General features: G+C 33.5%; 3 protein-coding genes and 2 long non-coding RNA genes across 9 annotated transcripts; 4 read left to right on the top strand and 1 right to left on the bottom strand.

Annotated features, from left to right (window-relative positions):
• The first annotated feature begins 2,055 nt into the window (after positions 1 to 2,055).
• On the top strand, positions 2,056 to 10,102 carry LOC148602163 (uncharacterized). 2 transcript variants are annotated; one of them, XM_088555246.1, is made up of 5 exons: positions 2,056 to 2,169; positions 3,958 to 4,110; positions 6,683 to 6,777; positions 7,389 to 7,475; positions 8,670 to 10,102. In XM_088555246.1, the coding sequence occupies exons 1-5, from the start codon at positions 2,127 to 2,129 to the stop codon at positions 8,685 to 8,687; spliced, it is 396 nt and encodes a 131-aa protein (XP_088411372.1). In that variant the 5' UTR covers positions 2,056 to 2,126; the 3' UTR covers positions 8,688 to 10,102. The 2 variants fall into 2 exon arrangements, with proteins under 2 accessions (XP_088411372.1, XP_088411371.1); XM_088555245.1 differs by lacking the exon at positions 8,670 to 10,102 and having other exon boundaries at positions 7,389 to 8,388.
• Positions 10,103 to 15,204: 5,102 nt separating this feature from the next.
• On the top strand, positions 15,205 to 21,255 carry LOC148602162 (glutathione S-transferase 1-like). The gene is made up of 6 exons (XM_088556795.1): positions 15,205 to 15,390; positions 16,715 to 16,851; positions 17,673 to 17,765; positions 18,826 to 18,932; positions 19,400 to 19,510; positions 20,283 to 21,255. Exons 1-6 carry the CDS (start codon positions 15,374 to 15,376, stop codon positions 20,445 to 20,447), a joined length of 630 nt encoding a protein of 209 aa, XP_088412921.1. The 5' UTR covers positions 15,205 to 15,373; the 3' UTR covers positions 20,448 to 21,255.
• Positions 21,256 to 21,359: 104 nt separating this feature from the next.
• Positions 21,360 to 57,077, bottom strand: LOC148602159 (uncharacterized). Of its 3 annotated transcripts, XM_088556792.1 has the most exons (9): positions 56,719 to 56,867; positions 56,029 to 56,152; positions 45,656 to 46,117; positions 45,068 to 45,229; positions 28,127 to 28,264; positions 26,491 to 26,565; positions 26,171 to 26,305; positions 25,193 to 25,457; positions 21,360 to 21,803 (listed from the first exon to the last, which is right to left on the bottom strand). In XM_088556792.1, coding segments are annotated over exons 1-9 (1,377 nt in total). In that variant the 5' UTR covers positions 56,734 to 56,867; the 3' UTR covers positions 21,360 to 21,802. The 3 variants fall into 3 exon arrangements, with proteins under 3 accessions (XP_088412918.1, XP_088412917.1, XP_088412919.1); XM_088556791.1 differs by lacking the exon at positions 56,029 to 56,152 and having other exon boundaries at positions 25,189 to 25,457; positions 56,719 to 57,077; XM_088556793.1 differs by lacking the exon at positions 56,029 to 56,152 and having other exon boundaries at positions 56,719 to 57,060.
• On the top strand, positions 30,505 to 32,757 carry LOC148602161 (uncharacterized). The gene is made up of 2 exons (XR_015917378.1): positions 30,505 to 30,834; positions 32,582 to 32,757. It is a non-coding gene; the product is annotated as an uncharacterized LOC148602161 (long non-coding RNA).
• On the top strand, positions 37,211 to 57,036 carry LOC148602160 (uncharacterized). 2 transcript variants are annotated; one of them, XR_015917380.1, is made up of 4 exons: positions 37,211 to 37,309; positions 38,191 to 38,245; positions 39,024 to 39,121; positions 57,022 to 57,036. It is a non-coding gene; the product is annotated as an uncharacterized LOC148602160 (long non-coding RNA). The 2 variants fall into 2 exon arrangements; XR_015917379.1 differs by lacking the exon at positions 57,022 to 57,036 and having other exon boundaries at positions 39,024 to 39,165.
• Positions 57,078 to 58,103: the final 1,026 nt, after the last annotated feature.

Genomic DNA, 58,103 nt, shown 5'->3' with positions numbered 1-58,103 from the left:
TTAAATGTTCCCAAAATGTCAAAGGTAAAATATTGATTATGTTGTACATGTGTACACTGTGAGCAACGATAGGTCAACAGTTTTATTACATCTATTTTTTTCAAAATAAAGAGAGGGAGAAAAAGAAAACGTTTGATATAATTACAATATTATAACTTCTACAAATATATGCATGAAAAACTCGAAACGCAGATGCAGAACCTTTGCAAATGGGAGAAAAGGGATATTTCAGTATCAAATATGATTTAAGGTTTTGCCAGTGAGCGACGGGGAAACTTGTAATGATGCTCGTGCTAATAAAAGTAATTAGAGTCGCACATTAAAACTGGCTACAGGCTAGCCACAGTAGATGCCACGTGTACATTGTATATAGATTTTCAAATACATGTACCTATAATTTAACTGAAAAATCTTTTATAACGCCCATGACAAGTGAAAGTTTCTTGTACTATTTCTTTTGTCAAAATAATTTTCATTTAGGAATTTACGCGATTATAATGTATTGTGTTGCTTGGGTGATGTCTCTACAAGTGGCGATATGCGTGATTTCTTTTTGTAAAGAATAGTTTGACTCCCATTTCAGCTTTGTTTATCATGATTGTAATACATGTATCACATCCCTGTTTTCGTCTTTGTTTTCCTTAAAAATGACAAAAACGAAACAAATCCGCTGAGGGGTATACGACAAACTGCACCGTACGAGTATACATGCTAAGCAGAGGAAACATGTAACATATGGGTTTTTTTTTCATATGAACATGTGGAAACATATGTTAAGAATAATGTGTAAAGATTTGTGTATCTGCATATGAAACACATAAAACAAAGATTTTCCTAAACGTTATATATGAAAATCATTCTGTTTTCATAGATTAAGTCATGTAGAAGACATATCATATACGATATACGTGTATGCACATAACCTGTGACGTTAACAAATGCACATCGCACTGACGCAACTGACAACTGACAGCTTTGTACAATTCCAAAAATGGTTACCTTTCATATTTTAGAAAAGCTAAGCTTCGATATGAATAATACAGTCAAAACTGCAAATATTTATCTACGACCAAATATTTGCATCGCAAATTTGATAGTTCTAACATCGTTCGGAATTTTTCAGACCCTTCTACAAGTTTACGTTATCTTCCCTGTATCAATTTGATCCGATGGAACAGTGTAGCGAATAGAGTCGTCACATTCTGAGACGTTGTATAATATTGATTTGTTGTGACATGCATCATTAATTTGATCCTCTATCCTACATAACAACACCTGGATGAACTGTCCCGTACTACCATACATCGTGTACTAAGTTACAGCCCTAGATTAATCCTACGAGGAGGAATCACCCGGCCTGCGAAAGCTAAATTTTTATGTAGCCTACCTGACCGAGTGGTCTAGGGCGCTGGACTTAGTGCAGGCTGTGTTGCCATAGATGTCACAGTGGTACGAGTTCGAGTCCCGCGGAGGGAACGACCAAAAATTTGCTTCGCAAATTTGACAGTTCTAACATCGTTGGGAATTTTTCAGACCCTTCTATATATATATATATATAAACGTCTCAGAATGTGAGGACTCTATTTGCTACACTGCTCCATCGGATCAAATTGATACAGGGAAGATATATAAACGTATAGAATATATATATATACATTCTAAGGCTAGTATTATTTGTCATTGACACACCATATGACTTAACACTCAGCTATTTTATTTTTTTCTGGATAGACTGCATCATCACAAACAATTCCAATTAAACGGAGCAGATATTAAACGAGATGGACTGTAACTCTAGATTGTGAACAGTGTTCGTACGTCCAGCGTCGAACCTTAAAAAATAATTCCTTGTTTTTCTTGTGATTAGACTAATTCACAAACATAAATAAATATAATTAACCGGAAATAGAATTGTATAAGAATTTAAATGAGAGCGATCGAAAGCAATACAGATTTAACGCAATAATCTGTAGAATAGTCGGTCGAATGTTTAAAATAAATATTTTAATTGTTCTTAATCGCCTTAATCTAATACCTTCTAATGTTTATATTCTCAGTGTTTATATCATTTTTACTACTGGTACAAAGTTTGCAATGAGGAGCATTTCCGTATCTGATAACTTGTAATGGCAGTATCATTCGAACCGGCGAAATCAATTCAAATGTCAGGTAAGGTATTACATGTAATACATGTACATGTTCAGCTATATAATCCAAAAAATCGTACTTACATGTACTTGTTTGGGGTGGGGGATCTTTATCTAAAGGCGTCGTGCATGTACTGTGTAACATTTGTATTTGTATTTATTTACTGTAACAATTTTGGTCGGATTGCACTCGACAAATAGAATGGTGAATGTCGGTTGGTGGGGTGGGTGGGCTTGCGGCCGGTAAAAATATTTTCGCAAAATTTTTCTCAGCAAATAAACCACACACACTACAGAAATATGCCATTATCTGGTATGCAAGTTCAATATGAGTGGCGTTTTCAGGTCTGCCGCTCTGCCACATCTTGTCTACTGACTTTACGGCATCCTGTCCATTTCTGTCTTTGATTGCACTGTGGATTACCTTTTCTGGTCCAATTTCCCCTGTATACCTTTAACAACACTCCATTTTACTTTGTTACATTATTGAAAGGGAAAACCCGAGGATTCTGAAAAGGTCATCTGAACAGAAAATAGAATGCCGTGTTGTTATATCCTACATGCAGTCACTGATAGGTTTGATTGTCAATATCATAACACATGTATATAAGTGTTACTCGTGTGCCCAGGTAGAAAGCTCTAAAGGGTATTAACTTAAAGAAGAATGCAATAGAAAACTTTGATCACAAATGTGGAAAGAACATGAGTATTTCAAAAACAGACACCACTAAAGCTCTATCAAGGTTTTTTTTTAAGAAATGATATTAGTCAATTCTGCAAACGGACCTTATGGGTCGCGCAGTAAATTAAAGGATTTAATTTTAATTCGATTAAAATATTTCCCGCCATTTTTTTTTCATTACAGATCAAATATCACTAGTTCATGTTTACCCCATTTTCTACCTCCTTCATTACTTTGACTGGGCGCATTTACGCAGTTCAAGTTGACCAACAAGGTTTACTGATCACACTCTAACTGACTGATTCTTAGGCGAACCTATACTTAGTGTAGCCGTAAAATTATCGCTTTACATAGTCAAACATTAAATTTCAGAAAGGGTCTCGGGATTTCCGGGGGTTTTGATCTTTTGTTGAAAATTGTTAATACATAGGCAAATGACATCTTATAACTCCTCATGTAATGAACGTGTGTATAAACGAACGGTCCTATCGTTTAAACGCATGACAGACGAACGACGAAAAATTGAAAAAATACAAATAACGGGAAAAAATGGAAAAAAAATAAAGTAAGAACTTATGAAAATACCCAAAAAATAAATATAGCAAAAATATTTAAAAAAAAGTTGAATAAAGGAAATAATGAGTGTACAAAAATTAACAAACGCTTCTATCGTGCGTTTAAACGAACGCAAAAGCACGATAAACGATGCACGAACGCTAAAATAGGAAACGTGAACGTTTCAATGAGTAATCAAGGGAACCAAGGTTATAGCGGTAATCAAAAGAATGTAATTCAGGGGCAAAGACCAGACATAGAAAACAGACATGCACAACAAAGAACATAGAGTAACTAAAATCATACATACAAAGTAACAAAAGCAAATGAGCAACTCGGACTCCACAAAAAACTGGGAGCATGGACATGGTTCATTGGTAGGGTAAGCGTCCTCTGCTTTTCTAGAAACACCCGCAGATTTGCTCATAAAAAGTCAAGTCCGGGGTATACAAACGAGGGAAAGAAAATAATGACCCGTTGAATAAATCAGTTTTCATGGTGCAGATTGATACACCATAACGATCCAATGGGAGTAAATGTCAGTACCAGCCCTAGATTTTCTTTTCATTCTAGCGCCCCATACCGACTCAGCGGAAAGCTCGATCACAGTCGAAAACAAGACAGATCACGACGTCAAAATTAAAGTCAGAGTGACGGAATCACAACTGTTTGTTGCAAAACCCAACGTTGCCTTGATCAATGCTGGATGTGTACAAATCATCATACGTAAGCTTAAGACTTTTGCAAATATAAAACACGGTTATTATAATCATTATTATCAATATTTGTATAGCGCGTTATCTAATTGAAAATTACTCTAAGTGCATCACAATAATAAACACTAAAACGCAACCAACATGTAGACCAAGTATATGCATATGTATAATTACATATATTATGAAACTGTCTATTGATTGATTGATTATTGGGCTTTAACTCCCGGCGAACAATATTTCAGCTACATGTATATTCAGGCGATGACATGAAATGGATGATAAAATGAACATGAAATGATGACTATTAATGATAATAATGATAATAATGAAACAAAAACAGGGACGGGACACAAGGATATTAGGGTCGACAATTTTTTATTGCCACTAGAAAAAGGGGGGTGGGAAAGGTCGGACAATTTAGCCTCCTGTGGCGAAGCGCAAATGTTCCTTCTTCAATCGAATACCACAGAAGGGTTCTTTAACGTGCGATGAACGTGGCATCTTTCCCAACACGGTGCACCACTATGGTTTGCGGTCAGGTTTTCCATATTATAGCCTGACAACGCCAGCATGTAACACGCCAGGGGTACCCCAGTCCACCACCGGTGGCACACAACCAAGTTGCTCTGTGGGCAGAGCACTCTTGCCCCAAGGTAAGGTTCAGAGCACTATTTAGTCGCTTTTTACGACAAGCTTAGCGCTGTTGCAGGCCTTTTCCTTTGACACCCGGATCTGCACGGGGCCGAAATATTTCTGTCCCCTTTTGTAATGTTCTCACTCCTAAATATAAACTGGTTAACTTAAGGAAGTTTCCATGTTTCGGAAACCCTTGTAACGGAGTATCGGTTATATATATTTCCCTTAAGTGTCAGCGTTCCATGTAGTTCAATTTCTAACTTTGCAGTCACTGCGTTCCTTTTTCTAGGTTGCTGTTGCTGCTGTAGGCCTATTCTTTAGACACCCGGACATGCACGGGGCATTAAACAGTCTAAATGAACCGTTAGGCTTAAATGTGCTTTTGAAGCAAGAAGCAAACTGGTACCATAATATAACGGACGCAGTCGAAGGTTAAGCAAGAGCGTGAAAGAGAGAGAGAGAGAGAGAGAGAGAGAGAGAGAGAGAGAGAGAGAGAGAGAGAGAGAGAGAGAGAATCAAAACGACAAAATTCGCTACATCGAGCAACAAGTGATCAATATGCTAGTTTCTCTTCGACAATTTTAGGAGGACAATTTTTCACCAAAGTTTCGGCATTCCAGTGGTTACTACTTGTGCCCCTCCCCCAGCCGATCTGTTTCTTTATTCTTATTAATCGGAGTTCCTTCAAAATGTTGTGAAAAACAAAAAGGTTAATGAGGCTAGATCCTTTAATTTCACATATAGACATATTGACGATGTTCTCTCCATCAATAATCCTAAATTTGGAGAAAGTCTTCCGTTTACTTATCCACCATGACTAGAAATTAACAAGACTACTGACACAGCTTCCTCAGCGTCATTTTCAGACACTCACCTCTAATTTGACGAAAGTAGTCATTTCAGTACAAAAATATATGACAAGCGAAACGATTTTGATTTTAAATTATAAATTTCCCCTTCTTTTGCAGTATTATACCAGCTATCCCTGCAGATGATGTTTATATTTCTCAGTTGTTTTGGTATGTCAGAGCTAGTACCGACTATTCTGACTTCTTAGTATACCACCGTTGCATACGAGACAGGCTTTTTAGACCAGACTTACAAGAAAATAGGTTTTATACGTTGCCTAAAAAGGGTTTTATTAAAGATATCCATTTCTAATTGAAAAATATTCTGATTTTAAATGATGGATTTTTAGAATGTCTGCAAATTGATTTTCTATAGTATTGGCTTGTATAGTATTCATATTATTCCATCTTGAACTTGACGCAACTTCCACACAAAGTTCAAGACTTGTTGAAACTCGTGGCTGGGAATCACATCATGTCTTTTTTATATTTAATTATTTTATTTTTACTTCATGTACAATGTATTTATCTGCTGTACTTTTTCAACTACTGGTTTTATCAGTATTGATGGGTGGCAATTTGATGCTGCCTATTTGTGTTGAAGTATTCCGGAAATACTTAAAGTAACGAATCGTAATGGGAGCGACAGGTAAAGCAGCTATAAATCTGGTTTAAACCAGCTTTCATTTTGAAATGCCTGTACCAAGTCGGGATAATTGGGGTGGTTTTCCAACTTTCCGGGTTTTACCCTGATATTGCCATTTGTTATACGGACTTACACACTATCCCTTTTGACTACTTACCTGTTTGTATCAGTTGTGTGATTTGGTTATTAAACGACTAAGAAGAACCATTGAGGAGTGACTTTTCTGGACAGATTTGTATATTTAAGCACAGAAAATCATGGGAATGTAATCCAGGGACAAAGACCAGACATGGGAAACAGACATACACAACAAAGAACATAAAGTAACTAAAATCATGCATACAACATAACGAAAGGAAATGAGCAACTCGGACTCCACTAAAAACTGGGAGCATTTTCTCAGGATTTGTACATACACATCAATACAATAGTCAATAATAATATGATTTCAGTGAGGTATCGTCCCCCAATGATAGATTTCCCCGTCAAACCAAAGTGCCAAATTCAGTACGTGGAGCTAGATGACGTACTAGACAGCACAGATGTCGTAAGTTTGGGATATAAAAAAGATAATATTTTGTAAAAGGACGATTAAATGTGACCGTTTAACATAAACAAAAAGCTAATTTTATCTTATTTACCGTTACATCATCTCTTTGTGGTAATTGGAATAAATTTTAGAAAGAAAATCAAGCTAAAAGTGTACTATTTCTTTAAGCTTACATTTAATGGTCGTCATCGATGCCATAGTACAAATTTAAACGCCACCTCTTTTATGCTAAAAAAGGTGGGGGGCATAGGGAGAAATCCAGGATCTGTTAACAAATCAAAATACAACCCCTCTCCAACAACATAAACAGTCAACACAATACATTTGCGACAGAAAAACAAAATATTTCTGGGAAGAAGTTTTTTCATGACTACGAATGATCATCTTCTGAAATAGTGTGTGTGTTTATGTGTGTATGCGTGCGTGCTTATTGCACCTGTGCAAACACATGCAAGTAAATCTATGTGGAATACGTCCTGTAGCAATTTAGCAAAAAACTACACACTGTCGAATAAATCAACCTAACAGTTTATCCCAGTTCATATTGATGAAACATCTGGCTATAAATACATGTAACATGCGCAATAATATGATTCTGATATTTCCAGTTCGAACAGCACCAAGAGAGGATACAACAGAGAAATTTTAGAATAAACTTTCCTGAACCGGACGTTTCTTACTCAGGAAACACTAAGGTGTGTTCCATATCTTACAATAGTAATTTTATTTCCCTTGAATAGCCTAAAACATTTCATACGTACATTCTCGATGAGACGGATATACATGTACATTTATGTATGGTTGAATGAATAATACCAATCACCGGTTACGTGCCAGATCGCCACGTGAAAAGTAGAACTTTTACATTCTTCAAATACGGACGATTTTTAATGCACTTGGATGAAAAGACAATTAATATAAATATTTAAGGGACAGACGTGTAAAATAATTAACGCGTTTTTGCTTTGTTTTATTTTGTTTTGTTTTGTTTTGTTTTTTTGTTTTGTTTTTTTTTTTTTTTTTTGTGTGTGTAAACCATAAAGCAGACATAACAGATAGAACACATAACCTTTAAATTATACAAATTCGCATAAAATCTTCCAGTGTTTAATTCATTTCATGTGACTACGCATCAACTGGAAAGCTCGTATTCTCTTAAGGAGATGGACTTAGGGTAATGGACACAATTCTTACAAATTATTGGAACGTTTGTATTCAGCATTTTACATCAACCTCATGTAAGCATCAAAATAACTTGGATTGATTTCATTAGGTTTTAAAAGGGAGCTTGAGGTCTCAGTCTTGTTTTCTTTTCCCCGTAGTCTTCTATAGTATACCTTAAATTTTCATGATTTTAAAAAAAAAACAGACATGGAGTTTCAGTCTAACTCTTGACCATGTTTTTCAATTAAGGAAATGTCAAAAATAATTTTTAGGTCCATTTTAGAAAAAAAGGCACGAACTTTGGTACACCAAGACAGGTCAAACTAAAATTAGACTTTTTCTACTTTCATTTTTATTTTGAGTTCACAAAATAGACCCCTTTTCTGAAGCATTACTTTTCATGAAAATACTGTTTTTTTTCTCAAAAACATTTTTTTTTGTTATCGCACACCCGCTGAGGAATATGTAATACAAGACTGATACCTTGAAAGACTTTGGTGAAATTAAATATAATACAAACATACCACTGATTTTTAGAGTAATGTCTCTTACCCTAGGTCTACTTCCTTCAATTAAGCTAATCATCTATGTCTGATACGGTCATGTTTATTTGTACACTTGTTGTGCATAATGAGCAGTTGCTCATATTGAAAGTATAGTATAAAATGCTATCACCACTAAAAAAATACGAAATTGTTGCTCACTATTTGATATTTCTCCTGCAGATAATCAACAATACTTGAAAAAATGGTGTTACAATGTTTTTACAGCCAGTCAAGGAGAGAAAACGAAACTTTTAAAACTTACATACATGTAAACAGGGGGCCAGCGATGGTTGTTGGTAAACAGAGCTCTTTATACCATTTTTTTTTAACTAAAGGCCATTTAGAAGATTCTATTTGGATTATTCGATTTATAATCGGTGAGAGTGCCGCTGCTTCACCCTTCCGAACTACCCGATGTCACTTCTAGTTTTTTGTTGCAGTTCATATTGCTAGAAATAAGTGTTTTAATTTTTATGTGATGTCTTGTTACCTTACAATGTGTCTTCAGTTTTTAGATGTAATTTATTCTGTTAGCTACAAATTGTTTCTTAATCGATCTCGTTTTCTGTTTTTACGTTCAGGCTTTGATGTACCTGCATTGATGTACCTGCATTGATGTACCCGAATTGTCCAATTACTGTATGACATTTCGGTATTTTTTGCCAATATTTTGCACTACAACTGTTCTGTAGTTTCATGCGGAAGTCCGTATCGTATTAATGATTTTTACATGTATTACCTTGTTACACGCATTTAAGTTTCTAATATAACATTCGTTGTGGCGTGGAATTTCTTTGGATATCATCTTAAAATTTTAAGGGTGTAAGTTTTTTTTTTATAAACGCATGCGCTGGCATTATTTTAATGTCTGCATTAGAAAAAAAAAATTGTCGTTTTAATTTAAATTGGACATTAACAAATACTCATTTTGACAGTAAACTCAATATGTGTCAATACATCCGAGTCTTCCGATCTACATGTACGCGTTTTGTATTCTTCGTGATGCATGTACAATGCAGGTCTACACTTACCCTAATACAGGTTCAAATGTAGGTCAACACTTACAGTTTACTACACGTACAAATGTGCATGTAGGCCAACACTTATAGGTTAATACATGTGCAATTATGTATAACTGATTCATTTATTTTGTGCAATAACAATGCAATTGTACCGTGAATAAAAGCGATTTATTTTATCTGAAATTCTTTGTGAATGTAAAAGCATATTTTATTATATTAATTTCAAGAATACGATTGCTTATCAAGGGGGTCAGCGGCTTCCTTGGCTAAATTGTCATTTTTATATCGACTGTACTGCACATCACCCATCTACCAACTTGTAGAAATAACATGTTTGCACAAATTCAAATTTAAATTCAAATTATTTATTGATATAAAATCGAACAAAAGGATTGTCATCAGAACAATACAAACGTAACACAGAATACAATCAACAACTTTGTAAGGGAACATTTATATTATTATATCATATACATTTGTGGTTCGTTTATACATGTAACGAATCTCAGGGTATTGTCTTAGTTACTTCATCATATGCATCGTTGGTTTTATCCGATTTTTTTTCAAAATTAAGATTATCTCCCTCTTTGATATCTGGTTTGCAATGCGTATTTATATAAATGCTAAATAAAAAAAAAACAATTGTTTTTGTTGCTGTTGTAGTTGTTTTTGTAAACTTGCATACTTTCTCTTTTATTCGTGTATTAGTTTGTCCTTCTTATCTACCTCGTTGAGTTGTCGTCTGCTGTAGTTCATATGCATGTAAACTAGGCTGAGGGGGATGCCGTTATAAAATATATAAGTTTACTCAGAATTAGCTTTCTTAATATGATTTGATCTCAGAGTAGGCATTGCATGTATACCTTTAACACAAAACTCCGTGATATGAAAATCACTACTGGAGAGGAGAAAACTAAACTTACTTTTGATTGGACAATGAATGATAACTATGGACTATATCAGTTATGTCCCTATACAGCTTTTGCACTCAGACTCTTTCAAGACGAATCCAGAGATTTTGAAAAAAAAGGTAGTCCAGAGGTGTTCAAGTAAAAAGTGGGATCCAGGCTGTTATTTGCTCATTTTTGCCCAAATATTGCACGATATGGACACATTTTCAACAAAAACGGAAGTCCCACGATCCGCTTCTTTTTTGCAAGAACGTTAAAATATATAAACTTACTCTCTTATCGCTAACATCACAATGGGGTTAAGCGGATGTTTGATTAATGAGAAAGTACAAGGTAAAATATGGGTGGATTGATTGTAACGAACAATACTGGATGACCGTGACAGAACAATTAAGAGACTGACGAACGGCACGACCGTAGCGGACTTATTTGATACGAGAGACCAGAAATACGGAATATCAACAAACAATATACCGAGGTTCCTCAGATAAAAGGGCGTGCTATAACATTATTTGCCATTTTTTGGGTCATTTCTACACATGAAAAGGAAAAATTTTCCAATAAAAAGGAGCGGTTCCACACCCCTGCACCAACCATCCCCAGCATCCGCCACATAAAAGGCATATACTGTGAAAGCACTATTGTTCCTGGGTGACCAATTTTCGTGGTTTTCATGGGTAGGCCACACCACGAAATTTGGTTTCCGACGAAAAGGAGATTTCCATGGATGTGATTTAATGAAAACCACAAAACTCGCGTTTCTTCCCTAATCTTCGAAAATTGGTATCCACGAATTAAAGTACTTTCACAGTACAAACACAATGTACATGTAGCTAATTGAATAATAATAATAATTATTCCGTTAGTGTAGACAATAGGTTTATATAATAAATGAGGATATTAATGCATATTATAATATTGTTATAATATATGTTATGTAGTAGAGAAGGTGTATTATATTAATTATTATAAATCCTTAAACTGAACTTAAATGAACCAATATATATTTATTTAATGTAGTTGGGAGCTGAGTCAAATGAATGGTTTACGATTCATTGAAGACATAACTGCCCCCTTCTTTGTTCCAGGGAAACATCAGAAAAGTTTCCAAAGATTGATTGTCGAATCTGTTTATTCAACGTGCTATATATTTGAAGATGGTATTTTATGGTATTTTGTACAAACCACAGCTTGCAGTAGAGGCCATTTGGAATGCATGAATTTATTAAATATATCAATTTTAACATTATTCAGTGATATATTTTGCAATTCAACGTTTATCATTATGGTAAAGTACCAACTCTCATTACAAAATATTTTTGTTTCTCACGATACGGACATCTCTTGTCGCATGTTACGGTCATCCTTAGAAAAGAAGATTCTTCGAAACGGCCACCCCGCCGATATTTTTCCCAGGTAATTTCTCATTAATCATATATTTTAACCATATGCTTTCCGCTTCGAATATCAAGCATTGATGAATGATTAACTAACATATTTATTTTGTTGAATATAACATGAATAGACAACTTTATTAAAGAACTCAAAATTATTCTTAACCGAATTTCCATCCTCCATCCTGGAATGACCGGAACGACCTTTACGGTTGTCCGCTTTACCCATGTGAACATATGATTATATCTTATCTTAAAAATGATTTTAAGTATTCTATAATATGCTGTCTTAGTGTGAATTGTCTCTAAACATTTCACGCATACTCCCGTCGCATCAAGTACCATATTCTGACCCTTGTGTAGTTAAGTATTTATACATTAGGCCTTTAAATTGGGTCCTTAAATCATTTATCTATGACATGAATGAACCGTGCTCAAATCTTCAATCACAAGGAGGTTATGTGCTTACTGTCTATACGTACATTACGTATAAATTTGCAACAGCCTAAATTTAGAAATATATCGAGGAAAAACATGCGTATACATGTACACTTTCTCGCATATTTTTATCATTTTGGCTTGAAGTGACTTTCTTTTCGTACATCTTTCGAATTACTTTACAACAAGTCTATTGAGTGCAATGGTATTGATCATCCTGTGACCTTTGCATTATGAGAGTTTTATTCATTTATCATTGACAAACATTTATTAAAGATGAAAGTAAAAATAATCATTTTAGCTAGAAATGCTAAGAATAGCTAGATATATTTTAAGGGCTGTAAATCATAATTACCACCAGCAGATACATAAATACGAATTGTCTCTTTACGGGAGGAAACGTAAAATGTATTTGATATTGTCCGCTGAAAAATTAAATGATAAAGTACATTGTAGGTAACTATCGAAAGTTTGTAATTATAATAGCTTCAGCCGACGAATATCAGAAGTTACTTAGTTTCGAAAGTATGGCGTGCTTCCCTCCCGACTCAGTTCATCAGTTGGTTGTTAATTATTAATAAATAGTATTTTTGTCAGCTAAAATTTTCAATAATGACGTGAACCATTTTACGGTCGCAGAGGATACGCAGCTTTGTTTGCATCATTACAAAGTCTAGAATTGAGAGAAAGATCATTTATTCAATATTTGATTTCTAGCAAGAACATATATAATAATGAATAACCATATGAATAAATGACATAACAAGATGCAAAGGTGGGGTCTAAAAGTGTCTCAACCAATTATATAGCATAATTTCACACACACAATTAAATTTTTTACAATAAACATGGAAAGTGGGGCCTAAAAGTGCCCCATTATATATAGCATAAATGCATATATAAACAATATTTAGAGAAAAAATAATAACAATACAAACAAAACAAAATCAAAAAGCGAACGAGCAAACTAATCTTGGTAGGGTGGTATGAGGGAGGGTTTTTTTTCCGCTACATGTCTACATGTATATCAGTCAAGTCTTCAATGAAAGTAATTTCCCTCTTATTATGGTGAAATTAAGATTCTAGCATCCCATGGCAAGTGGAAAACTTATCAAAATACTTCAACATAAGGTTGAAGTATACAAACTGTACATAAACTGTGGCACCAAAAGTATGAAAATATCCACATAATAAATAAATTAATTAAAAACTTGATGTATTAGGCTCGACACAATTCAATGACGTAATCACAAGCACTTCGGAGTAAAATGAATAATTCAGCGGTCTGTAACTTCATTAACGACAAGCTAAGGCATGTCGTCGCCATGTCACTTCGGTTGTTTATGGGAGTCCACATTGCTAATGCTTATGATCTTATGTGTACTATCTTGTTTCCAATATTTCCAGCTTTTATGTGTATTCTACTTTATTCAGTTGGCTTCATTGTGTCGATTATCTTTATCCCGTGTTTTCACGTTTAGGCCATGATTTTTGTTTTCAAATAGACAACCTCCACTGGTATATAGTGGGGCTGCCTATCTAATATAGTGGTACATGTGGCAAGCTCCGGTAATAAAACAGATGGCACTAGATAAACTAAGTAGAAACAGGTTTGAGGAATCTGCTCAATAAACAGAAAGGTTGATACCTGTTTATGAAATGATGGACTAAAATCCCCTTCATATTACAGAATATGCAATCATTATTGATGGCCGCTAAAGATAATTATAACACCCGTCAGTAGTTATATCTCAGAACCCCAATTACATGTACCGCTGGCTTTGATTTCCGTGACATTTAGACGGACTACATTAAAAACATGCAAGACACAGACCATTTTATTAGCGAAGGTGGGAGGGGGGAGGAGCTAGAAAAAATAGATATTCCAAATTTTATGGATTTGTTTTGCCCAACCATGGAAAAAAATAAGAATAACGATTTTATAGAAAATATATTTTTCCATAACTTAACGAGGCATATTTTCAACAACAAAAAACATTGATTTCGACTGCTTCTTAAATATTAATAAAAATTGCGCGCTTCGCGAAAAAAATTCTTATCTGATGTCAAATTCCAGACACCCCCCCTTTTTCAGGACAAATATGGTTGGTGCCTATAATAAGCAAAACGGAACACAATATGTAGTATTATGCAGAGAATCGTACTGCATGACAGCTGACGAATGAACTGAAGATCGCTCTTTGATTATTTTTTTTCAGAAACCTAGACAATCCCGATCCCCTAGGACTATTTGGTTAAATATGGAGTTCCAATTACACTGCAATGGCTATACACAAATCTGTGTAAAAAAAAACATTGCTTCAAGTTTCATATTGCGTCTAGTACATGAAAAATTCAAATGCCGCAGTTGCAGTTCCAACAAAAAAAGGAGGCTTCGTTGATTAGACCCCATATTGTTGGCCAATTTTGATAAGTCTGAATACTTGCGGGGAGAAATGACCAATTATACAATGTAACCTACATGTGAAAAACCTTCTCTGGATCCGCCATCGTATATGCTGCATGACCATCCAGCGTGCCAGTATGGTAGATAAAATGCAGCAAGCTAGTGGGCTAGTTGTATGTAAGTTCTAGTGTATATACAGGTTACAAGTATTTGCGATTTAGGTAGATCTTACTTAGTACACTCATGTATATTGGATCACAACCACTCCAACACATATATTGCTGTTCTAGAATTATCTATTGCATTACATATACATAGATTGTTGTTCTAAAAAATATTCCTAAGACTTGTTATATACATTAACATAGTCAGTTTATTGTTGAAATGTACACAAAATACTAAAGTTGGTCATTGTGTCTCGTTTGTCAATACATTTAAAGTCACCAACCGGGGCGATATTTAAAGGGTACGATTTGGAACATGTAACACGCGTTCAAAATTTAGAACAAGTCACATTCCAAAGACGTTGTAAATCGAAAAATGAGGACAAAATATAGGAAATAGATTTTAGTGGCTAATTTGAACATAATATAAAGTAACCATAACAAAGAAAAACAAATAAATGCCCATAGGTTAAATACCATGCTCGCTAGGCTAAACTACCGTTGTGGCTATACGTGAATACGTGAACTTAAATAGCATACATTGTACCATGGGGTCAGGCGCAAGGTAAAATATTAATTAATACAAAAAAAAAAACTATTTGTAAACACCTAGATGAGTTTTGCACTATTTTATACACACTTTTGTTTAAGTTATTATTATTATTATTATATTATTATTATTATTTTTATTTTTATTTTATTTGCCTTTTCTTTATTTTTTAAATAGTTTTAAAGAATCTTTTATAAAGTTTTGTTTGAATGATTACGTATTATGCAGGTTGACGGTAATAGTGTGTTTGTACCATTGAGTTGTTACAACACTAGTCTTGTTTAATTTGTGTTTGTTTAATTTTGTCTAAAATCTGTGGGAAATATAGCCTGCAACCCCTCCCCCTTTTTATAGAAATTGTTGGATCCATCCATGGCGAAGTGTCAGTCACAAAACACCTATATAACTTCACTGTATCTGTTTATGTCACTTGAAGTGCTACACTTAATTCACTAAGAGGCGACCAATTTGGGGGGATTTTCCGTGGTGAGAATATTTATTTTTGAAAATTTTCGGGCCGAATAATTTATTTTCAACCTCATCAGGGCAAGATTTTTTTTAAAATTATTTTCTTTTTATTTTATGATATATGTGGACTGGACTCAATAAGTGGATTTATTTATTGTCTAAGCTAGAAAATTTTATTTTTAACTCACAGGACCAGAATATTTACTTCCAAAAATTGCTAGCCCCTCAAAATAAATGGTCGTACCCGTATAGATGGTCAGCTTCAATTTTAGACATTTAAGTAGCGTCACAAGGGGAATAGACTCCATATATGAACAGCTAACACACACGTGCAGCAAGTGATTTAACACAACGTGATTTACTTTAAATTAAAACAATGGAATCACCGAACTTAAACGAAAATTAGTTTAAGCATTAGACCCATGTTCAAAGTATTTCAATAGAAAATGTTATTCTTAGACAAAAATAGTTACACGCGAGTAACACGTGCAAATTAAAGTAAACACATACTATATAACGAAAATACGTATGGTGCATATGTCAAAGAGACAAAACACACACTGGAATGAAAATATCAGGCCAAGGCCACGTTCATTGGTCTTCAATAAACCACGAGGAAATCCTCGTACCACAGGTTAGGCTGCAGCTGGCCCCAAAACATCATTATACACTAGTACAGTGAAAAAATTCCCCCTATATATTCAAATAATTAACACAAAACTGATCTAAAGTTTAAAACGAAACAAGACATACATTACAGAGGCCAGAAATTTTTGACTTGGGACAGACGCAAAAATGCCCCTATATACTCAAGTAGCATTAAAAAAATCATACTTGTACTGGTACATGTAACTACATTTACTCTATACAGCAAAGGTGGAGATTACAAGTTGACTTACTTCAATGGCAGAGGAAGAGCAGAAGTCGCCAGACTGTGCTTAGCAGCTGCAGGGGTAAAATTTACCGACAATAGGATAGAGCAATCCGATTGGCCAGCATACAAACCCAGTAAGTAATTTTAATTCGGTTTCACTTGATATTCGTTTAATTTGTTGCTTTTTGGATCGCTTTTCACACACAGTTTCCCAAAAGATTATGAGGTGTTTATATTTCCTTTATTCGGTTATTCGATCATGAACACAAGAATACGAGAAGAATGCCGTAATGTCAAAAGTGTTGGAATACGTAGACAAAAAGTACAGTTTCACTGATACATGTTCTCGCCTGAATATAGCTTAAATATTGCTGCTCGGGCGTTAAACCCCAACAGTCAATCAGCTGATACATGCACATGTACATACAAAACATATAACTATAGAGCACTATTAAAATTCATCAAGAATTCGCGAACTATAAAAAAAAGGGAAAAACGCTGGTATTCCGGATGGGTAAGCTGCTCCAACTAGTGCTGGTTGTATCCAGTGTGGGAGAGAAAAAGCAGTTAAAATGCACATTGTTGGATAGAAGGATATTGTTTGCCAATAAGAAAATTTATGACACTTCATTGTGGCCAATCAAATCATTGTGACGACTGATTACAACATCTACGTGGATCATTGGAAAACAAAATAAATAACAATTTAAAAAAAAAATAGAAATAAATAATTTTGGACGGATAAGATTTCACTTTAAAACAGGATTTTGTTTAGCCTGTTGCAGGTTTGTGTATATTGTGAACTACAACTACTAGAATTTATAGGATAATAATACTTAAAATTGGTTAAATAGATACAGTTTGGTTATTACATGTGTATTAAAATATGCAATATTGCGTTACATGTAGCGTGTGAATTTCATTTTTTTCATGCTTTTATATAATTCAATTTTAGAAACACCTTTGGGATTTTTACCTGTATTGGAACTGAATGGAAAAGAGCTGACGCAACAGTTAGTGGTCAACAGATTTTTGGCTGAAAGATTCGGTACGTTACCATTATGAAAACGTTAAGCTATTATTACATAAAGGATTTTCGGATAAACATAAGATATTTTCTATAATAATATTGAACATTTTAAGAAAGATAGATTAGCACCCTGAAACGCACGGATCCCCGTTTGTGCCATGATCTAATTATTGTCGGAAATGCAAAATAAGGGTTAAATGTATCTCAGGTTAATTCCAAGCATGTGTGGTACAGTGTCAGTTGTTGACATATTAAGGTTTTACAACTATATGAACATACAATGCCTTGATACTTAAAAAAAACATTTTTGGACTTTTAGTTTCTAGCTTCATGCTGTAGGGATAATTTGGATTTTTGTATTTATTAATATTGGGTTATTTGATACGTATACTATTGTAGGGTGCTTTATGGGATTCTTCTGGTTAAACCACAAAGTCTGTGTTCCTTTAATGGTCCGTTTTAAAGTAGTTTGTTAATATGATGGAGTCAATGACCTTAATTGACAGCGAAGTCCGAAGTCCGAAGCGTAAAGTATTAGGTTCACTTTTCAACAAATTGGACTCCATGCCATTTATAATATTGCAAAGTTTGTTTAGAATTTTTTCATCAGCATCCAAGAATATTCAAAATATTTGTAAAATTATGGGAAGAACAATTTCTGGTTCAGCGTAGATTGAAGGGTTTAACAAGATCCTTCCAATCGGAAAAACTGTTTTTAGAAAAAAAATGTCAGAGTTATTCCAAAAAAATGACATAGACGTCGTTTAAATGTTTTGTCTAGCCGTCATTTTTACTATTTATGAAGCTTCAATGAATTGGCGTGGACAAAAACTCTCAAGTGTCAATATGATGAATTTCTAGAGGAATTTCTATTCATTTTAGATGACATTCCTTACCTAGAGGAAGTATGTCGTTTAGTTGGTAAAATTTTCCTCCATGAAGAAGGATGGATAGTGCCCCCTTACTGGGTTTATTTTCATAACAATGTTGACTATTATAAGGTTTGGTAACTCATGTTTGATCCCCTAATTCCTTTGTTTTACTATCAACCCAAATGTTTGACGCAATTCTGCTCCAGGTCTTATGGGAAGTAACTCAATGGAGAAAGCGAAAATTGACGAAGTCATGACCACTGTATGTGACTTTGCTGTAGACTGTGTTGGTACAATGTTTGCTTCAGACAAGGTGACGTATTTTAATATTAGTCGGTTATGCATGTGACATTTACCACGGGACCGATTGTTATTAAAGGCGCTAAACTTGCAATCACAAGATCGATATCGCTGTGGGTTCAAAACCCACATATGCCCAAGTTTTCAGGCAACCTAACCTAGGACGAGCGTACCGCTTCATTGATTTTTCAAACCTAGAATATCAGGCTTTAATCCCCTACAAACATATATGACGACCATGCCAGAAGCTTAAGTTAACTGTTTACTTTTACACGCACGTGTATTCAATGACGATGAACACAATCAATATTAATACATTGTACCATAACCTTATACATTTCTTAAACATAAAAAACCCCAACTTCTTCATGCATTGATTAACAATTAAACCATGACGCTTTGGTTTACCATTCAGACCAAATCGACCTTCACTTTATTATAATTCGATAAACATTCCATTCATTATTTTCTGTTTTACAGGCGGCTGCTGTCAAGAAAATTCTAGAAAACAACGCTCCAACTGTGCTAAACTACCTCAAGAAAACAGCAGAAAATAATCCAACAAGAAGCGGATATTTAGTCGGAGGAAAGGTATGATGAAAATTGTTAAAAGGCGCGGATCCAGAAAAGAAAGGGAGGTGTCTTCAAGACCTTTAATGGTCAATATTTGCTCCTAAACTGCTGAAAATAAACAAAAGTTTTCTCCATTTTTCCTTATCTTCAGTTTTTTTTATATTTTATCTATTTTATTTGGTTCACTACATTGAATATGTAGATCGTCCTTGTTTTCTGTTCTTAAGTACAGGCCATGTACATGGATATAGATGTACACGTATTTGAATTGTTTAATTATTGACGCTTGTATTATTTTTTGCCGATAATCAACCTGCCGGAACCCCCCTTGATCTTTTTGCTTATTGGTGTTCTTTCCTTTAAAATCCATAAGGATTTTTATCCATACTTTTGAGTTGTTGAGTTACAATGAAAAACAATTAAAATTGAAGGTCCTGATTAAAAGGTACCTCGCCTTCTAGCTCGATTTTGATTATTGTACACGTACAGGTAAAAACTTCTGAAGTAAAGATCAATCACATCGAATGAATGTCGACACCATTTAAAAGGTGGATTTTTTTTTTGCGTTAGGTGCACGCTGCTAGCTTGATGGTGTTTAAGGTACATCACAGATTTGCATACACATGTACAAACAGCAAATACGTACAATGTACATTGTGTACGTATTTTTTGTTTGAATTTGTGCTATAGTGAAGACCAAGTGCGTTTTCATATATGCATTTATATTTGTTTGTACTTTAATTGCTGTCCGTATTATAATTTAGTTTCTTAACCGTACATTTTTTTCTAGATATCAGTAGCTGACCTTGCTGCATACAACGCCTTCGAAGCATTATCAGGACTTTCAGATTCAGAATTAAACAAATATGAAGTTTTAAAAACATGTAGAGACAAGGTTGCAGCAAACCCTAACATAGCCAAATACCTCAAAGATCGACCTGTTACGCCATTTTAATGATTTACAAACACTCAAACTTCCTGAGAACAGATCCGTGAAAGAGTTGGGCAGGTGATATTGAACATTAACGAGTCATTCATCCTCACCTTTTTGCGTAGAAAATATTCATCACCGAAACAACCCTTTTACATTTTAAATTGCAGATCTAGGATAAGGCGAAGGATCATTCGAAATAATGATTTTTGAATGGTTGTTAGGTTGCAATAGAAATACCCAGCTAGCTTAGGTACCGACATACATTGTTACAAGTCATCATCAATTTTATCTTTTCAAATGGCTACTTAAGTACAGTTCTTCTTTCTGCATGTTATTAGTGGATCACCTGCTTCTGACATGCATGAATGTGTACTTAAAAGTACATCAAAAATGAATACGACATGTAACATGTTTCCTTTATAAGAAACATGACAATGTTCAATGTCAGCCTCGTATATTTGTAAGATGGCGACAAAAATGTGTAGTCAATTTTGAACAACATTGTCATTCAACTTAAACATTTCCTTGAGTGGTTATTTTAAGTTTTCTGTAGAACAACTGTTGTGCTATGACAGCAAATCTATTTAACTGAAACACTTATGGAATCTAACAGCTTAACTGAATAATTTCATGTTTGATGTTTATTCATAAAACATGTAGTTTTTTTTTTTTGTCACAGACGGTCATACATAAAAAAAGGGGAAAAAAAGGGAATACAACTGCATGGGACAAATGTTTTATAACCACAAGTCTTTATTGGGGGGGGATTTTAATGGATTTTGTTTGAAAAATTGCTAATTTGCTGTTTATTTTCCGTTAAGAATGGGAGCGATATATTTTCATAACGTACATTGTATATGCATTTATGTTTAATGTAGATTTTGTGTACATTGTATGTACATTCAACGTCAGGGCAGTAAAAAAACTAAACACTTGCATATTATTAACTTTATGAATTCATTGCTTATATATTTATGATGTACATAAGCATTTTATTTATAGATGATATAATAAAAATATTACAAATAAGTAAAGCGTAGTCGTTAAAATAAAGGTATATGAACATCATACAGCTCTGGGCCGAAAACTCCAAACGTTTAGTAAACATAAAAAATACACACTTTAATGAAAGACATATGCTTTATTTTATCTAATTAAATTTTCTAAAATGATTTATAAAAGCTATGACTTATACACTACAATAATGACTTCTCAGTGAAACGTTCAGTGATTGATGGCAGTATAACATCTTCGTCATTTTAATTCAAACGCTCATAATACCCTGTCGTTGTCCAAGTTAAAACACTCCGTCATCGGGAATTTAAAAGCATTGAACTCCGTCTTCTGTGACAATACACCCTTCGGCTTCTCCACCACCTGTTAAGATAAGTAAATATGTATAAATTGTGAATAATCATTTTGTTTTTAACACACCTCATTAAATTGCAATCTAAACACTTATAGAACCAATGGAAAAAAGTGTCAAAACAGTTCAATATCAAGTTTGTTTAGTCACTAGGGACAGATGAAAAATGTAGGTGGTGATTTAAGAATTGGTCAGTCAAACAATCAATCAGAATGTGATTCATCACATCACAAGATAATGAAAGAAGTTGTTCAAACACATTTGTTAAATCCTAAAAACAACCATTTCCATATTAATTTCCCTGGATCTGATACTAGCATATATAGTGAAATAATGTTTGACTGGCTATAGTGTAAAATTTATGGTGTGAAATTTTCCCGTACTTTTCTATAACAGAATGTAACCGAACTATAGGTGTATTAATCTCCTGTGCCAAACTTGTACATTTATTGTCAAATACAAGGCCTACTGTAGTACTGAGTATTTCCAATCAAAGGGTATTGGCAATAAACACATGTATCATTGAATCACTTATCTAAAACTTCGACTTTGTTTTAAGGCAGAGCTGTTCTAAAAAAAATAATCCAAGTTCCGTCCTAATTCTTTAATACAATCCTGACACTTTCTTCAATAAAAAACCCACAATAACTGATGAAGGTCAATGTTACTTTTAAGAATATTTTAAATTTTTTTTTGGTTTCAAAATATGTTGGCCCACGAGTTCAGCACGAAACATATAAACTTCACGAAACAAACCGGAAACATCAGCTCTTTTAAATTAGCTTATAAATTATCTAACTGTAAGCTTATTACACGTATAAAGGAGTGCAACTTGGACAAATGTTTTATAAATACTTGCCCCAAGATCAGTTTAAGAAGCAGTCCTACTAAGAACCAGAAAAAAAAATAAAACAGTGTGAATAAGTAATTTGCTTTATTTGCACTGGTACACATATATTGATTCTGATGAAAGACAGCTTGAGGAAATATATTTCGGCATTTATTTTTCATATAATGTACAGAGTGCATTAGTGAAATACATTTAAGGTGGACGTATCTGTAAAATTAGAGTTATCTCCCTTTTCATGTCTTTCCCTTGGAATACTGATTATAGTAAACTACTGTTTGATTACAATGCTCTGGGGCATTCTTAACAACAACAAATACAAACCAATTAAATAAAAATGAAAAATATGTATTTTTTAATATGAAACGATCTAAGGCTTAATGACTCAATGGTGAACAAGAAGTTAAGCGCTTATTTTGTTTAATAAATAAAGTTTCCAAATAACAAGTAATTCAATGACGTATTTTGTATTTAATCAATTCCAAACTTTAAGTGTAGTGCAGAGTATTTGCATCGATAACTTTCAGCAATTGTATAATAAAGGGAAAAAACAGCAACAGTAGTTTTGTTTATAGTTAGTGAAATGACAATCCTAAATAAAATGATATTTTAAGACTTATAACCATGCGTAGGTAAGTTAGGATAAGTAGAATATAAATATCACGTGATATTTAATCAAAATTTCTTACCTTCAGGTTCACCGGGTATGTAATATGCAAATGATGGACCTTCATCCAGTTGCATGCACATTGTATATTGGATGAGAAAAATAACAACTAATCCAAGAAGGAAAATTGTAAACCTCATCTTTACACCGGGAAGTACGACTAGTGAGAGCGATGTTTGCTCAAATCATGATTTAATATATAAAAAAAATTGACATAAAATTACGTGTGTGGTACAAACAACTGTCATTATCTTGGAAATCAATGTTAAAAATAAGTCTAAAAATAAAACCTTGTAAAACATTTCCATTTGGCGGAAAAATAGATGATGACTTTAGAATATTTGAATAAAACCGAAATAAAATGTGTGTTTGGTCGAATATTTATTTGATCAAATGATGTCAAATGTGAAATTTAATGGTAGGTCTAGGAAATAAATGACAGTTTATATTATAATGCATGACTTACTCTGAACGTGAATGGTGTTCTAGGAAGTGTTTTTCTCCATTAAATTGATGACCTGATTGACTAACAACTAATTAAAAATATACATACTGGTTTAGGTTTAAACGCAATGATCCATGTTTAAGTGATATTATCCGTTGAACTACCTTGCACAAATGTGCAATTAAGAAATAATATTCAAATAAATGCTTTTCCACAACATACTAAATATGCATTTTTATTTTTGCATTGACGCCAATTTAGCCACGCTCTTACATGTCATTTTCACTTTTATAGCAATAAATGCATCTTAAATAAATTTAATTGCAATTTTGTACTAAATATCATGATTTCAAAAATGTTTGTACTATAAATATCTGTTTACAAAATTTGTTTTTCTTTTGTTGTTGTTTGCATATTTCAGATCTATAGTTCTTGTTGATTAACCGGGAATTTTATTTTCACATGTGCATACTAAGGTACATTGTAATATAATATATTTCTACTTGCAATATCGTCTTGTATCCCACAATTCTCATTTCATGAACGTAAGTGCAAGTAAAGGTTGCCAGAAAATTTTTATTCTACTGTTATTGAAATTAATAAAACTGAAAAATGTGTTTTAGAACATTTTTGTCTTATTTTCCTTTCAGTTAAGGGGGTAGACCTGGGGTAAGGGGCACAACTCTTACAAATCAACGTGGTTCATTCGTATTGATTTTATTCATGGTACGTACTATCTAAAACCTGAACATAAATTAAAACAAAGAAAAGCAGGTACGGTTTATTCCTGTTGCTTTTATTTAGCAATAAATTCATTATTCTGTCCGACATTATCTTCATATTAATAATAATCACAATATTGATAAGTTTACGAATTTTAATCAAAAGTGTTAGTATAGTAATTGTTTACTTCGTACTCGAGTTTGTACTTATAAGTAAATAAATACGACCCATTGACGTCAACTGGTATATCAGTTCTGATACATATATTAGTCAATACTTGAAAAAAAAAAAAACATTTTTTTTTACTTTTCATCAACTAATGCATGACGTCATATCATATCAATAAAGTCAAGTTGTTCTTTTTCATTTTAAGTGTTACTTTATTAAACAATTATGTTATATTCACGTCAACATCTCAGAGTTTTGTTGACCAAATTTCAACATTTCTATAACAATACGATGCAACTATTAGCAACTATTAAAATTTTGTAAAAAAAATAAGCGGAAAGGAGAGACCATATTTTTGGTAGCTTAAGGCTTACCCATTGAGTAAAAGTGGTGTATCATAAGCAAAGCTAAGAATCGTTAAAGCTGAATGATGTATGAAATAAGGGGAACCGTATATGGAATGCACGGATAGTTTACAACACGCGAATACAATTTCAAATTGTTTTTCTTTATATATGTATCTTTAAATATTCTTTCAAAGATTACCTACTAAATAACATTTGCTTTCCGATCCACGGCCTCTAACTCTTCTAATTCTGTTGTCTCCCTTTTTGTTGGTTTGCGTTCTCTACAGCTAATGACGACACAAACAGTTGAAGTGATCAGACAGAAAATCAGGCTGAGCCACATGAAGGCGAATGACCAGCCAAATTTATATCTAAATGGTAAATCATTCCAATCTGCTGATGCAAATTTCTTCACCACACGTTCAATGTTGCTGATGTATATGGCCATGCCAATGGCAATAAAGATGGCTGTTGGTAAAATATAAAATGTAAGCAACATCATTTTCAGAGTCAAATTTGAAGTTACCCCTTTAACAATGTGTACAGTATAACTAACTTTGCAATATTAATAATTGGTATATTTTACATATTTCGTGTCAAGTTTATTAGCTGTTATAAAAAATAAGATGCATACTGCGATACATGTCTTAATCTAACCCCAAATAAACTAAGAAATCTTTCTAACTAAGACATCTTTTGAAGTCTCTTTGTATCAATAAAAAAAACATAATTTAAACCCTGTTAAAAAAAACTCCTGTCTTGACCAACCCAATTTATTAGCAAAAAGGGTTCGGTTAATTAATAGAAATATTTGTATATGAGACTCGTTAAAGTGGTTAAAACTTAAACAGAAAGAGAGGAATTATGTACATGTCGTTTCTGATCATTAGTCATTGTTGTTTCTGCTTTGCTTGACTATTACAAAACTTGCAAGTAATGATAATACATGTACTTTTAAAAACATATTGAATCATTATCGAAAACCACTAGCATCAGTCTAACAATGACGTTATCTCACATAGGCCACCCTTTTTGGTTACTAAAACTGTAAAGTTTGGTGATTTGTAAAACATTGGTAAAATGACCATTCTTTTGGTTTAACCAAAATTTGAGTGAAGTATAGAACACCATTTGTTTTATTTCGTACACTTAATAGAACAAATTAATATGCGTAAACATACCTGTTAAATTGTAGTAGAAGATAGTTGCGATGGTTACCATTGCCCATCTGATGTTACCAAGGACGTTACAAATTCCACAAACAAAAACCAAAATCAAAGACGTCAAAAATATTGGACTGGCCTCCCGCTGACATTCTAAAAGTAGTACATGAGTTATGTTTAGTTAAAGTGTTCGTTCTGTTGTACGTTTGGCACGCCTCTGATTTAATCACAACAACTATTGAATATTTAATATATGGTGTAGTACTATCAAATAACTAAATTTAGACATTTGCTTAATTTACTTTTTCTATACGTCCCAAACCCATCTAATCCCGTACCTGCTAATGATACGACAACTTCATCTGGGTCTGATCTGGTTATGGTATAGTCAAGATAAACACAAGTTTTCTCACCTAAAACATAAATAAATAAGTACGATAAAAATTCAGTTACAATGGCTATTCTTAGTGGCAAAATATATCAACATCTTTAACCGATGGAGTATACATATCACAATTGATCTGTTTCTATCATTTATGTGCTTTATACACGGCTTGTTTTTATGAAGCGAGGATATTGTCAAACAATCTTCTATGGAAAGGTGTGTTTATCATCACTAGAAAGATGCCGCTTTATGGTTGTCATCATGAACTCGTGGATCGTTTCGGTGTATCTATCTGCGCCATGAAAACTGATTTGTTCAACGTGTCATAGTTTTTCTTTCCTCTTATGTCTACCCCGGATTTGACTTTTTATGAGCAACTCGGCGAGTGTTTCTAGAAAAGCAGAGGATGCTTACTCTACCGGTTCACCTGGTGCTTACCCTACCGGTACACCTGGTCCATGCTCCCAGTTTTTAGTGGAGTCCGAGTTGCTCATTTGCTTTTGTTACTTTGTATGTATTATTTTAGTTACTTTATGTTCTTTGTTGTGTGTCTGTTTTCCATGTCTTCTCTTTGTCCCTTGATTACATTCTATTGATTACCGCTAGAACCTTGGTTCTTTTGATTACTCTTTCAATTTTCAATAGGATAGCGTTTATTTTCTAGTGGGTCCTCACAATATGAATGATTAATGTAGAGTTTCTATCCCACAAATGAGACAAGATGTCGTCATTTACAACCTCATGAATGAGACGATTACCCTATTTTACTCACATGTACCAGGTGTCACGGAAGGGACAAAACATGTTTTCCCATCCGTACCACCTTCTGACAAACTCGTTTTTGTTTGTTAGAATTCATTTTGCAAGTGCTTTATAACGAGAATGGATATGATGAAAATATCAAAGAGACAACAACTCGAACGGGATGAAAAATGTCAGCTCAAGGTTTTAGTTTTTCTTCAGCTGTCTTGTTATTATTGTCGTCAGGTTTTTATATATAACGATAAAAAGTACAGTGTATCTGTCAAAGAGACAATAACCCCATCGAAATGAAAATGTCAGCGCAAAGCCATCCATTGCTTTTTAATGATCGACGAAGAAACCCTCATACCACAATGCAGGGTGTCCCAAAATCATCATTATACACATGTATCTCCAAGAGTTTCCCCTATATACTCAAGTAACATTGAAAACAAACTAAAGGTAAAAAAGAATATGTATTTATGTTTTCATAGTTTACATTTCCTCTTTCTGGCCTGTATTGAATTTTGATGTCTCTTACTGTTCTTTTTTATGCCCTGGTATTTTGAAAGCTCCACGCAGCGGCAGACGTCCGTTCCTTCTCTTATTAACCGCTGCAGACAGGCATTTCAAAACTTTTCGGGCATTATTCAAATACGTCGTTTGACAATCGGATAACGTCGTGTAAAATCATTCACTTTTCCCCACTTCGCAAGATTCTTGCATTTTCTGAGAGAGCTCGCTGCAGCGTCCAGGGTAAACAACGAACATCAGACGCTTTGTTATTACCCTTCATTAGGCAATCTGAATATTTTATACGATAACTTAAAATATGGGAATATACTTACCATTCACAACACAAAGCTGCCACAATCCCATTGCAGTAGATATTGGGATAGTTAAAGAGATGTTTGCTATGTCAAAATCAAGCTCAAAATCCTTGACGAAAACTAGTTCGTCAACCAGTAACCAGTACTCGGAAGAAACTGCAAGAATATTCGTGACAAGTGCAATTACTCCTGCGGAAAATGACAGAACGACTAGTATACTACCGATACTATAGCGATGCATATCTTAGTCTGCCCGTCTATATCAAAAGCACATTTTTTATCCTTTAAGACAAAAGAGGAGAAACAAAAATTAAATTCCATATACACAATCACGATATGTCATATTGGAAGGATATACCACTTGAAAATAAACGCTACGCTAATACATACAAAAAATGATATCATTGTACATTCGCTGTAATCTAATTCCCAATTCCTATAAATTTGTCCTACTAAAATGTAGCTATCCAAATGGCAAATGAGCACTTTTATGTAATTATAGGCAATCAAATGAAAAACTGTGACCAATTTTCATTTTAACGTGTTTCATGTATTCATGTATGTAAAATACAATTATTCGTGTCTATAAAATCTACTTTTGACCTTGTGCTTTGATTAAAATACCTCGGTTTTGTATTACTCATAGATATGCCTTCCTTTTTCTGTTTTATACCCTGCCAAACGATGTGGCGATATATTATATGATACCCTTCGAAATATTGCATGTCCTTCCCTCCATCCGCCGTTCGTCCCTCGATGGGATCAATATGGAATCTTGAAAACGGATCAATGACTTTTTAGAGGATTGAGGATCGCTACGGTGTATCTATCTGCGCCATGAAAACTGATTTGTTCAACGTGTAATAGTTTTTTTTCTCTTATGTTTACCCCGGACTTGACTTTTTATGAGCAACTCGGCGGGTATGTCCAGAAAAATAGAGGATGCTTACCATACCGGTGCACCTGGTCCATGCTCCCAAATTTTAGTGCAGTCCAAGAAGCTTATTTGCTTTTGTTACTTTGTGTATATGATTTTGGTTACTTTGTGTTCGTTGTTGTGTATGCCTGTTTTCCATGTCTGGTCTTTGTCCCTGGATTACATTCTTTTGATTACCGTTATAACCCTTGATTACTCTTTTTAAACCTTTTAAACGTTTGCACAGATGTGTAATACCGATGAAATACAGGTTAAGTTCAAGTTTCAGTAAAATTCGACATGCTGTTTTAAACATTTTGCCATCCTTTTTTTTTTTTGGATATCACTGAATATCCCATTAATCTCTTATTTTGACGTCTGTGTTTGTTCTTCTTCTATTTACCAAGAACAGTTGTCAATAGTATACTATACAGCTTTGAGTGGTTTCTTCATAATGTATTATAATGTATTATAATATTGTATATTGACAAATTATTTCATATTTGTTTTAATTTTCTAAATAAAAAATTTACAACACAAATAAAATAAAGAAAATTGTGGTTGAATGTGAAAGAAAAAATATATTACATGATCATTGTTATCTCTTAACAGTAAAATTCATCCATATTACTGTATGAATTTATTCTGAACAAATACTTATAAATATGCTTAATTCAATTGAACCGTATACATGATATAATTAATGTACTACAAATCATTCCTATCATATCAAGTATCAATGATTTACAACAGCAAACTGAATCTAATTTGCTCAATTTTAAAGTTTGGGAATTTTGTTGTTATCCTTAATACAATTGATACTCTTACCACAGAAAACAATACAAAAAGAATACCATGCAGTCAATTGTAATCTTCAGTTTATTATAATTATTTCTAAATGAATTCCTCAGCATGAATTTTTAAAAAAATTTTAAGTAAAATTAACAGGGTTTGTAAGTCTCGTTCTTCTTTTACTTTTTTACAGGATTTTCCTATGTAAAACATATGGAAATCCGGACACCGATATGCATTCAAAGGTTAACTTTCAGGATCTTGAAACGTTGCGTTGCGATGCAAAATCTTCCATTTAGTGCTTCACTTGATAGCTTTATCATGCATATATAAAAAGAAATTTGTCATTTTCAATCCTGTTATAACACGAAAAATTGTTTTGATCAACGTTCTGTAAATGACAAATCCCAATTTATTTGACAGTATATAAGGACCCTTTCATGTGAAACTACGGAGTCACATGACGAGACTAAATACCCTAAGTCCAATATCACAAAAATTGCAAGGTAAGTTTACATGAAATTGTGAGTATTAAATCATATTTTCTATCTATTCTCCGCTATAAATTTATTCATATTAACTGCATATTAAAAATATTAGTGGCAACGAACTGAAAGTGCCGTTTATGTAAAATGGCGCTCTTAAACATCACAATTACGTAATATTAACACGTTATTGTTGACCTAGTTCAGGATATAAGATGTTTGTAATGAAACAACACATTTTCCCTTTGATTTAAATTTCTTGTAAAACAGTTAAATACATAACAAGTCAAGATAAGGTCACAATGCATTTTATTGAGTCATACAAAGGTAATTAAGCAAGGCATTTCATACACCGAGGGAAGCTGCCTAAGCAAGCCTCGTGAAGCAAGCGGTAAAATGAACGAGCTGATTCAGAAAGTGTTCGTTTTTGTTTTACTGATTGTTGTGCTTGGTGTGTACGGCATTCAAGCATACTCTGAATACGATAGAGATGGCGACGAAGGGTAGATTGGCCTTACCTTACAATGTATTTGGTAAGTTTTTCAAATAATTATGATCATTTTCTAGACTAGTTAATTTATCATAATGCAAAGAGAGCTGTCTTTACTGAGCCCTGGATAATTCGAATACCTGTCTTAACCATACATCTTCTGAAATCTCTTCCTGTCAATGTCAATGATTTTTGTACCTATGTAAACTGAATGCTTGCCTGAACGGAACAAAATTAAATCACCATTTCGATAGTCCGACATGGTGGAGGTTTGTATATGTTGTACTGTAAATGATCATTTCTACTTAACCTTTTAGTTCGTATAAAGATCAGGTGGTTGGTTAATTATATTGATTATATTCAACAGCTTTTTCTATCCTCCTTCGGTTAATTTTTGACTTTACATTAAAGGGGATGAGTACATAGTTAGGCCTTTAAAACTAGTTAACCCCATCAAAAATTTTACGAGATGTTAGTCATTAATGTGTCTTAGTGTCGTACTTTTTAATTTGATTTTGAAGAATTATTGTCGTTTAGTTACCATGGATTTTATTACCTTGTTTTCTTGGCCATTCAGAGCTAACAGAAAAGTTTAAACTTACTGAAGACCGTTGGTGCTCTCTGAAAGTATCAAAGTTTTTTTTATTTAAGTTTTACACTGGAGCATACGTTGTATGCTACTACTTTGGAACATGTGCTACGTTTCGCCATATCCGTTCTTTTACTGTTGATACTATACACAAAGAAGAAAAGGATATTTGGAAACTGTTTTTATATCACTTTAAGAAAAGATATACAAAAGGTGCAAATTCCTAACAAATATTCAAGAGAACTGCCTTGAGTAGTTGACAATTTTTCAAAAAATTATCTTCGTTAAAAAAGAAATAATTATAATACATGAATAGTTTATAAATTTGAAGAAAAAAGTATCTAACGTTTGATAAATGTATAATATTAGTGGTTGGACGATTTATTGGACATATATGAAGAATAACATAACATATAACTATTATATGTTCCCCCTATTTAAAAGGACGTCAATGCATGAGGTGAAAGAGTAACCAAGGGAACCAAGATTCTAGTGAGCATTTGAAAGTAACCGTTTGTGTTGCTAATTGAGTTTGCAAACATACAGATGGGCTTTTGCATTATAAGTTGACATATCAAAATGTCAGCGCAATCTAAAAATGTTAAATTTGCAGAAAAAGCATGGATATTTAAAGTTTGGATGACGACGAATACTTATTTTTTTAAAATTTTTAATCCACATTACACATTTAAATAAGAAAATAAGATTTTCCGTACGGCAATTACCATAACCAATGTAATCAAATCAGATCTACCCCATTGTAACAAATTCACAATATCAATATTATGAACTTAAGGAGGTAGACCTTGGCTAAGGGACACAACTCTTACAAATCATTGGAACGTTTGAATTCAGCATTTTACATCAATATCATGTAAGCACCAAAGTAACTTGGACTGATTTCAAATGGTTGAAAAGCTTTGGTGATACAAATATTTCACTAATTTCTAAAGTTATGTCCCTTACCCCAGGTCTACGTCCTTAGAAGGACCATCGAGGGAACCAGGATTCGAACGATAATCAAAGGAATATCATTATAACGACGAATACTGACTAAACATAGAAAATACACAGAAACTACAAATAGCTCAAAATGTTGGTTTTATTTTTATGATACTACTATTTTCCAACATCTTACTGTTTTACATCGTTGAGTACGGTACAATAATCCATGATTACAGTATTTTTTTGTCTTTTACAGATTTCAAGAAGTGAAGAATGATTAATCTTAGGAAACGCTGATATATAATATGTCGAAAACGAGATAAATTTTAAATGGAATTTAATCATTTACATTGTCGCTTATTTTCGTTACGAATAAAGTTTATTAAATGAACAAATATGTAATCAAATATTAAATTACATGCATGAACTAAATTGAATTTGTTTCAATTCAAAGTTAAGCCACTAGGTACTGCAATACCTTACGGATGTGATGACAACATCAAAAGTATAGGAAACCTTTCAAGCCAATATAACAATAGCATAAATGTGATGAATTTATTTGACAACAATCCAAGACGGGAAAGGAGTCATGGCCATCGCCACTACACGTCATCTAAGTTACATGATGTCTCCATAGATGGTCTTATTCCTTTCATACAAAAACCTCTTGGACTTCATTACATTAGAACCAAACTTTATTCTATACCGCTCACTCTACTACACTCCCTTTACAAAACAAATCTTGACACTCCTATTTCTGATCCCACCTCATCATTATGCAGACTTGTTGCCATCATTTTGGATATTGGTTTCCACAGACTCTTTAAACCAGTTTTTGTGAAAGGTCAAGATGAAGAAAAACGTTCATTTCTTCCACTACCGTTTGTCAACAAAGGTATAGATGCAATTAATTTGGCTAACATCCTCTATCACAAAAACGTTACAAACAAAATTCCCCCATATTTCAAAGACAAATCCATACCAATTATTTCATATTCCTATACTTCACCCATCGCATCTAAAATTTTCAATTATAAAAGGCTATTGCAGAACCTCGAGATTGAGGACTTCAAGGCTAAACCACCTGACTGTTCTTGCAAAACCTCTCCATTCAAGTATAGTCCTTCTGGTCACGTCGTTAAGGGAGATTTAACCATTATCGATAACGAATCTCTGCGTAATATCCTTTCTAAAGGTCCCAAGTACCGTGAACCACACTCCATAAATTGGAATTATAATTTTAAAGTTCTTATGGATGCCGTCGAGGACTATGCAAGAAAATGGATAAAACGAGAACAAGAAACATTGATTCTCTGTCAGAGTGGTTAAAGGCCGTGAGGTCTTTAATTTTGAAACGAATGAAAGTTTTAAGTAGGTCAATGAGTGCCAAGGCTACATCAGTTTTCAAAGACCCCGATGTAGCAAAAACATTGTCTACTATACATGACAAATATGTTGTCGTACCAGCAGACAAAGTCCAAAACAACATTGTATTTGTCTGCAAAACGTTTTATATCCAATGTTTATTATCAGAGGTAGACGTAGAAAATAATAGCAGTGATAAGACCTACACTGCTACCACTCTCTCCAAAGAAGAGATTGTGGAAAACCATAAATCTGTGCTATCCTCTTTTGGTCTCTCTACCAAGGACGATGACTGAGATTTACCGTCTATATACTGGATTCCTAAACTTCACAAGAATCCATACAAACAACGTTTCATGGCTGGATCTGCAAAATGTACCACCAAACCTCTTTCAAAACTTAACTTCTATACTCACAACTGTCAAAGAGGGTCTGCAGTCCTACCACAACACTTGTTACTCCCGTAGTGGTATTAATTCAATGTGGTTCCTGACAAAATTCGAAAGATCTTTTGGAGACAATCAGTTCAAGACTATTATCGGAATATAATAGCATTAAAACCTATGATTTTTCAACACTGTATACTTCTATTCCCTATACTCAGTTAAAATCCCGACTTAAAAACATTATACATCGTTGTTTTTCCAAAAAAGATGGTACACCTAGATACAAATATATAGTTCTTGGTAGAGATTCCTCATACTTTGTAAGAAATAATTCCAAATCATCTTCCAAATATACAGAGGAAGATGTTTACAAAATGGTGGAATTTTTAATCGACAACATATTTGTCCAGTGTGGTGGACGTCTTTTTCAACAAACGGTCGGCATTCCAATGGGAACAAATTGTGCTCCTTTACTAGCTGACCTATTCCTTCACTCTTATGAGGCTGACTTTATAGCTGATCTGATCAGGAAGAAAGAATATCGTTTGGCTACATCCTTCAATTTCAGTTTCCGCTGTATAGATGACGTATTATCTTTAAACAATCCTAATTTCGGGGATTTGATACATCGCATCTACCCAAAAGAACTTGAGATAAAGGATACTACAGACACTGTGAAGTCAGCCTCATATCTTGACCTACACTTAGAAATCGATGGTAAAGGAAAACTATTGACCAAACTTTACGACAAACGTTATGACTTTTCATTCAGAACTGTCAACTTTCCTTTCATCTGTGGCAACATCCCTTCGGCTCCTGCGTATGGAGTGTTCATATCACAACTCATACGTTATGCCAGAGCTTGCCGAAACTATGCAGACTTTTTGTATCGAGCTAGAGCTCTTACAAATAGGCTTCTGGAATAGGGTTATGTTGCTACAAGATTGAAGTCATCACTACAGAAGTTTTATGGTCGTCATCATGAACTCGTGGATCGTTATGGTGTATCCATCAGCACCATGAAAACTGATTTATTCAAATGGTCATGGTTTTCCTTTCCTCGTTTGTCTACCCCGGACTTGACGTTTTATGAGCAACTCGGCGGGTGTTTCTAGAAAAGCAGAGGACGCTTACCCTACCGGTGCACCTGGTCCATGCTTCCAGTTTTTAGTGGAGTCCGAGTTGCTCATTTACTTTTGTTACTTTGTGTATATGATTTTGGTTACTTTGTGCTCGTTGTTGTGTATGTCTGTTTTCCATGTCTGTTCTTTGAATATATATATATATCTATATATAGAAAAGAAGAATGTTGATGTAACATATCTTAGAGCAACGTAATACATGTTTTTTTTTCTTCCGCCAAACTTAAGATAGCAGAGTGATGTGCTTACCTAGTTAAATTGGAGAACTTTTGGCCCGTAGGTGCCGTGAATGGTTGAGTAATAACGAGTGGTACGGACAGATTTCAGATAAACCATGGGATTACAGGCAATAAAATCCAATTAACTAATCATGATAGACAAAAAAAATATAATAAACTTGTACATTTGTTTGTTTTATTATTTATAGTACATATGACCAGTTTAAAGATAGTGTCATGGAATATTAGGGGTGTCATTCTCTACGGTGTGTGTTACTTAAGCAAGTTACTTAACAATACTAGGTGTGATATCTGTATAATCAGTGAGCATAAACTGAAAGATTTGTCTACAATGGAAAAAGATTACACATGTGTATGTAAAACTGATGTTCTATCTAATGAGTACAGAGCCTTTCATGGTAAAGGCGGCATTACCATATTATATAGAAAAATCAGTGCAATTTTCTGTAGATGAAATTATGGACACTTCCTCGAATAGAATTGTAGGTATTGAGTTAAAAAGTCAACTACATGGGTCACTTTTTATTGTTGGTGCCTATTCACCATCAGATGAGTCAATAGACAATTAGAGACATGAATTAAATAATTTAGATGTATTGTGTACTTACTATATTAATATTGGTCATTTTATAATTGGTGGCGACCTTAATGCCAGTTCTTTGGACAAAGATCATTTTCAAATGTATATAAGTCTAGGGAGTTGTATAACTTTGTTATGAGACACAATCTCTTGTATGCGTGGGACAAGATTAAACATACAGGTCCCAACTATACCTTTATTAAAAAAGAAAGTATCTTGGATTATGTATCGTTAAATAACATATTATTTAAGCAACTAAGGTACTCTGTAATTCTGGAGGAGGGGGTGCTTAGTAGCACATCTGATCACTTATCAATTATAGTCGTTTTAGATATCGATCATTTTCCTCATTACATCTTGAATCGCTGCGAGAAAATACCCGCTTGGTATAAAACAACTGACATTCAATTAAAAGACTACCTAACACAACTACACGAACCTATTGATCTATTGCTACATAAGTTAGTGAATCTGGAAATTGATATAAACTCAGCATATGATGAATTTGTTATTATTTTACGAACTATAGCGAGTAAAACTATTCTCCAATCCGGTTTAAATCCTCACACAAGACCATATTGGAATGAGTCTGTCAAATCCGCTCATAAGAACGAACGTTTATTACGTAACATATGGTTAGCTGATGGACGACCTCGTGGCTTGGAATACTATTCTTATAAGAACTATAAAAAGGCGAAAGCGGATTTCCGTCGAGTACAAAGAGCTGCAAATGAGCAATACTTGCAAAGTTGTTACGATGATCTGAGCGAAAATTCTGAGTCCGACCTTCGATTATTCTGGAAGTCAGTCAAACGCTTTAGCAATTAACATTCCAAAATTGATCCGGAAATGATATACAAGAATAGTGCATACAATACACCTGAGTTCGTTGCTAACTGCTTTGCAAACTTTTTTCTCTGATGTTTACCAGCCGAGTGATGATAATTAGAGTAATCAAGGGAACCAAGGTTATAGCCGTAATCAAAAGAATGCAATCCAGGGACAAAGACCAGACATGGAAAACAGACATACACAACAAAGAAAGCAAAGTAACTAAAATCATACACACAAAGCAACAAAAGCAAATGAAAAGAACATGCACTTTTTTATGGACAAGATAAGTCAGGGTCGAAATTACCTCTCTATACTTACATGTAACATTGCCTTCCCCTGTCTCTGACTGAACTGATTTGCTTTTATTAACTACTTATTTATTTGCAATTTTGTGGATACTTAAACCTTCGCTGAATGTCAAGATTATATTCCTTTAAGGTAGAGACAAATCTTTTAGCATTAATGTCCTTTATTACCCTTGACTCAATTATTAAGGTATGGAATGATCTGTGAGAAAAATTCAATGAGCGCAAATTGTGTATGAATCAAGGCATGATTTTTCTCCCGAAACAATGTTAACATGGTTCAAGGAAAAAATATGTTTTTAATAGGAAAAACTGCAAAAATCGCCCCTGGAAGGTCTCAAGTTCTCAACCAAGCAAAACTATCCAAGTAAAGCTTCACTAAATGTTTTGTTATATGTACATTGTACATACACTACTCATATGCACTTGGAATGTTAAACCATGCATTGTTTAATTGCATAATAACATGTAGTTATGAACAATTGACTGTTCAGAACCAGCTATAGCCACATGAGTTCTTTTCATCTTTGTGGTACGGGCATCATGATTAAAATCAGCTGTTTGTTTGCCTCCAATTACTTCCGGTATGTTCTGTGCCAGAGGCATTATAATCGGAGCCAAACAAACAGCTGATTTTGATCAGATTGTGGTACGGGTATCTTAATTTTGTTTATACTTATCTAATAACATGTCATTGAGGTGTACACATGTAGCTAAGTACATGTAACACTCCGTCTAAGAATCATGCAAAATGTTATACAAGGTTGGAAAACTTTTTTGGTATTTTTTCCCTTTACACACAAACACACACACACACTTTTCAAGTGACGAGTACAAATGTATATACATTTTGTAGTATTAGGGGTGTCCTTCTGTCCTTTCTACCTTCCTGCCGTTGCTCAAGGAGGGGATCCATCTTTTATCTGTTACACCTTCTACACCATTGAATGGTATTGAATGAAACTTTCACCGAATCTTTATTACATGTTTCCATTGTGTACCTTTTTATTTTAGATTTAATTTGGAGGTTAGAGAGTGCATGATATCAAATGGGAAAAGCGTGTATCAAGTTAGTGAACATTGCTTGGTTTTTTAGCGTTTTAACTGTTTAAGTAAACAGAAATTAACATATGGCTTTTCATACAACCCTTGGTCTTAGGAGATATAAATTATATAGAATATATTGCATAATTCAAAGTTAAGGGAGATAACACTAAGTAATTGATACTGGAATTAACTAGAAACTAATATTATACTTTCGAGATTTTTATTTGTGACTGTGTACTTTCTTTGATATATACAATGTACCTGTCGGTCCATATCACGTCATATGGACCCGTAGGAATTTATACAATGTATGGACAGCCTCGCTTTCAAATTCAAAACGTGACGTCACAATGTAAGAAGTTTTGTATGTTTTCTCTTTTCTTCCACACAAATGATCCAAAGATTCAAAGTAAACTTACATGTACATGTACAAATTATGTATAGCAAATAGTTCAAGTTACTTTCGGTCAAATTGCATTATATGAACCGGTTGGTCACCCCAAAAAATTCAATGGCCCTCATGCGCACTTCGGTCTATATAATTATTTTAGGGCGACCAACTGGTCCATATTATTTCCATATCATATGACCCTAAGCATCATGAACTAGTTGCATGACTCACACAAGAACTGCCACTTGAAGAGTGTTGCAATACTCAATAGATACATTTGTAAACAACCCCTTTCTATTTTTTCCAACTAAAACTTAAATTAATTTTCACAGTCTGTCACTAAATCAATGAAGAATATAACGTGATTTAATTGTTCAGAACAAGGCTTTTTCAATTTTCTCTCTTTTAGCCTTTCTGTGGCCTTGATGTCAACTAAGTGCAGATTTCTAGGATGACCATGTCTGTACCAGGAGATTTGACTGATGATAATAGTCCAAAAAGTGAAATGTAAGACTTACTTTTGAAATTAAAGCAAATAAAGGTAGAACAAAGTGCCTTTTATTAAAAATAGAACATAGGGGTCAAAGGTTTTTCATATGTATCTCCAAAACGGTTAGGTTTAGGAAAATTGTTTTAATTGTCAAAATGATCCTGATTATAAGGCATACAAAAGTCTGCAGGGATAAGAGTTGTCAGACGACTCCTTCTGAGAGTTATTGCCCTTGATAGGTTAAAAATGATGTATTTTTACAGTGTTCAGTCAATATCTTGAAAACTATAATAGATAGAAAAAAACTTTTAATTGCTGAAATAATCCTTATGATACAATACCGGTATGGGATAAACTTTCCACTTGCCTTATACCCCATTGCCCCATCCCTCATTCCCCATTGTCCAATACCCCATTCCCCATAGCCCCATACCCCATTGCCCCATTACCTTATTCCCTAAAACCACCCCATTCCCCATTGCTCAATCCCCCATTGCATCGACTTATTTTCCGTTGTCAAATGCCTTTCCCCATTCCGAATAGAAAAAAAGTGAAGTAATTGTTTTTATCATTTTATCAAACACATATAATAGATAAGGATGTAAAAAGTTTTGTACAATCAATATTGATTTTAGAATCTCGCCGGCGAGTTCGAGAATTACCGAAATCACGCGGTATTTGCATTGTTTACATGTATTAACGACACTCCGAGTTGTATGAGAAAACATCATGCACAATATTCTTAAAAATATAGGTATATGTATAATTTGTAAATGAATTTGATTTCTGAAATTATTCTTAAAAATGTTAAAATTGTCCAGAGAAGGTTTTTGTTGTTATGTATATTTTTCAGACTAGATTCTTGAAAATGAGATATTTTTTGCAAATTGAATGAATGCGAACACTGAAAATTACGTTAATGGTCTTAACTAATTGTTTTAAATGTTAAAATAAGCATTATATATGGGCTGTGATAATTTATTTCTATCAAATTTCTCAAAAATGACATATTTCTGCAAATTGTAAGGGTGTGAACATTTTTAATAACAATAATGGTCCAAACGTATTGTTGAAAATATTAAAACAGGCAATGTTTGTATCCGGTTGGTAGTTGCGACACTCATATTTCAGTCAAAAATCTTCAAAAAGACATATTTTGCAAAGTTTATGTGTGCGAACACCTTTAATATACCTATTAGTCTATATAGATTGTAAAAAATGTTAAAATTGCCTATATCATTATTATGTTGATGGCCGTGATACATATATTTCAGACCAAATTATTGAGATATTTTTTTTGTTTTTTTTTTTTGCAAATTGAATGAGTGCGAACACTTGAAAATACCTTTATGGTCTTATATTATGGTTTAAAACGTTACAATTGTCACAATAGGCTTCATATGTTTGGATGTGACATATTGATTTCAGTTCAACTACTTAAAAATGACACATTTTGTATATTGTTAGGATGCGAACAGTTTTAATTTTAATAATGATCCAAAATTCTTGTATAAAATATTAAAAACGGCAATATTGTTATCCTTTTCGTGGTCGCGACGAACACATATTTCTGCCAATTGAAAGCTAAGGGAATAAACATTTTATTATTATTTTTTTAAATGGTATTGTTATTATTGCTTAATGTGTTTAATTTGTCAATATTAAAATCATACGAGTGTCTCCGACACAAAATTAATATTATTTCAGTATAAATTTTGAAAAAAAAAATTCACGTTTAGAAATCGTATGACCGCGAAAAGTTTCCATCAATAACAAATGTACTTACGGTTAATATTTAAAAAAATGCCAATGAATAATGAATTGCGACACCTGTAATCATTAGAAATTACTCTTAAACAATCTTGCTTAAAAATGGTTTTAATTGCTGTCATAGAATTATGATAGGTATGTTGCTTGCGAAAAAAGGCAGAACAATTTGTTTGATTGACCAATCAAAATTATTCCCACGCCCCATTCCCTTGTTCATTTACCCCATTCCCAATGCCACATTACCCATTGCCCCATTCCCCATACCCCATTGCCCCGTCTCCCATTCCTCACTATCTCATCCCCAATTGCCCCATACTGCATAAAATAGGAAGTTTATCCCATACAGGTACTGTAAGGCCTACAAAAATTCTGAGAGAGTAAAATCGATGGACAACTCCTTGTTAAGAGTTATACTTATTGAAAGACAAGCATTTAAGCAGATTTGCGATTCAGGCTCCTTTCTTCTTGTTTCTTACACCACCACAAGAAATGTTTGCAATTATATTGTATTACCCTCAGTGTCCTTATTGTAGTTGATATCCTTCGAGTTTCATTTATTTAGTATACACCTTTAGTAAAATTTATCAGATTTAAAAAAAGTGTTCTAATGTTCCTTTTTTGTCTACCCTGGACTTCCCTTTTTATTGGCAACTCAGTGTGTGTTTCTAGAAAAAGAAGTGGGCTCCTACCTTATCGGTGCACCTGGTCCATGCTTTTTAGTAGAGTCTGAATTGCTCATTTACTGTTGTTTCTTTGTACATATTATTTTGGTTGTTTTATTTGTTGTGTGGTTCTGTTTTCCATGCCTGGTCTTTATCCATAGATTATATTATTTTGGTTTCTGCCAGAATCTTGCTTCCCTTGATTATTCTTTCCTAAAGATACTAAGGAAGGCCTTTCAGATGCTTTGGATGATGCATTGTACAGATCTTCCCTTGAAACAATTAAGACCCCAATGTTCGCCTTTATGTCCCATTTCTAAAGGAACATTTTCAAACAGTCGGGAGTTACTAATGTTGTGGTCTCTATATAAAAAAAACAAAAATATTTGTCCCAGCTACCACCAAGTCTAGTATTGCTGACATCCCAATCAACAACAAGCCCCATGGGAAGTATAATGTTTGGTCATGTTGATCGAGTTTATCTACGGCTTGTTGAAGTATGGCTTCTTCAGTAGAAAAAGGTAATCCAATAGCACCTGAAATAATAATGAACACGTAAGATCCAGTCTTCATACACTTTTGGACACTGCCCATGGTAAAGGTGATTCGTGAAGAAGGAAAAAAAATGGAAAAAATAATAATTTTTTTTTATCTACATATGATATACTTGTAAGTAACGGTAGATTTGTCTGTATTTTTGATACAATCTTACTTTCATATCCCACTTTTAACTGTGAAGTCAACCTCATATCTTGACCTACACTTAGAAATCGATGGTAAAGGAAAACTTTTCACCAAACTATACGACAAACGTGATGACTTTTCATTCAGAATTGTCAACTTTCCTTTCATCTGTGGCAACATCCCTTCGGCTCCTGCGTATGGAGTGTTCATACCACAACTCATACGTTATGCCAGAGCTTGCCGAAACTACGCGCTAGAAGTCTGACAAATAGGCTTCTGGAACAGGGTTCTGTTGCTACAAGATTGAAGTCATCACTACAGAAATTTTATGGTCGTCACCATGAACTCGTGGATCGTAATGGTGTATCCATCTGCACCATGAAAACTGATTCATTCAAAGGGTCATAGTTTTCCTTTCCTCGTTTGTCTACTACCCCGGACTTGACTTTTTATTAGCAACTCGGCGGGTGTTTCTTGAAAAGCAGAGGGCGCTTACCCTACCGGTGCACCTGGTCCATGCTCCCAGTATTTAGTGGAGTCCGAGTTGCTCATTTGCTTTTGTTACTTTGTTTGTATGATTTAAGTTACTTTATGTTCTTTGTAGTGTATGTCTGTTTTCCATGTTTGGTATTTGTCCCAGGATTACATTCTTTTGATTACCGTTATAACCCTTGATTACTCTTTTTAAAACTTTGCACAGTTGTGTAATACCGATAAAATACAGGTTAAGTTCAAGCTACAGTAAAATTCGACATGCTGTTTTAAACATTTTGCCATCCTTTTTTTTGGTTCCCTTGATTATTCTTTCACGAAGTTCAACTGAATAATCACGAATGATATTCAAATGAAATCGTCACAAACTGTATTTCTGAACTAAAATATTGTTTTCAAATTTATTATCGTTACTTCAAAATTATTACTTTATTATAAAAATACACATCGTGCAAACATCGATTTTGTTGCAATTTATTGAAGTGTATGATGCTTTCCGTTATTGATAATTAAACGCTGTGAGACTTTGACTGATTTTTTAATTTGTTTTAATATTGTTTTTCTTTCGCAGATTGATAAGAAATATAAACATTGACCTAGAATTGTTGATAAATTGAATCATGTTTGGCGTCTTTCACATAATCTTTTGAACAGTTTGTTAAACTTGCATATAAAGTAATCACAAATGCCTTTACAACACCAACAATTAGGGGAAAAAGAAAAAAAAATGTTTTAATCAAACGAACCTTTTGAAGTCAGTAATTCAATATAGCTCATTTAGGGTGACCTTTTACATTTATTTTTATAAAGTATCGTTGCTGATACTGAAAATCCTTCCCGGTATGCAGCGGAATAAAACCTTTACAGCTTCTTGTTTAAACCTCAACCTAATCTTAGTGTATATAATTGTACCCTTTATTTAAGTTTTCAACCACTGAATAATTAAGTAGCACTCCAGCTAAGAATCATGCAAAATATGATTCATAGGTAAAAAGCCTACATATTCTTGTTTTTGATATTTTGTTTGAATTGCCATAATAAGCAGAAATTAACGTTCAGTTTGTCGTATAACCCGTGTTCTTAGGAGATAAAAATTATATAAAATATCACTGTTGATTTAAAAATTAAGGGAGATAACTCTTTACATGACACTCAAAAACAATCGCAAGTATCGGATTTTCAATGTTGATTATCTCCTAGGAACAGACAGATCTGAATAAACAATTACACATTTCATAGTACAGACCCATAAAACAACTTAATTACAAAAATAAAAATATGTAGCCTTTTTTAGGTGTATCACATTTTTCAGATTTTGCATGATTCTTACAGACAGCTACTTAAGAAGTTCGGGTAGAAATGAGATAATCAAAAATCAGCGAAAAAAGAAATATCTGAAATATTTTCATGATGAGAAATGAGCAGATATTGATAACTCGGTTTCTTGATCAATTTTAAAATCGTTATGTTCTTTAAATACATGTATGAATATTTTGTTTAAAATGTGATTGGCTAGCGGGCAAAAGTTGGTACGAGTAACACAATTATTTATTAATCCTATTCGCTGTTTTATTAGATATCTGAGAATTAAAATGAATTTAGTTGAGGCTGTTGGAATCTGGATACATACAGAAACTAGGTTTGAGTCAAAACATCTTCACAGTCTAATACTAAGTGTTGTACGATTATTGACTAGAAATTGTTAGAACCGGAAAATTATGTGTTATATAAAAGATTGAAAAAGAGACATGGCAGGTTGTTTATAATAGGATAATTTTGTGCAAATATAACAAAAACAATTAGTTTAGTGTACATACTTAAGTCTTGTCGATTCATACTACTTTCACTTAGTATTTTTCTGATATGTTTTGCAAATATTGTCATTAAATATGAAAGAAAACACAAACAATCATTCAATCAAAAACATTACCCTTGGTAGCTATCTGTAAAAACGTACGAAAATGTATTGAAACCTTATCCGACCTATTTGAATATTCATTGCTTTAGTTTTTATATGATATTGATTTACCATCAAAGAAAGAAAAACGCTTAAGGAAACCATATTAACATCTAGTTACCACTGGTTATTTAAATTAAAGACGTATTGCATTTGTTTTTGGTGGAAATTCACAAGAACAGTCATTATATTGAAAAAGCTTGCGGAAATAAAAGCAAAGGATAATGAAACAAATAACAAACGAAACAACAAAGCAACAAAATATTAATGAAAAGCAATAAGAAAAATCGGAGTTAGGGAATTCGGTTTGCTAGTTTAACAAAGTTATTATAATTTCATTTCGTTATTTTTAGCAATATGAATATAAGTATTTTTTAGAGTTTTGTATTAAATCTTACCAGCTATAATTGTGCACACCAATATATAGATCCGAATTCGACTAGTGAAATTGCCGTTACGTTTTCCTAGTCCTACACCGTATAGTATCGCTGGAATTAATGTACAAACTAAAGCCACTGTCATGATGCTATACACATATGCATGCATTTGTTCGTAGACATCTAAAATGCAAGAAAAAATATTATTGTTTTGTATTTATCAAACTACCCTTCGTTGATAATAATTTTCGCGAGTTAGGAAATCAAATCAATTCGACGGTATTCATTTGTACGACTTAAACTCTATTCAATAACAATTGACTTATTCGAGGCATTGTATTTATTTATTTTTCATTGCTTTTTTTTATTGTTCTATTAATTTTTTTTATCACAAAATTCTATGCAATAATTCTTTGGTTTACAGAATTTTTTTAAAGACATGTTTTGCATGTATTCGTTGTTTGAATTCAAATACAGAAAAAGATAGAGCATTGTAATAATCCTATTCAAATTAATTACTTCAATAGAAGAAATAGCAATTTCACGAAACAAAAATTGAGAAAACCATAAAAAACATATGCAATGCATAATGAGCGTTATAGTAAATACCTTGAGAATAGTCGCTTTCATCAAACTTCAATAAGTAAGTTTTTTTAGACATCGATGTGCATCCAACATTATTGCACAAAGTAATGTACCAGATCCCGCGTCGTACTTCTACATTTTCGTGGACTTCGTACGTTCCATTTGCATTGCTGATGTAATTTTCATGTTCACTTATGAACAGTCCATCACCCCCATGCGAAGAAATATGGAAAATGAAACTTATAACCATTATGACAAACTCATACACTAGTAGTGAGGGTTTACGAATATCTATTGAGTCAGTTCTCATCGATATCCTGGAAGACCTTGCCAGACATAAATTCAATGTTCCAATAGTAAAAGAAATTAATCCTGCAACTGCCAATAAGAACAACGCCCATGGAAAATAAAGTCGATTTGGGCCATGCTTGTGTTCAACAGCTTGGATCATTTCTTGACGTATCGTTATTTCAAGAAGAAATATTCCTAGAATAGAAGTGCAAAGTCGGTTTAAGCTTAAACTGATTAGAAATAGCACGGCATTTCCATTTTGTTCTAAGCATCGTTTGTATTTTGATTTACGTAAACCTGTACAATGTTATTGTATATTTATTTAATTTTAAAAATGTCACAAACATGAGACAGTGCGACCACTTTTCTTCGTTCAATTGAAGAAAAACCAAGAAATGTTTCAAAATTCAGAAACAAATTACTATATTGAAAACATACATGATATCGTACTTCAGGTGAATGCAATAATTCGAAATCTATCTGAAAAATTAAAATATATGATGTCATTTGCATTTAACACCGTTATTGAAATAATAATATCGAAAGTTATGTTTACGTTCAAAGGATTTATTGTAACGTCGCTACTTTTAGTTGATGACTTCTGTAATCCTCAGTAAATCGCAACGACTCGGCCTTTTTGGTTAAACGGGGAGTAGCAGAAATGCCCGAGTAGTTTCGATTGATCAGAATTTTTTTAAGTGCGTGTTATAGGGATCTCACTTGCAATCCTCAGATTCATTTACATGAGCTCGCCATTTTGAAAAAAAAATAATAGCCTCAAGTATATGTAAGAATTTTAAAAAGCAAATGAAATGTAAATGCATAAAGTAATTATTGAATAATATCATAACTGTAGGTAGAACTAGTGATTTCTCAATCTATTTTCTGTAATTTAATAATGTAGAATGTATAATTTCAAATTCTAATTGTATATATTAAACGTTTAGAAGTTTGCATAAGTCCGATGGGTGCAACCTGATTTTAAAAACAATTTCGTTAAAGAAAAGTGTACACACAAATATTGATTAACACAGTAGAAATCATGTACAATATTTAGTGCATAAACTTCATACATAGAAATTTGTTAGAACGATTTGATCATAATAATGCTTAAATGGTCTGTACTACAAGTAAGATACGTAAACTTCCTTTATTTAATTCATTTTCTACATGTATTCAGTTCCCCGTGGTTTTTATTCTTTGAAGACGTTTCTTGTAATTGAATTGGGGGAGGGAAACACGAGCGCGTTCCTAAAGGAATTTATGCTGGTTGAAGTAATGGCTTTGAAAACAACCTTTGACTGCTACAATATCCAATTTTATGTTATTGACATACTGCAAACAAACGAAGTTATACAAAAATTTATGGTTTTATAATTCTAAGATTCAAGAATATGCATGAAAAGAAAAAACTGCACACTCGTAGTTTAGAAAACAAAAAGAAAACTGAAAACTGGTCGAGTAGAGCATTTTAAAACAAGAATAAGGAAATGCAAACACATAACTAAAGAAAATCAATGTATTTCTCAAAATTATCGCACATTTGTAGTTTTAATACTAAAAATATGGTTTACGCGCTATAACATATATATATAACGTTTTTAAAAACGTGTTATCAAGATAAATCACGGTTTGACTATATGGGAGAATCGTTTAAAAAGAAGGAAATGGGAGTACATATTTAATAATATTTAAGGATATTGACCGAATAGTGTAAATTATTAACGAGAATGCCTGAACCACAAATATTGGAAAATGACTTGAATTTGACATCCCTGGTAAAGAGAATGGAAATGAGAATAATGGGCCAAGAGTACAATTGTCTGAAACTGACGAAGTAGCACAAGCATGCGTAAACATTTGAATTTGAATAAAGTGATTCCGATCCGTTGTTTGTAAATTAACTGGTAAAGTCTGGAACTGTTGAATAAATATTTGCTACAAAATTGTACAGCAACAAAATAAAACATGTGAAATTAACTTACATAAATGGTTTGAATATAGATTAAATTACAGGTGACTGTTATTAATGACTTTGAATGGACAAATGAGCAACCTAAACTCCACGAAAATGGGAGATTGGACCAGGTGCACCGGTAAGGTAAGCGTCCCCTGCCTTTCTATAAATACTCGCAGAGTTGCTCATAAAAGTCAAGTGCCGGGTAGACAAAAGGGAAAGGAAAAAATATCATGTTTAACAATCATGAAGTGTTCATGGTGCAGAAGGATACACCATAACGATCCACGAGTTCATGATGACAACCATAAAACTTCTATATTGGGACTTTAATCTGTTAGCAACATAACCCTGTTCCAGAAGCCTAATTGTAAGAAATCTAGCGCGATTAAAAAAGTCTGTGTAGTTATAACACGCTCCGGCATAACGTATGAGATGTAATATGAAAATTCCTTACAAAAGTGCTAAGGGATGCTACCACCGATGAAAGGAAAGTTGACAATATGGAATAAAAGTCATCGTGTTTGTCGTAAAGTTTGGTCAATTGCTTTCATTTACCATAGATCTCTAAGTGTGGGTCAAAATATGAGGCTGACTTCACTGTGTTTGAAGTATCTCTTTTCTCTTTTCCATTAATTGATATTTGACATTCTTAGGAGTAGATGCAAAGCACAATATCCCGGAAGAGTAATTAAGGGAACCAAGGTTATAGGGTAATCAGAAGAATGTAATCCAGGGACAAAGACCAGACATGGAAAACAGACATACACAAAAAAGAACAAAAAGTAGCTAAAATCATACATACAAAATAACAAAAGCAAATGAGCAACTCGGACTCCACCAAAAACTGGGAGCAAGGACCAGGTGCACCGGTAGGATAAGCGTCCTCTGCTTTTCTAGAAATTAAAGTCCGGGGTAGACGAAAGAGGGAAGTAAAATAATGACACGTTTAACAAATCAGTTTTCATAAAAATCCTAACATGACAGTGGTTTCCCATTGGGACCATGCACCTGTCTTGGACACCACCAAGGACCGTAGGGTAATCATTGACATATCCAAAATAGGACCCCAAACTGCATGCTTACTGATCTAGTTAAAACCAGATGGCCGCAATAATTAACATCATATCTATAAACATGATGAAATTAGGAAAATTCTTGGAGACCTCATATAGAGTTATACAAACAACTAACTGAAATTTGAATGATACAATATATGAATCGACTAGCACAAAATTTATCAATAATGATTTATGGTTGGAAAGTCTACATATTATCAATATTACTTTTTGTAATTTTGTTTAAAATGTTATAGCTAGCAGAAACTAACGAGTGGCTTTCCATATCATCCTTGTTCTTAAAAGATAAAATATTATAAAGAATGCAATGTAGAATTCAAAATTAAGGGAGGTAATTCTGTAAATGACACTTAAATACAATAGAAACTGTTGGCTTTTCAATGTGGATTATTTCCTCAGAGCAGATAGATTGGAATGAATTTTGAATGAATAATTATACATTTCATTATATAGACTTATAAAACAATTAAATAACACTAAAAATATGCAGCCTTTTTTTGGTGTATCAAATAATACAGAATTGGCATGATTATTACAAAGACTACTACAAAGAAGCAATAAATATCTAGTTCATTGCTTCGTAAAAAAAACTGTATTTTTACAAAACACAAAACAGAAAAAAAAAATGCTTATCAATATCAACGATGCTATATTTTATATCACGTGTAAATTACATTCATTTGGGCAGATACCAAAATTCGTGGTTCACTATCCTAATCATTCTCCGTACACGTTTTAGCTGTAATACTTGACTTGATAAAAATAAAATGCACACAATTGTATTTTAAAATACATCGTTTATTAATCATTTTAGTCCGGCTTGCACGAATTGCAATATTCTTTTAAGAAATTGAATAGGCTAAAAAAAAATATGAATTATTGTCAATTTGAAACTCAACAACTGATAAAACGAATTGCTTTTAAATAGTTTATATAGCTACACACTCTTATATATAACTTACATAAGGTACACTTCCCATATATTGGGGACTAAAATATTATTGGACGGGAAAAGAATAGATTGGGGACTTTGGTAATGCGAACGGGGAAAGGGGCAAAGGAAATTTTGGAATCGATAGCAATTAGGCTAACATCTTGGCTCCTTTGATTACTATTTCACATCACTGGGTCGATACCTCTGCTGGTTGATTTTGTCCCAGGGGGTATCATCAGCCCATTTAAATAATTTACGGTTTTAACAAGAGGAATAAATGAAAAACTTGTTCGGAGGTCTCCCAGTATAAAAGAAGGTCTGAATTTTATAACAGACCGGCACACTTTTATCTCGCATCTACCCAAAAGAACTTGAGATAAAGGATACTACAGACACTGTGAAGTCAGCCTCATATCTTGACCTACACTTAGGAATCGATGGTAAAGGGAAAATATTGGCCAAACTTTACGACAAACGTGATGACTTTTCATTCAGAACTGTCAACTTTCCTTTCATCTGTGGCAACATCCCTTCGGCTCCTGCGTATGGAGTGTTCATATCACAACTCATACGTTATGCCAGAGCTTGCCGAAACTACGCAGAATTTCTGTATCGCGCTAGAACTCTAACAAATAGGCTTCTGGAACAGATTTCTGTTGCTACCAGATTAAAGTCATTACTACAGAAGTTTTATGGTCGTCATCATGAACTCGTGGATCGTTATGGTATCCATCAGACCATGAAAACTATTTATTTATTTATTCAAAGGGTCATAGTTTTCCTTTCCTCGTTTGTCTACCCCGGACTTGACTTTTTATGAGCAACTCGGTGGTTGTTTCTAGAAAAGCAGAGGACGCTTACCCTACCGGTGCACCTGGTCCATGCTCCCAGTTTTTAGTGGAGTCCGAGTTGCTCATTTACTTTTGTAACTTTGTATGTATGATTTTAGTTACTTTATGTTCTTTGTTGTGTATGTCTGTTTTCCATGTCTGGTCTTTGTCCCTGGATTGCATTCTTTTGATTACCGCTATAACCTTGGTTCCCTTGATTACTCTTTAAATGATATGATTGACTTCAACGATGACGAATCATATATATCAAAATGTGGAATTAAAAATTGCAAAACATACAATATTCTAATAACTGACTCATTCTTCACTAGACCACTTACGAACAAAACCTATCACACAAGAAGTCATGATGACTAGTTTTCATGACCGTACATATAGATAACTTTAATGACCTTCTCTATTGGTATTTTTATAGTACAATGGGCACCCTAGCGAAAGATAAATAACAGACAACATATTTGTCATGTAAAGTAGACAATATTTTTGCTACATCCGAGTTTTTGAAAATTGATGTAGCGTACTTAAAACTTTCATACGTTTCAAAATTGAAGCCCTTACAAACACTGACAGAGAATCAATGTCTTCTTGTTCTCGTTTTATCCACTTTCTTTCGTAGTTCTGTTGGGCATCCATAAGAACTTTAAAGTTTTAACGTTTCTTCATTCTTCATCTTGACCTATAACACAAACTGGTTAGAGGAGTTTGTGGAAACCAATATCCAAAATGATGGCTACATATCTGTATAATGATAAGGTAGGTTCAGCAACAGGAGTCTCAAGACTTGTTTTGTAAAGCGAGTGTAGTACAGTGAGAGGCACAGAATAGAGTTTAGTGCTGGGATGAAGTCCAAGAGGGTTTTGTATGAAAGGAAGAAGACCATCTATGGAGACATCATGCATCTTAAGTGATGTATAGTGGCGATGACCATGACTCCTTATCCGTCTTGTATTCATCACATTTATGTTATTGTTATATTGGCTTGAAAGGTTTCCTATACTTTTGATGTTGTCATTGCACCCGGATGGTATTGCAATACCTAGTCTGCGTATCCAGTGTTCCTCTCTTTCCCTGCAATAGCTTTTACTTTGGACAGGACTGTTTGTTGGATGGTATATTTATTCAAGAACACGAAATTTCACAGGGAGTATTGAATGAACCTGTTGATTAAAATGTTGATAAATTGTCAGGAATTTGGTATTATTCCGACCGATGACCGCACATACATTCGTTCGAAATCATTTGATCATTTCTTCAACTACCGTTTGTCAACAAAGGTATAGATGCAAATACTTGGCTAACATCTTCTATCACAAAAACAGCTCGAACAAATATCCGCGTATTTCAAATCAATGCTTATCATATATGTCTATACTTCACCTATTGCACCCAGAATTTTCTATAACAAAAGGCTGTTTCAAGACCTCGAGATTGAGGACTTCATGGCTAATCCACCTGACTGTTCTTGCAAAAACTCTCTATTCAAATATGGTAATTCTTGACATGTCATTACGGGGGGGTTTAAACATCATCGAAAACGAATCTCTCCGAAAGGTCCTCTCTAATGGTCCCAAGTATCGTGAACCACGCTCCATAAATTGGAATTAAAACTTTAAAGTTCTCATGGATGCAGTAGAGGACTACGAAAGAAAGTTGTTAATTCGAGAACAAGAAGACATTGATTTTCTGTCAGAGTTGGTAAGACCTGTGAGGTCTTTAATTTTGAAACGTATGGAAGTTTTAAATAGGTCAGGTCAATGAGTGTCAACGCTACATCAATTTGTTAAAAACTCCGATGTAGCAAAAACATTGTCTACTATATATCACAAATATGTTGTCGTTCCAGCAGACAAAATCCAAAATAACATTGTTTTTGTCTGCAACACGTATTACATCCAATGTCTATTATCACCTGTAGACGTAGAAAAAAATAGCAGTAATAAATCCTATACTGCTACCACACCACCAAAGAAGAGATAGTAAAAACTATAAATCTGAGCTGTCCTCTTTTGGTCTCTACCAAAGACGATGAATGTGATCTACCGTCTATATACTGGATTCCTAAACTCCACAATAACACTTACAAACAGCGTTACAAAAAAGGATCTGCAAAATGTACTACTAAACCTCTTTTGAAACCTTTAACTTCTTTACTCACAAAAATGGTCTACAGCCCTTCCACGACCCTTGTTACTCCCGTATTGGTATTAAGTGAATGTGGATCCTGAAGAATTCGAAAGATCATCTAAAAACACTCAATTCAAGATAATTAAGAGAATACAATAGCATTAAAACCTATGATATGTCAACTCTTTATACGTCTATTACCCTTACTAAAAAAAAAAATAAAATGGCAAAGTCATAAACTGCTACAATGTCACAAGAAATGTTTACGTTAATGTCTGTAGGCGATAACAATTTTCCATTACACTGACACTTTTCGGAAATGCTATCAGGGCATAATCTAGGCGGCGAAATGGAGATTTAAATCGCCAAGAATGTTTAACACTAGTTCAAAAGTCGCCAGCTTGTGTTCTTTTAAGAGAAGTGAAGTCGCTGTAAAATTTGACCAAAGAGAGATAACTCTAGCCCTTCCGTTTAATAAATAACCAAAATGGCGGCAATTTTCGTAACGAAGAGAAAACTTGAATTGGAAGTTCATTTCATTTTCATCAGTTCCAAGCAATCCAGGGAAAATTTCACCCATTCTAGCGACTTGGATAATGGATTAAATTAGCAGAACTTATTTGAATGAAACATTTTCAACTTATTGAGTTCAAAATCAAAGGAAAACAATCACAAAATGTAAGGTACATGTATATTTTATGATCCTTGATTAAACATTTAATTTGATGACAACAATTAATTTATTTACTCAATGAAAGACTCTTAGAATGATTTCAGTGGTTTTAAAAGACAATTAATAATTGGTATGTTCAGCTTGGATAACAGTTATGTGTGTGAGTGTGTGGATTTGAAGTGACAGTTTGTTTTGATAAAGCAAACATAAAGATAAATTAAACTAACTGTTATCACTTATAAAAAAAATCAGGGAAATTTATTAGATAATAGACTACCATTATGGCATATCAAGATGCAGTCATTTCTTTATTAAGTTAAATTATAACTATCAATAATTTGAAAATCCACCCTTTTAGAATAATTATTTACTCAGTGTGTCATTTTAATGTGAAATTTTCCCAAATGCTCATAATATTCTACACATTTACAACATTAAAATCATCCATAAAATTATGAACACAGACATGTAAATGCAATAAAATCCTTCACAAGGCATATCAGAGCTATAAATAGATCAACGAAATGTGCAGCATCATGCACACTTGTATTACAAACTTTAAGCATTCATTGGGATAAGGTAAAAATGTGCACGGTTATGATAAAACACATAAGTGAAGGAAACATCGGATATCGTTTTACCCACTGTGTCACGTGCCACTTGAATATAACAATAGATCATTTGAGCGTTTGTAAACAAAAGTGAAACGAAAGTATTTTTCATCTCACCCGATGTGTTTCACTCAACCGAATTTCTTGACTCATATTTCAAAAGAATCCGAATGAAATAAGAAATCTGTCTTTATCTGATAAAAAATCATGAGGGATAGTGGAAAACAATTATCTTTCCCCGAATTTGACAGATTAACAAATTTCACGGCTCAACATATTTCTAATGTGATTTTCTTGGCTAATCTGACGATTCATTTCTTTTTCAAGCGAAATTCAGGACAAATACATTAATACAAATTATTTTGCCAAATTTTGACAATTTTGGTTACGATGAACAGGTCGAGAAAAAGCTTTGTATAGTTGTGTTGAAAGATTTGATTCATAAAATCCCAATAAATCGAAAAAATAGCAAAATCGCGTATTTTTTAACCTGTATTATCAAACAACCTCATGAAAATCGTATAATAGATATTTAAGTCATTTTAAAACAGTATTACTGTAGAATGCGACTTAAGAGTTTTTTTTATTACGTAAAGCGGCCTTAGCTTAAAAAAAAGTACACCTAGAAATAACTATGTAGTTCTTGGTAGATAGAAATAACTATGAAGTTCTTGGTAGATAGAAATAACTATGTAGTTCTTGGTAGATAAAAATAACTATGTAGTTCTTGGTAGATAGAAATAACTATGTAGTTCTTGGTAGATAGAAATAACTATATAGTTCTTGGTATAGATACCTCGTACTTGTAAAAACATAATTCAAAATCATCTTCCAAAATAACTGAAGAAGTTTTCAAATAGAGAACTACTTGTCCAGTGTGGTTGACATGTTTTTCAACAAAGTATGCTCCTTTACTTGCTGACCTATTCCTATATAGATGACGTATTATTTTTGAACAATCCTAGTTTCGGAAATTTTGTACATTGCATCTACCCCAAAGACCTGGAGATAAAAGATACCACCACAGACACTGTGTAGTCAGCATGATATTTTGCCCACAATTTGATATCGATGATAAATGAATGCTATTGACCAAACTACACGACAAACACGATGACTTTTCATTCCGTATTGTCAACTTTCCTTTCATCGATGGCAACATCCCTTCAGCACCTGCGTATAGAGTTTTCATATCACAACTGATACATTATGCCAGAGCTTCCCATAAATACACAGACTATTTGAATCGCGCTAGACTACTTACAATTAAGCTACTGCAACAGGATTTTGTTGCAACAAGATTGAAGTCATCACTACAGAAGTTTTATGGTCGTCATCATGAATTCGTAGATCGTTACGATGTATTCATCTACACCATAAAACCCGATTTGCTCAATGTGTCATAGTTGTCCTTTCCTCTTTCGTCTAACCTGGACTTGGCTTTTTATGAGCGACTCTGCAGGTGCTTCTAGAAAAGCAGGCAGAGGACATCTACCATACAGGTACACCATGTCCATGCTCCCAGTTTATGGTGGAGTCCGTGTTGCGTAATTAATTTTGTCAAATTGATAATTTCCTTTGTAGCTGTGTATGTTTTATTTTGGTTATTAAATGTTTTTGTAGTTTATGTCTGTTTTCCATGTCTTGTCTTTGTCCCTGGGTTACATTCTCTTGATTTCCGCTAGAATCGTAGTTCCCTAGATTACTCCATGATACTAAAATAAGATTGATGTAAATGTTGAATACACATGTTCCAAAGATTTGTCCCTTACCCTAGGTGTACCTCATTAAAATGTCAGTGATTTAAATTATCATAAACTCCAACAAAAATGAGATGTTATAGACTTATATAGTTCAATGAATGCATATGCATGTACCTATGGTAAGACACGGAGCCACCATCACAGGACGAATCTTCTTTAGATCAGTGACCTTGAAATACGCCAATCTGTACAGAAGTCCAATCAGTCCAGTAAGAAACAATGATAACGTCACTTTAACCTGCCAACAAACAGTTTCTATGTAGTCTATTATATGTTTCTGTGTATGGATACCGGCACAGAAAAACAAAACATCAACTATAGGAGTATTCTTATAAAAAGTTTCCCCTTCATTCATTTTTAGACCTGTTTTTTTTTTATATTTGTTTTGGTTTTGGTTAAGTGAGTGGTTGAAGCGTTAACATGCATCCTCCACTCAGATGGCTACACCGAACATACGAGGCTAAAAGTATACGTTTGGTATTAGACGGGTCCGCAGAAATTGGCCAGCAATGTACATTCGAAGTGAAAGTATCTTTTGAATTGATTAAGAATTAAAATATGCAATTCATTAAAAAAATGTTTTTAAAAAAATAAATGTTTACAGTCTCTTGATCCGGTTCGCTTAATTTTATTTAAATGGACAACCACTTACCTCTCCTATCTCGCTCCTTCATCTATCATCCTTTTTTTATGATTTAACAAATGCCAAAAAATGAATATGTGTGATTTCACTTATATTTAACATTAGTAGAACTCTATTTTTAAAATGACGTGTAATTGAAATAAGGTATAGGCACAACTCACCCAATAAATCACCATCAAACAATGCTTTTATTGATTTGGTGCTACATATGCCACCTTTGGTACATTTTGTTTGATACCATAGTCCGGTCTTAGTAATGCATCCATCTGAGGATACCTCTATTTTGAGGCCATCATTCACAAACACAATAACGAGTAAGACCATTATCAGAAAGGTAAAACCACATTCCGCTTTGAAAGCTGGAGTAAAATTCAAATTCCTGTTAGTGTTCTCCATGTTGACTGCGCCTGCACAGAATAGTAGAAAGATATGAATGTTACACAATGCCTTTTTTACGTATTTAGGTTTGATTACAAGTACAGCAGGCGTTTTAACTGTTGACGAAAGGCCAGCACTAAAGTGACATATTATATTGACGTCAACTACTTGTGTACATATGATCACCTTCTGGAGTTAAGATACATTAACCTCATTGTACTTTACATTCTGTTACATTTCAATAATCGTTTCATCTCAGTTTCAAGTGGGTATAGATGTTACATTCAACATATATATTGACAGTTTGTGTATTAATCAGGCAGTGTGTGCAATATGGTAAGAATAGACCTGCCACAGCGACAGTGTTATTTGACTTTGTATGGGTTAAAGACAAGGTTTATTGAAATGAGTTTAGATCTCATTGAAATGAACTGCGGGTGAACAATTTTGAGGGTAGTCTATATCATTCTAACACCAAATTTCTAAAAAATCTCCAGGAAGTCGACACATTTTTCTCTTTGATATATTGGATATTTTCCAATAATAAAAAGCCTGTGTTAGATTTCATCAAATATCCCTACATGTGAATTTCATAAAGATTTTACATGTAGGTGGTTGCTACTTAAAAAATGAAGATGTAACAATCATTTAGTGTGAAAAATATGTCTTATCTCATTCTATACATGTGTATATATGAATAAAGAATTCAGTAAAAGTTATTTTACTTATTTTTTTGTGCTGAATTGATATTCATTGGCAATCATTATTCTTGACACAAGAATACCCAGATTTTGTATGAATATTGAATTATAACTATCACGTACAAATATATTTCAGTAGAAAACTTCATATTAGAAGTCATTGACAAATTCATGAATCAAGTGACCATAGAGATACTTTACATCATTAATTGAATGAATCAATAAGAATCAGATAAATTTGGAAAATAATGAAATATGCTCAGAAAAAAACAATCACATGTATTTACAATGTTGGCACGTAGTTTATGGTTTATTGAAGAGAAAATTACATTATGTTCCCTTTAGAAGTGTCAGAGTATGCAATAACCTTCAAAGTTAACATAGAATGATAGGGAAAATGTGTTATCTTCCTTTGATGATGAAATTGCAATGCACCTCATATAGCTTATACCTCGAATTCTTGACAT

The sequence above is a fragment of the Perna viridis genome, chromosome 12, assembly GCF_037379345.1.
Source record: "Perna viridis isolate PV_CMFRI_1.1 ecotype Kerala chromosome 12, ASM3737934v1, whole genome shotgun sequence".
Taxonomy (NCBI): Eukaryota; Metazoa; Mollusca; class Bivalvia; order Mytilida; family Mytilidae; genus Perna; species Perna viridis.
Note: the sequence above shows the minus strand (reverse complement) of the source record. Positions and strands in the feature narration are given on the sequence as shown.

Excerpts from the sequence above, each read along its gene's own strand:
- LOC148602163 (XM_088555245.1), top strand. The coding sequence starts at position 2,127 with ATGGCAGTATCATTCGAACCGGCGAAATCAATTCAAATGTCAG. Across the intron at positions 4,111-6,682 it reads ATGTGTACAAATCATCATAC|TGAGGTATCGTCCCCCAATG; the intron begins GTAAGCTTAAGA and ends ATATGATTTCAG. Across the intron at positions 6,778-7,388 it reads TACTAGACAGCACAGATGTC|TTCGAACAGCACCAAGAGAG; the intron begins GTAAGTTTGGGA and ends TGATATTTCCAG.
- LOC148602162 (XM_088556795.1), top strand. Across the intron at positions 16,852-17,672 it reads TTGGCCAGCATACAAACCCA|AAACACCTTTGGGATTTTTA; the intron begins GTAAGTAATTTT and ends ATTCAATTTTAG. Across the intron at positions 17,766-18,825 it reads ATTTTTGGCTGAAAGATTCG|GTCTTATGGGAAGTAACTCA; the intron begins GTACGTTACCAT and ends ATTCTGCTCCAG.
- LOC148602159 (XM_088556791.1), bottom strand. The coding sequence starts at position 56,953 with ATGGAGAACACTAACAGGAATTTGAATTTTACTCCAGCTTTCAAAGCG. Across the intron at positions 26,566-28,126 it reads GCAGCTTTGTGTTGTGAATG|GTGAGAAAACTTGTGTTTAT; the intron begins GTAAGTATATTC and ends TTTATGTTTTAG. Across the intron at positions 25,458-26,170 it reads CTTCTACTACAATTTAACAG|CCATCTTTATTGCCATTGGC; the intron begins GTATGTTTACGC and ends TTTTACCAACAG.